The 60,765-nt window shown below is 32.5% G+C and overlaps 1 protein-coding gene and 1 long non-coding RNA gene across 4 annotated transcripts; both read left to right on the forward strand.

The window, feature by feature from the left end:
* Positions 1 to 1,994: 1,994 nt before the first annotated feature.
* Positions 1,995 to 14,936, forward strand: LOC127714217 (uncharacterized). Its single transcript, XR_007987626.1, has 2 exons — positions 1,995 to 2,140; positions 10,690 to 14,936. It is a non-coding gene; the product is annotated as an uncharacterized LOC127714217 (long non-coding RNA).
* A 6,007-nt stretch (positions 14,937 to 20,943) lies between these two features.
* LOC127714197 (interferon-induced very large GTPase 1-like) lies at positions 20,944 to 41,690 on the forward strand. 3 transcript variants are annotated; one of them, XM_052220217.1, is made up of 5 exons: positions 20,944 to 21,121; positions 27,212 to 27,301; positions 28,731 to 28,826; positions 31,052 to 31,145; positions 32,865 to 41,690. In XM_052220217.1, the coding sequence occupies exons 2-5, from the start codon at positions 27,222 to 27,224 to the stop codon at positions 38,091 to 38,093; spliced, it is 5,499 nt and encodes a 1,832-aa protein (XP_052076177.1). In that variant the 5' UTR covers positions 20,944 to 21,121; positions 27,212 to 27,221; the 3' UTR covers positions 38,094 to 41,690. The 3 variants fall into 3 exon arrangements, with proteins under 3 accessions (XP_052076177.1, XP_052076178.1, XP_052076179.1); XM_052220218.1 differs by lacking the exon at positions 20,944 to 21,121 and adding an exon at positions 23,044 to 23,119; XM_052220219.1 differs by lacking the exon at positions 20,944 to 21,121 and adding an exon at positions 23,132 to 23,318.
* The last annotated feature ends 19,075 nt before the right edge of the window (positions 41,691 to 60,765 follow it).

Raw genomic sequence — 60,765 nt, forward strand, 5'->3', positions numbered from 1 at the left:
TGCACACCATTTTGACAGTCGTGCGCACCAGGGCCTAAAGTCATAAAACTTTGCTCAGTGTTCTGAACACAAAATCATGCTCGAAACATTAAATCCAGCATTTTGATTGGTTGAGAATTGTTTTGGAGTCTGAGTACACAAAACCTACTCGGAAGTTTAATGACTTCAAGCCCAGTTTTTTAAAGTCTTGATTACCAGTTTTAAAATGTCAAGCTCACGAGTTTCAAAGTCGTGCGTACCAGATTAAATCTCCAGAAAAATTTGTTCAAATCCCTACTTTAAATGAAATGATATATAAATGAAGTAAAAAGATATAAAGACATTATTTTATTTCAGAACCAACCATTCTTATGAGGAAGAAAAAAGTGTTTTTTTTTGTCGGACCAAGAAGTTGTCCTTCTGTTAAACGCCTACCAACTTCACCCCTGTTCATGGGACAAAATCATAGGTCCTATAAAGACAAATATGGATTCACTTCCCGACGACGCAAAGCGTCTATATGAGCAGTCAACCTTAAAGCAGTTAAAAAGCAGAATTTCTACGAAATTTGCAAAACTCATGGCCACTCCACAAGAAAAATATGCCAATGAATCGATCTGGTAAGAATTTCAGATTGAATTAAGAAGTCCCCCCCCCCCCCAAAAAAAAATGAAAACAAGAAGCATATACGATTACCATAAGCAAAAAGACATGCGAAAAAAAACTCTGTATACCATGTTTTTACAGCTATCGAACTTAATAAAATGCAATGTTTTAGGCAAAAACATGAATGATTGCCTGAATGTAGTTTTTTTACATGTATTTACATCTGATCACTTGGCATCCGTAGTTTTGTTTGTTATCTTTTCCGACTGAAAAAAAGTATTTTACCAAACTTGGTATAAACGAAAGATCTTTAGATGCAGGAACTATGTCTGACAACCATTTCAAATTTTAAAATAGCCATCGCAGCCATTGAGCGTTCAACCTCTCGTCCAAAAATGAATGTAGGATTGATGAATGGATGGTTGGGTGTTCAACTTAAAGTGGAAAGCTAAATTCAGGAAAGGGAACATAATTAGATATGAATATTTGACCTTGCATTGTACAAGACCAACACACCAATTTTTAACGTTCCATTTCAAAAGGTAACTGTCCGCAGTAAAACATGTCAACCAACCCTAACACAGTATTCTGACTCAGGGCCGACCATGCTTCGTGCTTAGTAGAGAAGCAGTGAATATCAATTTTTAAGTCTTTGGTTTGACCAGTGGCGGATTCATAATTTCCAGAAACGGGGGCCCGCTACATTTTTTGGCTCTTAAAGGGGGTGCACGATACAAATTTTGCCAAACATTTTCGTTATTTTAATAAAATTTTCCAGAAAAGGGGACCAGGTCCCTCTGGGCTCCCTTTAATTCAAATCCAAATCTGTTCACTCAAACCAAACCTGGCAGAAATTTTCCTGGGTTGCCATTTTCCTTTTTCAGAATGGCCGCCCCAGCTTTTAATTTGTTGGCACATATTTTCAAGTAATATGGTCTGCACTGATTACATGTTCCCGCTTCTCCCACACCACTTGTTAACTTAACTTAGGGAGCTACCTTTTAGTTGTTTTTTTTTGGGGGGGGGGGATAAGAAGAAAACTTTAGTCCTACATTTTATTTTCAACAAATATCGAGTCTGACGTTTTTTCTTACTTGAACTGGTCCTTGATTTGTTACTTCTTTGATACATTGGTACTGCCTTTTTATTCTTACCCCCCCCCCCCCCCCCCCCCCCCCGTATTTTACTTTTGAGACGACCTCTTTAATTTTTGCTGTCAGAGTCGGAGTCAACAGTCGGAATCGAGACTTTCAGTAAATCTCTAATACCAGATACCAGGACAAGTGTATGATATACGTCGTTCAACGCTTTAACATTCTAATTATAGTACATGAAAGAAGCATTTAAGAATTCAATAAATATCAAAATACATATATGTATCTGTTTTGTATTTTCTGTTGTTGAATTTATTGATATATTTCCACAATGTCAACTGAGATCGTTTTTTAACATGCATCGACGAGATTGATCTACAACAGCAGTTTAACAATATCATCTTCCGAAACGTGATATATTAGTCAATATTAGGATAACGTGGATTAGATGTAACGGAAAGGTTTGGCATGTTATTTCATTAACGTTTAATGTGTTTCTTTTATTTACATGTTAGAATCTAGAGATATTTTATTTAGGATTTTTACCAAAAAATGTTGTCGAAGTGAACTGTACAAACATTTTCGCTTTTATTTTCGAATTTCTTTTCGCTTATTTCAACCTACGTAAAATGCTTTAAAATATCCCAATACTGATGTGCAGGACAATTTTTTATATGTTGGTGCTCAAATTTAAGCCATGAGCGACGCATTTCGATTCGAGCGTCATTTGATGAGTCTTTGTAGATGAGACTTGCATCTGGAGTACAAAATACTAGATATCATTGAGATGGGAGCCATCTCTGTGGGCCCCGCTGTGAATAATGTGTGGTAAAAAATTTGTATCTTTATCATTGGACATGGGGTTGTCAACTGAAACCGAAGTTTATGACCTTGACCTTTGACCTAGGAAGTTGTACATACATTATGACACACCCTCTGGTGTTGCTTTATATACATGTCAAGTATAAACATTGAAATCGTAACGGTTCTCAAGATATAGAGCGGACACGATCTTTACCATAGGACATGGGGTTGTCAACTAAAACCACAACATATCCAGGCGTATGGGGGAACCTTATCTAAAATTGACTTTTCGTACATTTATCTAGATCATACTGAAACAAAACACTCTGGCATGTTATTATGACCTATTTGTTGTAATAACAATGAAACGAGTCTTATTGATTAACGGTATTATGTGAACATTCGATGACGACTTCTTGTTATCGAAGGCACTTATTTATAAAATACAAAATTATTGTATTTAATTGGCACTTAGTAATCTCGAACTATTTGAATAAAAATTTAAATGAATTAAATGTACTACAAATTCAAACAGTTCTTAGCTCCTTTTTAGAAAATGTAATTTAAACTTGTTGTAATGAAGTTAGCGTAAAATTTGTCAAATTATTTTTTTTTTATTTGTCATTTAACTTTGATATATGATGCATGTCTCTACACAATATGATTCACGTAACAGTTTATAATTACATAAATGTAGTTGTTCTCATATATGAAGGTCCGGATTGGGGTTTACAGAATAGAAAATAATGGGCGAAGAAAATAAATAATAGGGAAAAATTGACCCAAAATAAATAAAGAATATAGAATAATGCGATACTAAGATATAAAGAATAGAGAATAATGGGCAAACATATAAAAAATAGAGAAAAATGGCCTTAAAAAAGAATATGAAAATGAAGGACCCCCATCCATACCCTCATATATACATTTGATACGGTGCATTTATTAAGGTTTATATTATAAACTCCATTTATAAAAATCTATAGAGCAATGCATTTTAATATTTTTATCGATTTTATATGTAGATTCAAATATTTTTCACTTCAAACGATAACGTAAAACTTCGTCAGACCTCATATAAGATGTATAGTTTAGTGCCATCAAAACAGAAGCCAAGCTGAAGTGTTAATCTTTTCTTCACATATACTTGTTCATCTGAAACTCGAGGAAATTGAAGGAACCACTTTGAAAACAGTTATAAATTTGTAAATGATTGATTTACTTTTAATTTATATATTTTTTTTTATCGAGCCTTAACTTATAAAGTCAGAGGCGGAATCTATTTGTTTTCTTTTTTTTTCTTTTTTTTTTTGGGGGGGGGGGGGGGGGAGGGAGGTGCTGGGCCGCAGCTTTATATATGGTAAATGCATAAGCTTTTGCCAAATGCCACTTTAACGTTTTTATGGTACCCCCACCGTTTTCACAATCCTTGAACTGCAAATAAAAGTTGATACTAATATATTTTAAACTTACGATGCAAACCTAGTTTACGACATATTTGGACTTTTAGGACAAATACTGTGTCTGGTCTTTTCTGTTTACTTATCTATCATAGATTAACTGTACATCGCATATATTCACGTCAATCGTTTTATTACAACCGACTGTTCCTAGTATAGATAAATGCATTTTCTTTCTTTAAATCCATTTAAAAAGATTGTATTCTTATGGAACCTACAATATTTCACAGTTCGTGACAAATTTATGTAGACAAAAGCGTTGAAAATAATATTTGATGGAAGGGGTGTATTAAGGGGCTATGACTGAATAAAAATAAGAAGATGTGGCATAATTGCCAATGAAAAATACTCTCAACCAGAGACAAAATGACATCGAAGTTAACAACTATAATATATATATGTCAGCGTATACGGCCTTCAACATTGAACAAAATCCATACCGCATAGTAAACTTATTCTAAAAGGTTACCTATTCAACACTGTAATTAAATCTTTGAATATTGTTTCAATTGATGTAAATATTGATTTTGTTATCAGTAAATTAAAACCATACTAAATATTACACGTATGTACTTTCACGGTACTACAATCTGTCGATACTTTTAGTTTGGCATTGCACAAGGTCATGTTTTTCTCTGACTGTTAATGACGTCTTTACACTGTATCCATTGGATGTTGGATGTGTACTGGTTGATATTTCAGTCTTAGATACATGATTTTTTTTTCAATAGTTATTGGCTTTGAACTAGCTGTCAGTAACTGCGAGTACTCTCAGATCTGTACATAGTGTCTTTAAGTTTTTTGGATGTACAAATACCCGTTCACGTCCACTTTGTGTTTTTGTTGGATGTATTTCTATTTGTATCCATCTAATTAGTTAAGCCTTTTTCAACTGATTTTCATAGTTTGTTCTTATATATGTTGTACTTTACACCACTGTCCCAGGTAAGGGGGAGGGTTGAACGCTCACAATAGATATAAGAATATGTGGTATGAGTGCCAATAAGACAACTCCATCCAAGTAACAATTTGTAAAAGTAAACCATTATAGGTCAAAGTAAGGCCTCCAACACGGAGCCTTGGCTCACACCGAACAGCAAGCTATAAAGGACCCCCAAAATGACAAGTGTAAAACCATTCAAACATGTTTAACCCACTCCGCCACATTATTTATGCGCCTGTCCCAAGTCATGTACATAGTTCAGTGGTTGTCGTTGGTTCTTGTCTGTCATATTTGTTTTTCGTAAACTGTTTTGTTATAAATTAGGCCGTTAGTGTTCTCAATTGAATTGTTTCATACTTTTCATATTGGGGCCTTTTATAGCCGACAACACGGTATGGGTTTTTCTCATTATTGAAGGCCGTACGGTTGCATATAATTGCTTACATTCACTTCATTTGAACTTTGGTGGATAGTTGTCTCATTGGCAACCATACCACATCTCCCTTTCTTTTATATAAACAATGGCTCCAAAATTTTTGAAGTTTATGATTAGTTATCTTGCTTTAGCTAAAAGCTTTAAATTATATAAATTTCATATACAATGGTAAAAACATCCACAACGTTAATTCAGTATAGAAATAAACGTGTATGTCCCCATACGAGTTTTTACATAACGTTTATATTATAATAGTTAACGGCGTTTTTCTAACATTGACGTTCTATCTCCATAAGCCTGGAAATGTCATGGCGGGTTACATATTTAAAAGCCAAGGATGTATAAGTAGCAAAACAGTGTAAAAGGAAATAGGACAAAAGAGACCTAAACAAAAAGTCCACTTCATCGAAAATTGCCTGAGGAATAGGTATTTTGTAAATCATGACAGTACCGAAGAACTAACTATTGAGCCTATGATATCCCCGGGGACAGATAATCTACCAGCAGCGGTATTTTCCCAGTGCTATAAAAAATGGAAATAACATTTATTAATTTTGGGTATCCAAAGCAACAATTTGCTAAACTCATGCCGTATAATAAGCTACAGTGTATACAAAGTGCGAATCCAGCTAGTTCATTTTTCACTGTCATACGCGAGTATTACTATTATAGAATAAAGGATGATTGGAAAGACTGTGTTTGTTTACGTTTTGCAAATACAAAATATTTAATTATAATGTATGTTTCACATGACGACGGAAATGTTTGTATTGTCGTAACTACAATCCCGTCCCCTTTTCCCCGAATGTGACCTAATTAATCGAACTCATCACCGAGTTTGTAATTACATGAGCAACACGACAGGTGCCACATTTAAAGCAGTATCTGCTTACACTTCTGGAGCAGCTGAATTCTTCCCAAGTTTTTAGTGGGTTTCGTGTTGCTCAGTCTTTAGTTTTCAATGTTGCGTTTTATGTACTGTTTTTTTATCAGTTGGTCCTTTTCTTTTGTAGCCATGCCGTTGTCAATTTATTTTCGACTTATGAGTTTGCATGTCCCATTGGTATATTTAGCCTATATGTTAACACATTTTTATTAGAATATGACTTTACAATGTACACTAACAGGATTAAAGTCCAAAAACGTGTAATTACATAACATAATCTAGAATATCCAGCATTAAAAGCGATTCATTTGAACTATTTAAGTGCGATGCATTATCAATGTAAATGCGATCATTACTGATGTGGGATTTTTGGAGGTGCGATGAACTTTCAATGTGGTTTTATGTGATAATTGGACATGCAAAAAGTGCCAACATTCGTTTGTTTGATGACTTTGCTTTTGATGATATTTACATTGAAACTCCAAACTTATCGTACATGGTTACTTAAATATATACGGGGTATAAACGCCGTATAGTTGATTCTGGACAACAAGCCGAGAGAAGCCAATATATGATATTCTCTAATAAAAATACTCTCTGAAAACTGCTTCATAAATGCAAACATTAAATAATTTTGAATAACAACTGATATATGTGCAGATAAGAGCGTATCTTCCTCCGGAGTATATCCCGCAAACCTAGTTCATTGTAATTATTATGATGTTCGTCAGTTTTATATTGAAAATTGAAAAACCTGAATTTGGTATATGTTTCATATGAAACAGACCTTGCTGGAGTAAGCCAACTCATCGAGAACACTTGAATCCGATCAAGTTTCTGAGATGTTTCGTGAAAATATTCAAATCTTGTGGACAATGTAAAACAAGGGTCACGAATATATGCGACACATCTTCTTGAGGTGATACACGTTCATATGATGCATATCCAAATATTTTTGGTGAGTTTTCTATTAGTGTGTCTTGGATTCAAAAATATTCTGGAGTAGAAAATCCATGAATGCAACGCATTTTCAGGGCGAATTGGCCTTGAAAAATGTTGGTACTTGCTTAGATAAGCTTTAAAAGTTGTCGTGCAGTAGTTACATACATACGTCTACCATATTGATTGCCTATGAATAGTCAAAAAGCACAACGAACAGTACAAAAATTTTCAATGAACGATAGTAAATACTACAAAGACAACCAACCGTGACAAAATTTGGAGTTTAGTCTTTAAACATCTATAAATGAAATACAACAACGGGTTTCTCAATAGTTGTGACAATTTTGAATAGACATATGCATGTGTATGAATTACTTGTAAACATCGCAAAACAAGGACTCTGTGTAACACAAACTTGATTAAACCACAAATAAAAACATGGTATGTTGACTGGAAACTAAAAGTGACAGTGCGTTTTGTGATTTTTCGTTGTTTATATTAATAAAGGGTGCTCATGTAATATTATTAGTTAGATAGGGTGCTAGTGATCTAATAGGACATAGACGAGGTCAGTAAATTTCATAGAGGATGAGAGTCGCATCCATTTATTCATTAGTATGAGATGTATAGTGCCCAAGATATAGACCGAAATCAAAAATTTAAACAGAGTTTTAAGCAGTGTCTATTAATGACGTTTCACTAGTATCAAATGTGTTGTACTCTAGCTATACACCGATATCAAAAACTTAAGCAGAGTTTTTGGTGGCCGTGGATGCGCTCAATTGTCTAATTTGTACCAAGAAATGCTGTTATACCACATCTTTTTTTTTTATATTTACTGCAGGGTTTGTTACTCGTACTGTGTTAATGCAGTAGAATGTGTCCCCGTGCCTGTAGTGTATGCCCCTTTATTTTACAGTTAGGATTTTTTGCTTGTGAACTGCATATCTCCTGGGTCTAAATCACAATACAATGGGACAAGGGAACATATCTAAAACTTCTTCTATTGATATCATGAATATTGTTGATAAAAGACAACGTAAAAATAGGTCTTTCGGCAAACGTACCAGTCGAAATCAACGAATTAAACATGGTAAAATCTATAAACTTGATGATCTCCTATCCATATTTAAAAACAATGGTAGGCATCAATTTTTATGTAAACTGGGTCAAATACCGATTAGTAAATTACATGAAATTTTCATGGAGTGTGACACAATCTCGTTCTTCAGCCCACTTTTCAATATTCGCGAATAACTACAGCTTTTTTCCACCATAGGCTGTTCCCGCGTATCTATAAACTTGAAGATCATAAACGGCGTTTTCTGAAAATTAAATATATTAACAGAGGTATTGATTGCATCAACTTATCGAGTATATTTTATGACTCTACCATTCAAAACTTTATACCTTCGTATTTTGATAACACAGAACCAACTATTATTTCGTATACATACAAAAAACCAGCAGGAGTTTAATTTTTAATTAGACGTTAGTAACATCAGACGTCAGTGTAGAAATAATACTCCTCTAACTTGAGACTGTGAATCGTCTAATTTTAGATATGATCCCTATGAACATGGTATCAATATCGTTCAAGACAGAGAGGTAAACTTTTAGAAAAAAAGGCCCAAAATATCGTCCTCCATCTAAAATAGATTGGAAACAGTGTCGTCAGGTCACAAAAGAGACTCTTTCATCGTTTTGTAAAAATTGGTATAGATGGGAAAATCAGATAAAAAATCTCTTGTTTCTTATCTAAATAAATGTATAAATGTTGTGGATATTCGAATATCACATTTTGAAAGTAATTTAGAAATAAAAAAAAGAGTGCATAAATACGCCTATTTCTAGAATAAGAATCAAACTTAAAGTACTCGCAAAGCGGTTTATTCTTGTACAGGCTGCCAAACAAGCCAACAGTGAGGTGGTGGTATGCTGTAAATACTACACGGATTTTCTTGAGAATGAAATGTTAAATTCTTCCACATTCAAGTCCGTGCGCTCCACAGATAGTCATATAGTAAACAATCACATCATTACCACATCACAGCTTAAGGCCTCTTCTGAACATTTGAAGGTCCCTACTATGTATTGGTTACCTCAACTACACAAAAACAAGTAAAATATCGTTTCATCTCTGCCTCTATTAAGTGTTTTACAACTAATCTTTCAGTGTTTTAACTAGTTCCTTAACTACGATCAAATAACTTATCATTAACTTTTGTAATAAAACATAAAAAAATAGTGGTTATTTTTCAAGTGTTAAACATTCTTTGGATGTGTTAGATAAATTACGTGCTGTTGATGGTCCTTTTGGTTCTGTTGACAGTTTTGACTTTTCAATTCTTTACACAACACTTCAACACAATCTTATCAAACAAAAGTTTTCATATTTAATTGAATGGTCGTTTGGTAAATCTGAATGCAAATATATTTGCTGCAACTCGTGTAATGCCTTCTTCTCTACTTAGAAAGTTAAATATACCTACTGGAGGTGTTCTTGTACTGTTATGAATCACAGTTTATGGCCAAACTCAGGAAAGAACCGTCTAAATTGCATTTAATTGATAAACAACACTTAGTGTTACCTTGATGATATTTTTTCGTTGAATAATCCAGAATTTTCTAAATATACTGCCGAAATGTATCAAAAGGAACTTACTTTAAATAAAACAAACATTAAACGTAATAACTGTCCTTTCGTAGATGTTGATATTTCAGTTTTACACGGGAAACTCTACACTTAAAGTTACGACAAAAGGGACGATTTTTCATTCCCTATCGTTAATTTTCCTTTTTAGAAGTGAATTCGTTACCACAAATTACTTAAAACCTTTACTAACAGTCTTTTAAAAAGCTTTTTATTATGAAACAGAAGAGCAAACATCCTTAATATCCTGTCATACCAATCAAATTAATCATATTAATCATTGTGATTATATTCATGTATTCATACTTATGATATCAGCACTTCACTCATACTTAAACTACTAATACATATCATCCCATACCCAATTCTTTCAAATTATATCAATTATGCTTTTCATAACAAGCATACATGTCAGCCGATCTGATTAGTTCTCATCATGACTCGTGTATAAGCATAGCGAAAGCACACATTGTATTGTAATTAGATTGGTGTATCACTTATTATACCAAACTATTATGAATAGTCAATCAATCATCTATCATACCTCTCACATGTCATACCAATTGTGATATCAACATTATTCATATCAAGTACCATCGACTAGATATAATCAAGGTGGTTGTCAAGCGGTTATCGCCCAGTTGAAGTGAATAAAAAACAATCATATTCGATGGGTATGAAATAGCTATAGGTACCATCATAATATGTATTATTGAAAGGATAAATGTGATTGGTTAAAAGAGTTTCATTCATTTTGATCATCTTGTACATTTGGTTTTTTTTTTGTACTACCATCTTTCATAGTTAGTGTCATTGCTGGCGTACTATATCATAAGCCGGGTTTCTTTTGAATTATTTTTAATAATATATAATGTTTTTTTTTCAGACCAAAGCCATCATTGAAAACGTTACCCGGTGTAGGTGCTTATATGGACAACTGGCGAACACCGCTTTATAACTTTGGTACCAATGAACATGACTTACAAAATTTAATTTCAAGAAATGAACATTTACAGAACATTAATCCTGCAGATTTTGAAGAAAATAGTCGTACAACGGATGAAATTCTTAGGATAGTGATGCAAGGAATACGTAGATTTGCAGGAGAGCAGTTTGAAGGGTTGGTTCTTCACGATCAGCTGATAAAATTTGGTAGTTCAAGAGAAGGGCTGAAAGTCATCGATGCTCTAGAATTTGATAGCATCCTCATATTTAATATAAATGGATTGGAGTTAGAACCAGTTCTAGGAAATACTCTGGGATTGGTAAGACTTCAGGTTAATAATGCAGAAGACCTTTTAGAAAAGTACCCTTGGATTAAAAAATACGGAGTATTTAAACAAGTATTTAGGAACAAATATTTCATCAACTCGAAGAATCTACACTTAAACGTGTTCGAATCTATAATCGACAAAACCCGTGAACTTGTGAATGAAATGCTTCGAGATACAGAATATTCTATCGATAGAATTGCAAAACCACCAACAATAAACATTAGAATAACCTTGAATAAAGAAAAAGGTACACCCGATTTATACGACAAGTTGTCTATCATCACCTTGCAAAGTGAATCGTTAAAATCGAAGTCATCTTTGGACATAGATATTGTTCCAGCACTTCTTTTACGAAACGATTCTGTTCCAGATCCTAATGCAAGGAGCGCAAAAATGTCCTGTTCTGTATATGCCGTAATGAAATGGGTCAATATAAGCCAAGACACACAGATGGCAATGTACAAGGATTTTTTGTGGAGAGTTTGCACATCCGGATACGAAAGGCACATTCTAGACGTTTCCCAAACGAATCACAGTTAGCAGTTCTTGGTGACGGCCTGTCGAATCCTGAAAACATACGTGTTTAACCAAGACGGCACCAATCAGCTTCACACAGTTGCAGCTTCCAATCACCTGAAAACAATATGTTTCCATTGTATAACATTACTAACGATACCAAAGGACCTTAACTCTTTATCTGGGGTCAAGGAAGCAATGGGTTATTTTCTGTCGTTTTTGAACTTATGTATCAATTCTGCAACGTTGCCACATTTCTTCCATGGAAATCCTTGTTTAGTCCTCATGTTCCCTGAATGTAGTTTCGCGCATGAGAACACATCAAAAATATGTATGGATCAATGAGTTCCGAGACGTTCAATCAGGCTAAGGTTAGCTACAAGAAAATGCTACGGGACCTGCTTGGCTTGTATACTGATAATGCTCGTCTTGATTCTGATCGTTTAGATCGATTCACGAAACTACTAGACCTCCAACACAGCGTCAGAAAACCCATTGATGCGTACAAGTTTTAAAATACTAGTAATATTTTTATGCAACAAATTGGTAAATCATAGATGAGTGTATATCAAGTTGTTATGTTTCAAAAAAGAAGGATTAACATTATTGAATAATTGGATTTCTTCGCCATATTGTGAACAATATTTATTTGTCCTTTAATGTTTATATAAGCACTAATGATTTTTACATTGTTATGGTGTGTGTTACTTACTGCCATTTGTGTGTGTATATGTGTGAATTTATAGATAAGGCTCTAGCATGCCTAATTGATAAGAACTAATATCAGGATCTAAGGGATCATGCGATATATTTACAAAAACGTATACCAAAACGTAATACATGTAATTGGTTAACAGTAACGAATTTAATTACTTGTATTGAACAATTTCCGTAACATCACTTTCATTTTGATAAAGAAACGAAAAATCTAATTACGCTCGTTTTTTTTAAATGATTCCTAACATGTTTTTGATGTAATGCCATTGTTTATTGTTCGTGGAATATGTTTTCTTTTTAACTTTCTATATTTGTCAAATTGATTACCTTGGTCAAAATTGGTTGTCATCATTTTGGAACTCGCTATCACATGTTTTGTTAAGTTTTAGCCATAATACCAGTACATAAAAAAAATTGATCTCGAATTCTAGATTATGCTTATAGTTTCCGAGAAAATTACCCCACCATAAAAACCTAACATTTGCCTCTGCGCATAAAAAAATGTCGAGGCCATATTTTCCTGTCAGACAAAACTATAAATAAAATATATATGTACACATTACAATCATTGCAAATATGGCAAGTATGGCTAACTTATATTTATATTTCTTTTTAAATTTACTTATCTGCATAAACTAACATTCACTAATGAACAAATGTTTTATTAATTACAAATCGAACGTTAACAAAAACACTAAGGCTGGTCCAAACATATCTTGTCTTTATATCAATCTTTAGATTGAATATATGAAATTATAGAATCTGAAGCGAGATGATGTATCAAATATTATACGTTTTAAAGACAGAAAAGACACCTCAAACACGTCTGAACATTAAAATATTTTATAGATTTTCTCTTTTTAATAAAGTAATTGCCCAAACAAACTGTCACCAGGGGCAAGGATGTAAATTAAAGCTTTACAAAGATCAATTTAGTATCTTTCTTTCAATTCTTTTCAGCGGAATTTATGCTTATGCACAAAAAAGATCCACTTGTATTTGCACCTACCACAGTCGACTGGGTTTTTTTTTGTCAATAATTTAAAGGTTAACAAATATTTCGAAGCTCCATACCATGTTTTGGGTAAAAACACATAAATAAGATGCATAAAATCCTAAATTATGTACATTTATTAAACTTTTAAAGCCCATAGAAAAAGATGTAACAAATTCAAATTTACCAACATGGCCTTTTTCACCTTCTCCTAAAAGAGTTCTATTTCATATGTTTAATTTCAACAGGGTTTAGACATGGCATTTAACCAGTTATGTTTTATTGACGTGGCGTTGTCAATGTACATTGATTTGGTCAACACTACAAACATGGTCAACCATGCACGCTTTTTGCTATCCCTTTTCAAAATTTGCATCTTAAAAATTTCTCTTTCTGTCCTAACAACAACAATACCAGCAGACTGCCTTTTTTTACCACCCATAACCAAATCAATATACAGTGACAACGCCACGTCAATATAATTTTATAACGCATTGTCATTTTGCGAGAAACATTTTGGGCCACAATAAAAACTGAAGTTCAAGTCCTCGAATGCCATGGCAGACGGATTCACGCAATTAATATATCAATACAAATATATAGCCACAAATTATCTGATAATCTAGGTTAATACAATACTACCATCCTCGTAAAGTGACATTATCAAGCAAAACATAAAGCCGAGGAAAAAAGGCTCAGGGAAAGTTATACCGTATTCAGTTAAAACAAATTGTAGAGTGTTCTTCGATTTGTCTTATGTACACATTATACACTTTGAAAATGTTTAAATTCCAATTGGTTTTTATAATAATATTTCCTATATCCAAATATGAAATTTTGTTTGGTATTTTGTGTTCTTTCATTTAAGCCTTAATTACATTAACATTTTCATGATTCAATTATATAAACAAAAGTGTTGGCTTGCAATAGACTATTTTCATATTACCGACTTTTGACTCCGGATTATATAATTTGTCGACTGGTTACCTTGGACATCATGGTACTCGGTCAAGTAAGAGCAACCAAAATAAGTAAAATCAAACATATAATTGGTGTAATTTGAGGGGAAAGTTTACTGTTTTCCGATGATTTTGTAGTGAAAAAAAAATGTTAAGCAAGTAATTTTCCCCCAAAATTGTACCGATTGCAAGCTTGGTTTTCCTTCTTTAGCTTGCTCTTATCTGACTTGGTACCATGATGTCCAAGGTAACCAGTCGACAAATTATATTATCCGGAGTCAAAAGTCGGTAATATGAAAATAGTCTATTGAAAAATTCACAAAATGAATATAAACAAAATAATTCAACAGGTTTCAAATGCAGAGTATTTTGTCAATTTTCTACCTGTATAAGATAATGTAAAACAAAATGACATATTGAGTATTTGTCAATAAAACGGCATTCAGGCATTCTAAGTGAACTTAAAAATATCACATAATCCCTTGGTAATATTTTTTCAACTACAATATTCCAGTTCCTTTTTAGCAATCCCGCGCTGATCTGAAGGTTGAAAATTAACAGAATTAATTTTGATATCTGCAATTGAAAATATTGAATTTCTCAGTGCTTTTCAAGTTTTGGTAATTTGATTGTTTGGGAACGTTATGAAGTGAAAATAAATTGTTTTAATTTTGACGTGCGTCCTGGTCATTCTATAAATGTACTAAATAATAATTTGACAACTTGATTGATTGATATCAAGGAAGCGAATTAATTCGAAGGATACCAAAGGAACATTGAAACTCATTAGACGAACTGACAATGCCATCATGGCAAAATGACACATCGGTGAAACAGTTATTCCATAACGGTCAACCAACCTAGGTGTCATCCGATTTAAATATCCTAAGGTAGCTCTCTTAGTTACATATACCAACGTTTTGTCAAATCGACTTTGATAGATATAGGAAGATGTGGTATGAGTGCCGTATGATTTAATATGATAAACTTTTTTACTGGGTTTATTGTTTCCCTTACTGGATAAGGTATGTCGGCTCGAATCTTTAGTATATAAACATTATTATTACGTTTCTTGTGTACAATTTGGATTTTAGTATGGCGTTCATTATCACTGAACTAGTATATATATTTGTTTAGGGGCCAGCTGAAGGACGCTGCATTGAAGACCTGTTGGTGACCTTCTGCTGTTGTCTGTTCTATGGTCGGGTTGTTGTTTCTTTGACACATTCCCCATTTCCATTCTCAATTTTATTAGCACATACGTTAATATAAGTTGACATATGTCAAACGGAAGCCCATAAAGGACATTACACATTCGAAATCTTTATCATATGAGACTATATTCTGTGATCATGTAACAGGAAATTTAAAAAAGATTGTCGTTTATCAAAGTTTTTTTTTATTTCCATCCTTAAAGCAAAACGAACGGTTAAATACATCATTGATAATCAATACAATTGAGACGACCCCTCTAGCTCAACACGGACATGTCATATGTGACGTAATAGTCGATCTATGTCCTGGACGTACAATATATCCTTGGATGCCGATGAATAGTAACGTTTTGATATACAAAGATACAAGCGAAACTTAACGTCTGGCAGACACTAGGTTCATAATCTTACGCTACAAAAATACCGGTAAGTCATAAAAATTGCAGTATAACTTATGATCATTGCTAATCGTAAGAAAGCAAAAGAGCCAGTCAGGAGCCCAGCAGTATACAAATTCCTTCTTTATTTACTATGATAATAAAGAAACGTCATATAATACACCACTTTTTATTGAATGTTGTTTGCCATCGAATTCATTGTTGATGGTTCAAGTCCTTTGCAGCATCGTTTGAGCAGCGGGACTCGACGTTCGTGGGATGCTTGGGTAATTTTTATAAATTATTTTTCTTTTTTCGTTGAGCGTAGTGTCTTGTCAGATGATTTACTACTCACGAAAGAACCGGCTGCTTCCTTAGTCAAAGGAACTATATTTTCACATACATGACATAGCTGAGTAATTTCCGCAGGCAAGAAAAAATATTCATAGTTTGATATTCATAACAATATTTTTAACATTTTACTGTATCTGTATTATCACTGGTTCCATGTTAGTTATTATTGAAATCTATGTATAGCTACAGTCTGATAATAAACTATAATTATAATCATCAGACAGGACCTTTTAGAATGTGTTGCATAGGTCGTAACAGATTTTAAAGGTCAACATGGTTCCGCTTATGACCATACCAGCACATTAAAAAAACTTCACATATTGAAGTCCTGCGAAGATCTCATATACAAATCAATAATACAATCAGTCATTTATGTTTGATTGATTAGGATTATTACCGCGATTCAAATTTCAACTATGAAAATTATATCTACAGTGTATCGTAGGCCATAACAAGTAAGATAATGAAATTAAACAAATGTTATAATTGCTAGTTAAACAAGTATAACAGTTTTAATTTAAAATAAATAGATCTCGTATGATTGCCGATGAGACAACTATTCACCAAAATGAAATAGATGTAAGCAAATATAGTCAACTGTACGGCCTTCCACAATGAGAATTACCAAAACCGTATGGCCAGCTATAAAAGTCCCATGAATTAAAACAAATGAAACAATTCAAATGAGAAAACTGCCGGGCTAATTAATAGCTTAACAATCTACGAAAAACAAATATGATGGACAATAACCATCGACAACCACTGACTGTGATATAACAATACAACCTACGAACAAACCATAAAAATCAGTTGAAAAAAGGCTTAACTCATCAAATGGGTTCAAATACAAATACATCTATCAAAAACACAGATGTGACATTGTATTAATACTTAAACATACTAAAAACAACAACAACACTAAGTACAGATCGGAGAAAACTTGCAATTACTGACAGCTAGTTCAAAGTTCATAACAACTAATTATAAAAATCATGTATCTAAGACTACAATCTCAATCAGTTCACATCCAACATCCAATTGATTTAGTGTTAAGGCGTCATTAACAGTCAGTGCCAAACTATAGGTATCAACAGAATCTACTACCGTGAAGGTACATATAAGAAGTGTTTAGTATGGTTTTAATTTACTGATAACAAAATCTATATTTACAACAATAAACAATATTCAAATTACAGTGTTGAATATGTAACCGTTTAGAATAATAGAAAAAAGGAGATGTGGTATGAATGCCAATTAAACAAATCCCCATCCAGGACAATGAGTAAACAGTAAACAATAAGCGGTCACAGTACGGCCTTCAACACGGAGATCAGTCTCACACCAAACAGCAAGCTATAAAGTGCCCAAAATGACTAGTGTAAAACCATTAAAACAGAAATACCAACGCTCTAATCTCGATAAAAAACGAGAAATGAGAAACACTTATGTATAAATAGAATATCAATTGAGATGGCTGAACTCATTCAAAAAGACATACGTGTATTAAAAAAAGTAAACTCACACTGAAAGAATAAATTCGATATTTTCCACAATATGAATACAATCATTATATTAATTAACAAGAGGCTCTCAAGAGCCTGAATCGCTCACCTGTTATTTTTTTTTTGCTTAAATCTTTCATCAATGATTATTTTTGCTTTTTACCCATATGTTCCATTTTAGCCATAGTGTCTATGTTTCTTGACGTACAAGGAAATGAAATACAAAATTTATACTAGATTCATTTGAGAAGATTTCTAAAGTTAAAAAACATAAAACAACTTGTGTAAAATTGTCCTTAAAGGGCAATAGCTCCTTAAGGGGTCAATTGACAATTTTGGTGATATAAAAATTTTTTTGTAGATCTCATTTTGCTGAACATTTTTGCTGTTTACAGTTTATCTTTATCTTCAATAATATTCAAGATAATAACCAAAAACTGCAAAATTTCCTTAAAACAACCAATTTAGTGGCAGCAACCAAACAATGGGTTGTTCGGTGTATCTGAAAATTTCAGGGCTGATAGATCTTGACCTTTTGAACATTTTTACCCCTGTCAGATTTGCTGTAAATGCTTTAGTTTCTGAGATATAAGCCAAAAACTGCATTTCACCCCTATGTTCTATTTTTAGCCATGGTGGCCATGTTTGTTGATGGATCAAAATTTCGGATACAATTCATAAACTAGATTCCTAAAGGAACATTCATTCAAAGTTAAGAAGTATTAGGCACAATAGTTTCAGAAGAGAAGATTTTTAAATGTTAGCAAACTTGATGAACACATTGTGTAAAATTGTCTTTAAAGGGCAATAACTCCTTAAGAGGACAATTGACAAATTTGGTCGTTTAACGTTTCTGTAGATCTTACTTTGCTGAACAATATTGCTGTTTACAGTTTATATCTATCTATAATAATATTCACGATAATAAAAAAAAAATGCAAAATTTCCTCAAAGCTACCAATTTAGTGGCAGCAACCCAACAATGGGTTGTTCGATTTGTCTGAAAATTTCAGGGCTGATAGATCTTGACCAATTGAACAATTTTACCCATGTCAGATTTGCTCTAAAAGCTTTAGTTTTTGAGATATAAGCAAAAAACTGTATTTGACCCCTATGTTCTATTTTTAGCCATGGCGGCCATTTTTGTCCATGGATCAAAACTTCGGATACAATTTATAAACTAGATACCCTAAGGAACATTTAGTTAAAGTTTGAAGGTATTTGGCCCAGTAGTTTCAGAGGAGAAGATTTTTGAAAAAGTTTACGACGACAGACGACGACAGACGACGGACGACGACAGACGACGACAGACGACGGACGACGACGGACGCCAAGTGATGGCATAAGCTCACATGGGGCCCTTCGGGCCCCGGTGAGCTAAAAAGAGAGATGTTAAACAATATCTGAAACACAAATTTTACCTTGGTCAAAATGTCTTTAAATAAAATAATGTACACATGTATATTATAATAATTTTCCTGTTAGGAGATCGATGTATTACAAAATAAATATATTAAATATTCATAGAAGGAGAACATAGGTGTAAATGTATCGTTATACTAAATACTTATTAAAGGTGCTATATATTAAGAATAGTGAGACAAGATATAACATAAAATACGTAATCATTGAATATCAAAAATGCATTACAAATTGTGTTACCAGGTCGAATTAAAATCATGCATCTATTACAACATATCCCAGAGATTTCGTGTTTTAACGCCATGAGCAGTCAAAACTATTTGACTTGTACAATGCCAAAATAAAAGTATCGACAGGCAGAAGTTTTTTTTAAAGGATTGATAAGTTTACACGGATTGTATCTAAATTTCCGGGCTCGGTTTTAAACATCCCCCTAAAATTTAGGATGTGCTATTCCGTTTAGTATAATGTTACAGCCAACCTTGCAGATTCAATCTTTGTATCTAAAATGTTTGAAAGAATTAAGTTACGGTTTTGAATAATTCGTGGAAAGGAAATCCCTGACATACTATCTTACTACATGTACTAGTAATACACATATTACTCTCATTAAATTCCAAAACGTCACTACAAACATTAGTTTAATGAACCAGTTAGGATATACAAACACCGCAAGACGGTGCCAAAGGAACTTCACCGTCCATTAAGGGAACATTAACATTAGAGAAAGAAATGTATCACTTATGTCGTATTTCTGTTGTACAAAAAAATGTAATACTGATATATATAAATCTAGAAAAGGACAGTGTTTGCTTCTGTTGGTATTAGATTTATTTCAATTGGTTCTTCTGAGTAAATTTCAGCAGTATATTTCATCACAATAACGGTAAGTGTTGTTGAATTTATCAATTAAATGGAATTTATACTACATTTAACTATTAAATCATTTCATTAATTAGATCTAAGGGCGTTACATGTTATATCTACCGACCTAACTACTCATTGGACTAACAAGATTATCTTGTTGAAATATTTCGTCATTTTAGATCTGTCGTTGTTGACTGATTTATTGTTTATTTAAAATCCAATGGCAAAGGGTTCACACATACAAATGAAGCTCTAACCTGGAATATATTCTGTGTGTAAAATAAACCATTCATGACACAAGTGTAGTTATTGTGCATTTTGTTAACAATAATCTGTAAAGACTCCTGTGATAAAGTAAACTCAATTCTCGATGTACTAAATTAGAGATAATGATAAATGTAATTTATTCAACCAAGGAATCAGATAAGAATATTTGCATTTTACTCACGATTGAGAAATTGCAACGTTTGTTTTGCACATACACAATGATACACACACAAAAATAAAAGAATATATATATTGTGCTTATAACTAGATATAGCAAGTCAAATGAAATAAAAAAAAAAAAACAGAAATTGATAAAAACAAGTTATAACTAAAACGTTTCGCATTTTTTGTATTGATTGACATCTTTTGTGATTAAAATCAAGCATGTCATGTTTACTGGATGGATTTACATAGTAAATCGGTGATAAGTTTTGAAAAAACCCGTTCTTACATGTAATATACACGTAAATATATTTAAAGTGTAGATATTATATGATCAATTATATTCTGATAAGATTTTAGAGAAGAGATAGCAGTGTCTTCGTAAATAACATTATGCTTGAAAGGATTTAAACCTTTCATACATGAAATAGATATATATCTTTTTATAAGATTGCAGATTTTAATTTTATATACGTATAATGATTTCTTTTAAAGATAGCTGTTTCTACGTAAGAAGTCTTTATACTTCTACTTATATCTGGTAAAGCTCTGCATGTGTGAAATTTATTCAAATGTTGATGAATTGAAAATTTTATTGGACTACAAATTCATATAACTTAAAAGATATATTACATCAGTAGATTGATCTCCATAACCACCACTACAAACCTGTTACCTGCAATTGAATAGCTAGTAAGCATAATTTCAATCATTTTGCTATTTTATTTAACTAGTTTATTGTTTAAAACATTATCATAATATGCATTATTTTCATTGTTAACAGTATCTTTATATATCATGTTGATTTTTTTTTTCTGAACATTTTATTGGTATTTCTAAGTTTTCAGTGCCTAAAAGCTTAGGAAATCTTCATGTGTTAAAATATTTTGTATGTAAGAGAGAGGTGGAACAATATACCAATGTAAATAGAAAAAATAATCTCTTGCTGAACAGAAAGGCCAGATTACCTACTTTCTATTTAGTTTGAATACATTGCGTATTGCATGTTAAGTAAAACATATAACTTGCATTGATTTCTGGGATCATATTATTATACATTTTCATATTTCAATCATGATAATTCAATCATTTTAATTATGTAGTATAACAAATATTAACGAATGTGCAGTGTACTCCCGTGCCTAGTGCGTGGAGATTGCCACGACCGATGCAGGTTGAGAACCCTTGAACGAAACCTTTAGAGGTTCGAAAGTAGCCTATTGAAAGGGTAATGTTTAGTTCCTATTAAACATGGCAAATCAATCATCATTTTCCCTTCTCTACAAACTGGTCGACCCCTTTAACTGGACCACCTATTTTAAATATTGTTTATTTGATCTCGTCCTGAACATGCAATAAATATTTGTCAGTGGAGACTAAGCAACCAACAATCAATAAATCAACCTTCCTTAATAAACATATGACTGTTAATTGACTACTAGTAACTTTGAAAATTAAGAAAACTTCAAATAAGTAGATATCATTAAGGGTAATCGGTTAAATCTGTGTCTTTCTTAATTCGTTGGTGTCTTAAATGCAAACTAATCATTTAAAGTGCATTTGGAATATTGCCAATATTGATTTAGTGTGAAATATTTCATTCACGAAAACTTCGGATAAAAAAAAGATATTGTTTTTTTGCTACGCTGTAAAATTATATATAGTTTAAAGTCCTGATTTACCCTAATTTTGATGCATCTGTTCTTACTGTAATTGGCGTTTCCCAAAGTGTTATTGGTTTGCCCTGAACTATTTTTACTTAATTTAAGACACTGTTTAGGGAATGCATTTTGAAGTGTTTTTATTTTTAATTGATAACCTTTAGGAATAAGATCGTGTCTAAATTTAACTGCTTTATAAATAACTACAAAATTATAATGAGGATGTCATATCCGTATTAAAAAGAATTGAACAGATTCAGCCAAACTGTCTAACCAAATCTTTGTATGATAGAACCTGTTTAGGTTTTCATCTATTTATTGTAACATAAATTGCGTTAAACTGTGTCATGGACGTACATATCAACATTTCATTATTAAACATATGCTCTCTATATGCTTGAAATGATTGCTATAAATATTATACCATTATTACATTACATTAGATATAAAGGAGCCCTTAATCAGGTCGTGTGATAAGTAAGCCTGCACCTGTAATCTGTATGTGACTGTTGCAAATGTAATACATGAAACTATTACTGATAACCCTTTTAGGAATCAAAATTATAATTTGAGACAAGATATTACTATTGTCGTTGAAATATGTGTAACATGTTAGCTACGCTTCATAAGACTTTACAAATATGATTTTATGACATCAAATATTTCATTGCATGGCTAATGTTCGTTTGTGCTTCAACACAATTTTATCCATAATAGGTAGATTTCGATAGCTATTGAAATATAAAGAGGTACATGAATTACGAATCATAAAATCGGTATTTAATTTTCACAAACTCATGCATACATGTAATTTCTATGTAATTATTTTTAAGTGAACAGATTGTACTGATCAAATACAGTATTATATAGATTTAAGAAAGAGATAGTATCGTCTATGTAAATAATTATCATATAGGCAAAGATTTGAACTTTGCATACATGCAATCTATATAATGTTTTCTTGAGTGAACAGATCATTTTGATCAAGTACACTTTTATAAAAATTTTCATAAGATATAGCTGTTTCTTTGTAAGTATTTATTTGTATTTGTTCGGATTTATGTTAATGCTATGCATATATGCAATTTATATAAATATTTGTTTAGTTGGCACATTTATAAGACTATAAATCTATACATATTAAAGGATATAGTTCTTATTAAATAAAACTATAGCAAACAAGGATTTTATTTTGTTTCGTTCAAAGGTTTCCTTATACTGCATTACAGGTTAGTTTCCTTCAAATATTTAACTCAGTAACCTTATTTCGACTTACAACATTTTGTTAATTATTCATTGAATTTCATATTTGAGCTTATTTTTGGTAGCAGCGTTTTACTGATATCTTCATTATTGTAACTATGTTATTATTTTTGTTTTGTTTTTGTTTTGAGTAGGGTAATTATTTTTGGAGGGGGTGGGCGGGGATTCAATTATTTGTTTTCTTTCTGTCTTGAATTTTTTAATAGGTTTAAAGCAATAGAAACACGTCTTTGTAAAACATTATTTTAAGTGAGGGAACAATTATGAGACTTTAGTTTTAATTTTTTAAACATATAACGTGTACTGTAACACCTAGTAGTTTCTTTTGTAGACAACGACACGCAATTTTATTGTTTTCTCCTTTTATTCGAAACTAGTATTATTTTGTAAAGTTTAATTGATCTCTCAACTCATTCAATATAAGAAGATAGAACAATTTCAAAAATATCTTTAACAAGTGCTAAAAAATAATAATAGAACAATATGAGCAAAATCAGATAGAAATGATAAAAAAAAATCAAAACATCATTTTACAAAAAAAGGTTACAATATTTATGACAGTGTGTTCTTGAGAAGAGAAGACATGTTTAATCACGTCAATTGAAGATAGTACTTATAATTTTTCAGATATTGTTCAGAATTGTACTTGAATAGACGGATATTTAACCTTTCGTAACCGTAATCGATTGTTATCATGTTACGGTATCAATTACAAGTATCATGAAGTATGTATAACTTCATTTTCTACGTTGTGTTTCAACAAATGTTATTATAATGTTTACCACAATCGTATATCAACTATTTTCCTGTAAACGCACACTGCGACGTATTCAGAAATAAAACATTAGCTAGTTATATTATTCACATAGGGAACAGAATTTCATTCAGCTTTTAGTATGGATTTAGGTTCCATGCATGCATCTACAGTTTTTTAATTTTACTAGTAGTACTGTTTAACAGTAAAAAATAAAAAAGAGATTCAAATGCTGTGATAATTTCCTAGAAGGACCTTTTTGAAAACATGAAAGAAGGAAACTTAAAAGTACCTTTATAACGTTTCAGCCATATATTAATGTTCTTTGACCACGATTAACGACCGACCTTATAATATGCGACTAGGTCACTTCAATAGCTGCCATGACATTAACCTAATCAAAATAATTGAAACATGAAGGTGTCATTTCTAAAAAAATATTGTAGTAAGTATATATTGTATGACTATGAGTGATTTTTTTTTTTTTTATCGTTACAATTTCGTTTCAAATGTGCAAATTTGTTTGTAATATGTTTATAATCTCACTGCTGTCGTCATTGTTTTGACAAGTCTGCAGTGATGTGTTTTGTTGGTAACTAAACTCTTAAGAAAATGCCTATACAGTGTCAGGAATAGGACAGTTGTTATCCATGGGTTTGATGTGTTTGAGCTATTGATTTTGATTTTGCCATTTAAAAAGAGTCGTTTCGTATTGAGCTTCCTCGGATATCAGCATTTTTTTTTATTTTACTTTTTTTTATTTTACTTTTTTCTTATTGTTTTCTAGTCTTCTCAATCTGTTCCCATTGTTTGCTGTATGATTGATGAAGAATACCAAATATAATTATGTTGAACACTAAATTCATTTATACAAGGTGTTGGTATTGGTGTTACTACTGCTGTTTGAAGCTGAAAAAATAAGATCACAAAATTTAAACAATTTAAAATATTAATTAAAATATGAGCATCAGTGGGTTTACCTTACAATATTATCTTTTTATACTTAAAAACGCACATGAATAAATGTACTTTTGATATATAGAAACCATTTACTAACTTGATTAGTTGATATAAGCATATATACTGAATAGGAGTTAGCACACTCTTAGATTTATCTTAACATTGAGAATGGAAATGGGGAATATGTCAAAGAGACAACAACCAAAAGAGCAGATAAGAGCCGAAGGCCGCCAATGGGTCTTCAATGCAGCGAGAAAATCCCGCACCCGGAGGCGTGCTTCATGTGGCCCATAAACAAAAACGTAGACTGGTTCAGTTATAATGGAAGTCATACTAAACTCCGAAATATATAAAAAAAAAAAAAAAAAAAAAAAAAAAAAAAAAATTGAAAATCATGCAAGACTAACAAAGGCCAGTTTTAAATCTCGGTCTGTTTCTGAAATTATTTCTAACATACTTTTGATTTTTTAACCCTCTATACCACCATTCCCCATATAAGATTAAATATTTTTTTTGAAAAAACATTGAACGGCAAAATTATTTTATATTTCTTCATATGTGACGTTTACATTTTATGACGTCAAACACGCGAAGCAATGCATGTGGTTTTTAAATTTGATAGATGCTTTTTGTGCTTTTATGTTAAATGTATGTTTGTTTTGAGATTGTGACACAGTGATGACATGCTGTACCCATATTTTGACTATTTAACCTATTATGTCTGTTTTGTTCACTCATCGTTGTAAATATAATATATGACTGTCATACAAGTGAGAGGTTAGCGCTATAAAACCAGGTTCAATCCACCATTTTCTACATAAGGAAATTCCTGTACCAAGTCAGGAATATGACAGTTGTTATCCATTCGTTTGATGTGTTTGAGCTTATGATTTTGCCGTTTGATTAGGACTTATATCTAGAAATTGACTATGAGGATCGGTTGAAAAGAAAACTTTACGACAAAAGAGATGATTTCAGCTTGCCAATTGTTACCTTTTCATTTTTAAACCAAGAGTGTGAGTTGCAATCACCACTTCGTAAATATTACGGACGCCATCACGAGTTGGTTGAACGTTATGGAATATTCGTTATACAGATGATATCGGATATGTTCCTTATGTCGTAACTACAATTCCGAGGAAATTTCTAAACGGAAAGTCCTTAAGCAAGTGGCAAAATCAAAATATACTTATGTACATATTTAGGGATAAAACCTGGGTGTATAGCTAGCTAAACTTCTCACTTTTATGACAGTTGCACAAAACTCCACCACATCGACAATGATGTGCGAACACAAAAAAAAACAGACACAATAGGTAAAAATGGCAAAAATCAGGGAACAGCAGTCTAACTTTCTCTTATTTTACCTCGTTTCACCATGATCGACCCCTTTAATTGGAACAACTTTATAATATATCATTTACTTCTCCTTATTATGAACACACTATAAATATTCGACAGCAGATGATAAGCTACAAACGATAATGCATCCACTTTAAAGATTTTAATGTAAAACGACTAATTTTGATATTACGAACACTTCAAATGAGTACATAACATTCAGGGAAATCGGTATAATCTTTGTCTGTCTTAATTCTTTGTTGACTTAAATGCATATCATTCAAAGTGCGTGTTAAATATTGCTAGTATTGAATAAGATTATCAAGACTTTTTCAGTTAGTTTTAGTTGACCCATGTTTAAATATGCATGGCAATGTGGTCATGGATTTTTTTATGGTTTCTTGTGACTGTACGAAAGTTAATGTGTATTGAGACTAGTTGTCTGAGTAGTCTAATGCAATAGACACAGTGTAAGTGATGTTGCCGCGATGTTACAATATTACAAATCTCAATAAGGCAAGACAAAACTGTAGCATGTGTGAGATGTGGAATAGTTTACCAGAATGATTAATATAAATAGCCTCTTTTTGGACAATAAGACCAGATTACTTTCGGGCTGTTAATTTTGTAAACCTTGCGTGTTTGCTTGTAAACGGAAAAAATACTTTGCATTGATTTTTGGAATCATAGCAAGCATATCTTCATGTTTAAAGCATTTTTTTATAAAATAGTTTAACAAATCTTAACGGATATGAGAGTCATATTATAATTATGAATGTTTGAATTTCTTCCTTTAAATTTTAGACTCGAGAACATGAGTTCTTTGTCAGATGGAATTTCAAAAGAATTGCCAGTAGACGGAAACGAAAAACTTGATAGACATAATAATACACGGTAAGAAATGAATCAAGTTCTTTAGATATCAAAAGATTTAAATTATGTGAAAGGCATGACATTTCGTGTCTGTTGTTGTTTTCATCAGATTTTTTTTCTTGGTTTATGGGATGTTTTAACTTACAACGTCCGATCAGAATAACCAGTTTTGTCGTGGTACGGGTTATGTTCGTTCCTGCTATACCTACTACCATTAACTTAATCTATTTTGTTGGCGTCTTTGGTAGATTAATCAGTATGTTGTATTTTAGTGTTGGTTTTACCATGTATATCTATTATATAGTCATTTTATAATATTTACTGTTTGCAAAATTATAAATTATTCTAAATAATAAGGATGTTCTTCTCCAAGGCAGAAAATCCTGGCCGTGTTAGACGCAACTTTTTGGAAGTTTTGGTCCTCGGTGCTTTTCAGCTTTGTACTTGTTTTGGCTTTCAAACTTTTTTTTATCTGAGCGTCACTGGTTAGTCTTGTGTGGACGTATTGAATTTTAAGCCTAGTACCTTCTGCTAGCTATTATTCGTGTGTTTCTTTGTCCTATATGTTCTCCCATTTATTTGTATTGTGGTCCTGTCATGTGATGTTGTCGTTTTGGTGTTGTGTTTGACGTTGCCATAAAAGCGGGAGGTTTGGCATGCCACAAAACCAGGTTCAACCTACCATTTTTTTCTTTAAATGTCCTGTACCAAGTCAGGAAAATGGCCATTGTTATATTATAGTTCGTTTCTGTGTGTGTTACATTTTAATGTTGTGTTTTTGTTGTGTCGTTGTTCTCCTCTTATATTTGATGCGTTTCCCTCAGTTTTAGTTTGTAACCCGGATTTGTTTTTATCTCTTTCGATTTATGAGTTTCGAACAGCGGTATACTACTATTGCCTTTATTTACACAGTTTTGACTCCTGTATCCCAATTATTGCAACATTTACCAAGTCTGTATAGGTTGGCAAATTGCGTCAATATGTCAATATAACGGAACTATAAACAATTGTCATACAAGTGGGAGGTTAAGATAGTTGTTAAACAAGGCTTGATCCACCATTTTATTTCAGAAATAGCAGTTGTTTTTTACTTGTTCTGTTGATTGATTGCATTTGGTTTAATCAGTTTTTATGGACTTCCCCTTTTTTCAATTTGACTTGGAGTTTATTTGTTTTGTACTTCTGTGTTCCATTATTTATTCCATCTCTTTTTTGCTTTTAAATACAAAAAAAATAGAAAATAAAAACTATGGATGGAGAGTTGTTTCATTGGCACTCATACATTTACCACATCTTCTTATATCTATGTGCATTGATTTTAAGAGTCAAAGCATTGTACTTCTTCATGTTTAACCTTTTTAATAATATAGTTCAACGAATATTAACGATAATGCGTTTCAATTTAAGAATACATTATATTCATGTCTGCATATCTTTCTTTAAATTTTAGGATTAGACAAGAGAACATGGACGCTTCTTCGGATGAAACTCCAACAGAAATGTCAGTAGACGAAAACGTTAAACTTGACAGAAATAATGGAACAAGGTAAGGAACGAATCAAGTGTTAAGCTGCCAAATCATATAAATAATGTGAAAAGCTAAAATATGACGCCATAATTTGTTCTTCAACTTATTTTATACTGATAATTACATTTTACGCACTGAAAATAATTCGAAAGAGCTCTTGTTTGCATCCCCGGGGAATATTATTCTGACTATAAACCAACTCGACTGCAATAATCATCTTTGCAATAGTTTTTAACTTTTAAGTCTTTTATAACTGTAAACCAGCTGTTTTCTGTGAGCGAGTTATTTTTTTTTTCTACTTTCATGATAAGAAATAATTGGCATAAATCGTCGCGTTTAGGTAAAACTTGAATTATCTTTTATATTCATATATTACGAAAAAAAGCAAAACGTGTCGAATGTTTTTTAGCAGGAGAATTTAAAATGATAAATCTTTTAAGTATGAAAAGTAAGTCTTGTGTTACATGTGTTACATACAGAAGAACAGATGTGGTTTTCTCTTTTGTCAAGAGAAATTGAGGTTGTCATAACTAAATCAAATATTCTATTGATGTATAATGCATAACATTTCACCAAGATAATTAAACATGCTGTTAAGAAATCTATTGTAAAAAGTAAGCTACAGCAAAATAACAACGAAGTCAGTTTAAGGAAACTTTCATATTTTTCACCAAAAAAAAATAATCATTATTGAAGGTACGCAAATACTTTTTAAAAATTAGATACTTTATAATTGGAAATAAACTTATGGTAAAAATGGACTATTTTGTTCAGGCAAAGCTTACCAGAGCCGTATATAGCACAACTTTTTGGAATTTTGTGTCTTCAAAGCTCTTCAACTTTTTGTTTGGCTTTCTAACTATTTTGATCATAGCGCAACTGATGAGTCTTATGTAGACAAAATTCGCGTCTGGCGTATCAAATTATAAGCCTGGTACCTTTGATAACTATTGTATGAGTGTCATTTAGTTTGAATAATAAACTCATCATAGATACCAGGATTAAATTTTGTATTTACGCCAGACGCGCGTTTCGTCTACAAAAGACTCATCAGTGACACTCGAATCCAAAAAAGTTAAAAAGGCCAAATAAAGTACGAAGTTGAAGATCATTGAGGACTAAAATTCCTAAAAGTTTTGCCAAATACAGCTAAGGTAATCTATTCCTGAGGTAGAAAAGACTTAGTATTTCAAAAATTCAGAAGTTTGGTAAACCGTTAATTTATAAATATGACCATATCAATGATAATTCATGTTATCACACAGTGCTGACTACTGGGCTGGTGATACCCTCGGGGAATTAAAACCCCATCAGCAGTGGCATCGACCCAGTGGTTGTGAATAAACTCATCATAGATACCAGGATTAAATTTTGTATTTACGCCAGACGCGCGTTTCGACTACAAAAGACTCATCAGTGACGCTTGAATCCAAAAAATTTAAAAAGGCCAAATAAAGTACGAAGTTGAAGATCATTGAGGACTAAAATTCCTAAAAGTTTTGCCAAATACAGCTAAGGTAATCTATTCCTGAGGTAGAAAAGACTTAGTATTTCAAAAAATTCAAAAGTTTTGTAAACCGTTAATTCATAAATATGACCATATCAATGATAATTCATGTCAGCACACAGTGCTGACTACTGGACTGGTGATACCCTCTGTGTATTAAAATTTTACCAGCAATGGCATCGACCCAGTGGTTGTAAATAAACTCATCATAGATACCAGGATTAAATTTTGTATTTACGCCAGACGCGCGTTTCGTCTACAAAAGACTCATCAGTGACGCTCGAATCCAAAAAAGTTAAAAAGGCCAAATAAAGTATGAAGTTGAAGATCATTGAGGACCAATATCCTTAAAGTTTTGCTAAATACAGCTAAGGTAATCTTATCCTGAGGTAGAAAATACTTAGTATTTCAAAAAATTCAATAGTTTTGTAAACCGTTAATTTATAAATATGACCATATCAATGATAATTCATGTCAGCACAAAGTGCTGACTACTGGGCTGGTGATACCCTCGGGGAATTAAAACTCCACCAGCAGTGGCATCGACCCAGTGGTTGTAAATAAACTCATCATAGATACCAGGATTAAATTTTGTATTTACGCCAGACGCGCGTTTCATCAGTGACGCTCGAATCCAAAAAAGTTAAAAAGGCTAAATAAAGTACGAAGTTGAAGAGCATTGATAGATTCTAGTAAAGATTAATGAACAGCTAACGTTTACAATACATATCTGTAGATACACATTAGATCTCCAAGGCAGTTGTAAGGAAGAATGTGGTAGTGACTATATTGGTGGCCTAACAATCAAAAATAAAACACTACCACGTGATGTAAGTATTTGGATTTTTTTTTAGATAAGTATCTAAACATATTAATTACTCTCCTTTCCACAGGCATGTGGTTTTTTTTTCAATTCATACCATTGGGGTTCATTCATAAGCAATTTCTTAAATACAATTTATTTTGTTTGAATAATGAATGAATATATACTTAATGCTATCTAAACGATATATCTTTAACTTATAATTAACAGGAAAAAACATGGTATACCCATTAGTTTTAATTCAAAGGTTATCATGTAATTCTAAGATCGCTGTTTTCCATTATTTTGAAATTAGTCGTTTCTTACACAGGGTTTTTAGTCAGACATAGTAAATATTCAATCTTTAAATAATGAAACTATTTCATATGATATAGACGTTACTGATTTAAGAATAAGCACTTTTCGTTGAATGCATATTGATTAGTTTTTCATTTGGTAAACCATAAGGACCTAGCTCTGTCAGACATAACTGTCAATTCTGACTTTTATTGTAATACAATCTCATGACAAATTAATTATAATATGAGAAGATAATATACGATGATAATGAGTCGATATCCGACGTCTGTGGTGGCAAATATCAAATGCATATAACGTCGAACACATTTTTAATTCTAATAAACCGCTTCTAACACACACAATTTCTGGAATATTAGTGTGCATATCGCTATTGGTATACTAAATTCGAAGCGGTCTGATAGGGTCAGTGCTTCAGTTCTGCAATGATTTTTACATATTTTATTCAGTCGTCAGTTAATGAATTTCGTAAAGTTCAAGAGAATAAGGTCCCAACTCTCTCTAAGTTAATGTTGGAAGAATGTGAGTCTCTTCTAACGTATTTAGCCTTTTATAAATCCGTGGCTTCAATTCTTTGGGCTTGAACGTTTCTGATGTAAGGTAATCTAGAAATGTAAGGAAATCTTGATTAATGCTTCGGATCCACAAATTTATGTTAAAGTGGTGTTTTTTTCAAATGCTAAAGATTTAATTTCAAATTTCAGTAAAATAACTTATCAAAGAGATAAAGTTTTGTTTCGTTTAAATTGAATTTTCAATGTTTTTTTGCGTAATTTCATTTTCAGAATTCCATGTTATATTTTTTCTGACTTCGGATAAATGCCAATGATAGATTCGCTATTGTGTAATGACTACCATGACTTCTCAACGGATATTTCAGAAGGTGTATAACAACAGGTGATACATGTGGATCAGCAGTTGCTTACACTTTTGGTTCACCTGCCTTTACCCCTATTTCTTGTTGGTTGTTTTACTGAATCGTCGTGTTTCTATGTATGGATTTGGGGAATTCGTTAGGTATTTGTCGTCTGATCTGTTTGACCATTTTATTTAATTGTTTTCGACCTATGTTTATTGGTTCTCTGTTAATTACTCGCTGTTATTGCATAATACAAATTTAGCTTTCTAAACAATTGGCTTTTATTCTAGCTTTCTGACAATTGTTTTTAAGTAATATCGGAAGCTTTAAAAAGTGCCATATTCTGAGTTGCATTCCACATTGGTATTCCACTATTGTCAAAAAAGGGTCTAACTCTATCATGAATAAAAAAAATCAGTAGTTCTCCGGTATGAATGATATAATTTATAATAGAGATCTCAAATGTATATGTTAGTGATATATGTTAATGCTTCATATAACAAGATTCAATTTTGATATTTAAAATATGTAAATAATAGCTGTTAAAATGCGGACTGTTTATTTTTGCAGACGAAACATGTATCGTCTGTTGATGAAAGAAAAAGAGATTCAAGACTGAATTATGAGACGATCAAGGACGATAAGTATACACTCAATTTAAAATCGATTAAAGTGGTTGTCTCCGATGTCGAGATAATCGGTAATATCACAGATGAGGAGGCATCTAAAAAGAATATAATGTGTATTGCTGCAAGCTCAGAAAACATTTTAGAGACGGAAAGTATGAACTACCCTATCAAGAGAAATCCAAATAATGAGAGTTCTTACCAAAATGATAGTAATGATCATAATCAGACTGTCAATTCAAATATGACATATAATCTACAATCGGTGGAAACGTCAGAGTCACTACAAAACACGGACTACGACAGACACTATTTAGACAGAAAGATTGAAAAGGAAAATGATGATTTGGACACAACCTATGATATTTTGGAAAACCAGGATAGAAATGAAAATAATGAGACATCCGATACCAGCTTAACAAACAGTGAACATATACATGCGGAACCACACACACAGGAAAGTCAAGATATGAAAACAATCAACGAAAGAACAGATGGCTATCAGAAAACTACCTTGAAGTTAGATTCCAGTTTAACAGACAGCCAACTAAATGAAACCAAGCAAGTTGACAGAAAAACTTTCGTAACAAATGTGGAAAAATCAGATGACTTTCCTGAAACAACCCAAAATATTTCTGAGAGTGCAGATCGTAATGATAAAAACCAGTCGTTAGAGTCAACAGTTACAACCAACGCTCAGATCTTTCATAAATCAAAGTCGCAAGGAAGGCAAAATTTTGATAAAACACAAGTAAAAACAAAGGCAGAAAAAGCAGACGAGGATCTAAACACAAACAAAGATATTTCGCAAAAAGAGGATTGTAAGAAGATAGTTGATTCCGGCATCGCACATAGCTCACGGAGTACAGAGACATTACAAAGACAAAAAAACACGTTAACAGAAATGAAAACAAAAGAGGAAAAAACACAAAGTGAACTGGATTCAAGTCCAGAACAATTAAGCGTATATCTGCAGACACTACAGCAGCAAGATAACCCAAAATCTGAAGTCAAAGATCAATATAAGGAAACGATTAAATATGAAACAACAAAGACAAAAAGACAATTAGCTATTGAGGACTTCATGAGTAAATTTGGTTTAGATAAAGTATATCCTCAGAAAATTACACTGTTGGACGTGATGACAATACAATCACCAGCAGCATATACCCTATCCCAAGTACCATGGATGGTTTTGAAAAATCTAATGATGATGAACTCTACCTGCCGCGACAAAATGCTGCAAGAATTTCTAGAAAGAATATCTTCAGAAAATTTAAATGAAGAAAAATCCAATTCATCTATTGAAAATGAAGATTCATGGTCAGATTTAAGTATGTTTGACACAGACATAGATGACACGCAAATTAAAGTGAACCCGCTTGACCTATTGGTAGCCTTATTCATTTGCAGTTCTCAATCCCTCAGGAATATTTTAGTAGCAAAATTATTCACGTGCAAACTAGCAATTCCTCTTGTTATTCCATCTGCAATAAACGAACTGACTTTAACAAATTCTTTACTTTATTCAATAGTCCTGGACGAAAAAATGGACAACAACCTAGTTAGACAAGTATTAGCGATAAATTGCAATTGTCATATTTTAAGCTTTGTTCGTTTCGGAAGACCATCAATTTCAAAGTCGAAACTGATCAACACCATACTTTCTGACAGCACACATGAAACATTCTTTAATGAAAACTGTCCCCTAGGAACTACACCAAAAACAATTAGCCAAGGTATTATAGAAGCTGCTTGGTTCCTTCCATCGGGTGAATTAAACAACTTTGAAAAAATCACGATGTTTCTGAATTTAAGAGGGAATTCTAAGACGGAACCAAAACAACTACAATTACTCTCAAGACTTTCCTCTGTGATTGTAATTTTAGTTGATCTAGACAATCTTCAGGACATAAGTACGCAAGAAATGTTGAAAGAATTGCAAAATGTTGTTACGGGGGGTGTTGTTTTAGCTTTAGATGCATACAAATATGACAATAGAACGTCTAGAGAAATCTGTCAAAAGTATTTAAAACAGATTCCTGTACAAAACATGAAAACTAAACTGTGTCTTTTAGCTGTAAATAAACAAAATACGTCCGCATCTGAAATAAAAAAGAACCTACACTTGCAATTAGCATCTCTGTTAAAGAAGATCGATGTGGAACCTCTTTCTACAAGGATAGATGCAGAAACTGACAGTGATATAACTCGGAATAAAGAATCCGATTACCTTAGAAAGGCTAAGGAAAAGGTGGAAAATATATTAGAATGCCTTCCTAGAGATGTTATCGATGTTAAGGGACTTGTAACTCCCTTACAAGGAAAACCTTGGCATGAATGGAGCAAAAGTTCAAAAATTGTTAACAGGGCATCAAAATGCACCTCACTAAAAGAACGATCAACTTACCAAGAAAAAATGAAAGAACAGCGTCAGATACAACTTACTACCATACAGAATATGCATCCGTTTATTGAAAAGACACTAGATACATTTGACGAGTTTTCAAACAACGAAGATTGTTTTGTTTTGTTCACTGAGTGGATGAAACTTATGTTGAATGATCGATCGAGAACAGTTACGTCTTATTGTCTTGCAAAATACCAATCTGACTGTCAAAGACTTGAATCAGCAAAAATTGAAAACTGTGAGGTAAACGAAGCAGAAGTAGAAGTGAAGAAGAGCAGATCAAATCTAAATAATGCTCCTTTTCGGTTTGAACATTTAATTAGAGAATGTGGACAAATATTCGAATCAGTTGAAACATGTAAAGGTTTCGTTAAAGATATCAGTAATAAAATTCGAATTTTAACAACACAACTCCCAAAAATTGCGGCGAAACTTCTCTTACTTGGTCAGCCCATGGAAATTCTTGATGGTGATACAACACACGTTCCATTGATGTGGGTTGAAGCTGTTCTTTTTCACGTCAAAGAATTGATTCAAGATAAAAAGCTCTTGTCTATTTCAGTAGTTGGCCTCCAAAGTTCCGGAAAATCAACACTTTTGAACGCACTGTTCGGGTTACAATTCGCAGTAAATGCAGGAAGATGTACGAGTGGTGTTTTTATGCAATTGGTTCCCGTTAGCATGGAAAATTCTGGGTTTGACTATATTGTTGTCTTTGATACGGAAGGTTTGCGTTCTCAAAGACATGCAGGCAAAGATGAATTAAGACATGATAATATGCTTGCTACTTTTGTGATAGGTTTAGGAGATATAACAATAGTTAATGTGAAGGGCGAAAACACGTCGGAAGTTAAAGATATCCTTCAAATAGCAGTTCATGCTTTTTTGAGACTAAAACTTGTCAATAAAAGTCTGAATCTTAAACAAAGCTGTTTATTCATACATCAAAATGTTTCCGATGCCGGTGCAATCAGTAAAATGCTGGAGGAAAGGCAGATATTTGTTCAAAGTTTGGACGAAATGGCAAAAGCAGCAGCCGACCAAGAAGACGTGGCAGATATTCAATCGTTTAACCAAATAATTGATTTCGACTGTGAGAAAAATGTTTCGTATTTTTCAGATCTTTGGCATGGAGATCCACCAATGGCACCCGTTAATCCAGGTTATTGTAAACGTGTTGGTGAAGTTCAGAATACAATCCTGGTCAATCTTGCAGCTAAAAGAAAAACATATCTTACTATTTCAGACACAATTACACGCATAAAAGACATTTGGACAGGAATTTTAAAAGACGACTTTGTATATGGCTTCCGTAACAATTTAGAACGAAAGGCCTCCGACGATATTGATAGAGAGTATCATGCCATCGTATGGGAACTGGAAAAGTTCAAGTATAAATTTGTAACGTCAGCCGAAATGGGGAAACTTAGTCAGGACTGTATTGATATATTGGACGAGTCCGTAAATGACTGTCTTCGTACCTTTTCCACAGAATTAGCAACCGAAATGAATGCTCAGAGAGAAAGGTTGGTTTCTTTCATTGAAACAAGCAATTTAACAGAGGTCATGAATCAGTGGAAAGAAGAAAAACTTAGAAGAATGAACCTATTATCTGAAAACTTGATAGTTCAAACGAAAACTGACATGAATAAAATAAAAGATGAAATAAAAGCGAAAAAGATTCAAACAGAAGAGAGAGTAAAGTACGAAAAAAAAATTAATGAACTTGCCCAAAAATTAGCTAGGGACATGCAAGGTGTTCAACCGAGTATTGAATCAATAAAACAAAAGTTTGACCAGATGTGGAATATTTGGTTGAATGAGTTGAATTTTAGAGATATTAAGGACTCATCGTCAGTCGCAGATCGAATTGACGCAATGCTTGTTGAAGAATTTCAATCTGAACTTGGTTTCATGCACAGCAGGAAGGGTTACTGTGAAGTCAGATTAGAGTATTTGAAAGGGAGCATTTTGTGTGATAGTATTATGGAGGGACATATTAGCGTGAAGAAAAAGTTAAATGCAGATGAGCCGGAGGAAGAATCGTTTGATGAGCACAGGTTGCAAGCTGTGTCAATTACTGATAAAATTTTCGAAAAAATAGATAGAAAAACAAAGGAACTCAGCAAGCTTGATGTACGATTTGATAACATATACGTCCGTGAAATCCTGAACATTATATCTGCTAGCTTTAAAGACCACAACGATCATATTTCCAATGACTACAGCTTTAATTTGAACTCTACATATAGAGCCTTCATAATAGAACATGTCGTTCGACATTTAGTAAATATCTTTACTGATTTAGATCAACAATACGAGTCAAAACATAGTCCTCGCGGTCAAATGGAGCAGTATAAACACACAGCCTGGACCCTATGCACAAATTTAGTGGAACAAAAAGCAGAGGATATGATTTTAATTGGCTTTTTCAAAGACGCAATAATTAAAATAGTTACTGATCATGTTTCTAAGTTAATTCCTATCGATGTAGCAGACAAGGTGTTAGTATCATTTTCGCAAGAAAAGTATACGGTGATGAAAACAATAATGATCGAACTAGCAAGAAACGCAAATTTTGATGGGTACATGGCCTTTGTTAAGGAACCAGCGGCTTTTACTAGAAATTGGCTTTCGGACTTTTTGTACAAATACATTTTCCATAACAAAACGGATGGTGTCCACCATTACGGCTTACTTGCAAAGACAAGAACAACCAAACTATTTGAAACGGTATCAATGGCGATATCTGAAACCACATAACTCTTAGAAAAAATGAAGAACATTGGCTCATCTAAATGGATCAGTGTCTTTGTTGGCAAAATGAAAACATATGATATTTTACCAGTTACTGAGGAGTTTTTTGTACATGTACTTTGCCGAAATGTATCCGATCTTTCAAATTTTACGAAGGTTCTTTTCGAGGAAATGAAGAAGGTAGAAAACCAAGTCAACAAAACATTTGCTGAAACCTCAAGTGATGACGTGAAGTGGGAGACAGATGTTCTTAGTTTAATTATGGGAAAGTTATGGGGCTGTGAGGCAAAGTGCATGTTCTGTGCAGAACCATGCATGATTACTGACAAAGAACATGTTAAGTATGGAAGACTGCACCAATGTATACAACATCGCCCACAAGGCATCAGCGGATTCACTTACGAGTGGAACAAGTCACTTGTAGTAAACTTTTGCAATGAAATAATCCAAACAGAAGCTGACTATGTAACTTATGACATAGATGAATATAAGGGGAAATCACGACAATATAAAGACTACAAAAAACATTACCCAGACTGGGACATTCCGCCAACACATGACACATCAAAATACTGGATGTACGTTATGTGCACTTATCAGCAGAAACTTACCGACAGATATCGAAGGAAGACACTTCCCGATATTCCCGCTATTTGGTACGATATAACACTTGAAGAAGCCATAAACAGCTTGTAACAATGTTTTCCCAAAGTGCGTGATATAGCAGGCAAGGAACTGCAAATAGCGATTAATATCACTATTGTTTTCCCTTATTAGTCTTTGTTGAATTGACAGTTTTCAAAAAATTGTGCATAATTTATCTTTGTTTAAAAAAAAGAAATACTTGGCATGAGTATGGTTTTATTCTGACCAGTTCTACAGACAAATTATCCAATCAAATTTTCGCCCCTTATTTCCTGTTTACAAGCTTAAGTAACCATGAAACCTCAAGTTTCAACATTCTAAATAGAAACACCAAATAAAAAAGCATCGAGCTTTGAAATAATTAAGAAGTATGTTTATGACTAAAGACAAATTTCTGTTATGAAATGTAGGGCCAAGTTCCTACAACTGTCATATTCCAAGGAATAGTTTCTTTCGATCCTTTTTCGTATGAAACCGGATGTGACGTACTATATATATTGTGTTTCACAAAAATCCTATTTGACGTGAAGGTGGAAAAGAAAGTAGTGTCAACTTTTTATAGACATTAAAGTTGTCAACTTAATATATAAAACTGCAAAAGAATATGTACTGTTCATTTTAGACATTCTGTGTAATATGAGATTTCTGATAATTTCTGTATTATATATTTAGATTTTTTTATTCATTATTTGTCAAACTAGGCATATTTAGAATTCACTTTGTTCATAACGACATTTGATTTGTATATAAACTAACATTTGTTTTAATTAAAAAGATCTTTATTGTGTTGAATCTATTGAGATTTAATTGTTTTATATTCCAGATTTAATTCATTCTTTAAATTGATGAAATAGTATGGTTAGTCGGTTGTCACATGACCATTACTAATATTCCCACTTTAACTGTTATAATGGAAAAGTATTATCATTTTTATGACGAATGTAATAATTTAAAACACATTTCGTCTAATTTATGAGCAAAGGAAGATATGTTAATCAGATTATTTTTTTATTTTATTTTATTGTTATTATCGATTGTTACCAAAATGTAGTCTTTATTTTTGTCACGAATAATGAACATATGAATGAATTATTTATGTTTTATTTACTATGTAAACGATATATATGTTAACAACGTAGGAGACTTTAATTTCTTTTAGTAACTTAATTGTAACCACTTTCGGTAATTAAAATGAAAATGTAATACATTTCCAATATCATATTGCTGAGCTTAACATCATGAGACTTACATATAACATGTATAAGCCTGAGGTGCCAATAGAGGGTCTGCTGTTGGTCGTAAGATGATAGCCTGACAGATATGGATAAGATCATGCATTGTTCTATTTATCAACATAAATACGAAAACGTTCCTGAAGTTTGTGATGATATTTAACAATGATCCATGGCGTCATTTACAATCTAAAAAAGGAATGCGTTTTTTCAATATTGTTAACGTTTTATAACAAAATGCATATTAAAATATTGATTTTATAATAAATCTATAAACCTTAAATTTGTATGAACCTGTTTATTATTTTAACATATATCAAACGACCGAAAGTGGGCCTCAATAGGACGTATTATATACCAAGGTATGGTGACAAGGGATGCTACTTCAATTTGTATTACAAATGCAGAATGTAGCATATTTTCTTTAAGTATGTGATAAATGATATTATTCCATATAAGCATGATTTCAGTAGGTTTTGCATTAAAATTCATATGTTTAAAGATGCTTATTCGCCTGAAGAAAATGTATACAACTGCTAAAAAAGGTTAAAAACTATATTCACCCAGCACATTTCATGTAAAATTATGTTAATTGTCTGACGTATTATTCTTTACAAAAAATCATATTTCTTTAATTTCTTTAAATTCTTTTTTTTTTTTGTTGAAATATGGACTTTAACAATAAATATTTAATCAACTTTTACTTCGGTCAACATGTTATTTAATTGATTTTGAAAAAATAAATATTCACTTCGATCGTTTGAATTATAGGTATACCATATTATTTTCTTCGCTCAGTTAAACTTAATCAGAAGATAGCATTTAAGTCTCAAAACGAAGTTTGTTATTTTGGTAATCGCCATCCCTTGTCTTTTCAGAATGTTCAAATAACTTGTAAATGGTCTGAGATCCCCATCAATAAACCATATACTTTCTCCAATGACATGTATGTTAACTATGCACAAGAAGTTCATCGATCAATCTTTATTCTTATTACAATACACAGAATTCCAATTTTCAAAAAAGCATGAAATCTTAATCTTCCATTTATTACTATTCGTACATATACGAGTTGGTTGAAATCACCACCATGAAAACCAACACTATTTGAAGTATAAATTTTGGGAGTCACGTTTGCATATATTTAACATATCTTATTCATTTCAATTATAAAGATCTTCAATTGGCCAATATTGTTTTGGTAGTTCATTGTAATATTTTCAACGTTTTATCTAATTTTTGAACTGACAATTTACATATCAATCGACTGATACATGAGCATTGTTAATATCCCTTTCATAACGGAAAAGTATTTATCTTTTATGATGCATACAATTAGGTTCAAATTTGTAACTTATGAGACATCTTGCGTTTAATTATTGGGAAAAGAAAGATATCTTTGTCAGTGCTATTGTTTATTGTTATTGATTGTTAGCTAAGATTGTTACCAAACTAACTGTAGTCTCTGTGTTCTCGAGAAAATAAGCAATTTATGAATGTATTGTTAACGTTTTATTTACTTTGCGAATGAAAGTTAATAAATTTTTGAAATCCCTATCCTAAACTATATTTTTTTTCTCGCTTTTCGAGTTATTATAAACTGAATGATATATATGGTCAAAACCTTGGTATAAGGACTTCGATTGACAGATGTTACAATAATTCTATTTATATTATTTAACTGTAATATCTTTTAACTCTATGAATTAAAGTTATAACTTGGAAACTTTCTTTTATTGTCTTTATTGTAACCTTTTTTTATGAATAAAAATGAAAAAAAAAAACTACCGTATTAGCACGAGGCGTCATCCAATGGTCTAATGTTGGTCCATGGATGTATTTCAAGTACAATATATGTTGTAAACGTCAACAGAAATACGAAAACGGTCCGGAAGATTGTCGTAATATGTTTCATTGATCTATGACGTTATCATCATTTTTGTTTTAAAAAAGAGACGCATTCGTCAATCTTCTTTAAACGTTTTTGAAAAATAGTTTACATATCAAAACAATTTTGTAAGTGTTTTTTATTTGGACAAATAAGACTACCGGAAATAAGAAACTGCTGAAAAAAGTTAACAATGGTATTCTCACGTTCTCTACTCTTTTACGAATTTTCAAATATGTAAACACGCGAGATCCCTATCCTTAAAACTTATGTTTTTCTAATTTGTCAAGCCGACATGATTTGCATGATATACTTTGTGAGTCTCCATGATTAATCACTCAAAACCCCTCCTTCCCATACCCCATCTTGCCGTTTTATGTTCATATATTTTATAAAATGGTTGAAATAGCTTCGCTAAAATCATAAATGTTCTTGTTTTTTCATGTCATAATGTAATGAATGATACATATGGTGAATCCACTGTGGTATAATGTAAAGTGACTTCGTTTGGGATACTTCGTAACAGAATCATGTTACATGTCTTTTTATTTTTTAGCCATGGCGTTGTCAGTTTATTTTCGATCTATGTGCTTGACTGTCCCTCTGGTATCTTTCGCCCCTCTTTAACAATTGTTATATATTAGTTAAACCTCATTTGTAATTGAAAATAATTGATATGTATAATATAATTCTAACATTTTTGTTTATCAAAAAACAAATGAAATACATTGTATCATTGTAACCTCTTTGAAAACTAACAATGAAGAAATAAATGATATACTATATAGTCTCATTTGAACCTGCAATTCGCATGTGAATAGCATATAACAAAACAATTGGAAGGTACAGTACATTTGCCTTTAACAACAAACGTAATAAACCTAGTATATCAGGTTTCTCTTGTAATAGACAATTACGCTCTTCTATCAAGTAGAAATGGAGAACGGTCATCTTTACTTTGAATGTCCCCACTACGGGGGCGTGGCACTCCCTCAACCTTGTTTCTGAAGTACACGATAGCTAGTCATGCCTTGATAATAATTATCCTCTAAAAGTTATTATAACGTAAAAAAACATATTATAAGACATTAAGAGGTGTTAACTGCTAGTGACATGTTGAAGCAGAATTGCTGGATTTGACCCCAATCGAAGCTGTATCAGTATACAGATCAACGATGTCAATTTCCTGCGCCGAAAATGTCAACGTAAAGAATGTCATTAATTTAGTTAAAAGTATCCTTTTCTACTTTTACACAATTTTGTTTCTCTAAATGACAAGGAGGTCATGCGATATCAACGTATGTTCAGTTATATCAAGGTTATCTATCTTGTCAAGTGTACCTATTGTATCTATTTAAGTAGTTTACTCACTTTTGTTATTATCAGAAAACTATAAATAACTTAAATATAAGTGGGGAGTTTATCAATCTTAAAACCTTGTTTTTTTACAAAATGATGGATCTAAGTCCAGAATATTTCTGTAAATGTGTCTGCATGGTTAATCAACTACCTGAAAATATTTACAACGTTTAATTAGAAATTTTCAAATATTTTGGCTTTGAGCACCGAAGATACATCTTTGTTGAAATGCACAGTTAATGCAGTAAAGTTGGTATATGTGCAATTAAAACAATTTTGAAACTATTTGTCAAGTCAGTAATGTGCCACATATATTTTCAAAGAAAGAGTCATAGCAAAATCATTATGGTGATACATGATCATGATTCAAAGCATTTGCATCATGTGGGAGCAAGGACTTATGTATAAATGGCTATAACGTATGTGTTGACTAAGCGCAAGGATTTCTTTGATTATTCTTAATTCTTATTATGTTACTGAAAACAACAAGTCTAAAAAAGCATCATTCTGAAATCTAAATCTGATACGGAAAAATGGCTTAATAATTTTCATCCTTAATTTTGTTCACTTTAATACGTAGCAATGGAATTTTCGTTTTGCATGTTAAAATAAAAATGAAACTTAAAATATTTTCTAAACACTTGATAATAAAATCCAAAACTGACATGAAGAGTATAAAAGAGGAAATAAAAGCAAAAATGATTCAACGAGAAGAGAGAGTTAAATACGAAGAACAAATTAATGAGCTTGCCCAACAGTTTGCCAGGGTAAAGAAGCAATAAAAGATACGTTTGACCAGAGGTGGAGTATTTTGTTGAATGAATTGAATTTTAAAGATATAAAAACGCATCTTCAGTCGCAGACCGAATGGAAGCAATGCTATTTGAAGAATTTCAATCTGAACTGGGTTTAATGCACAGCAGAGGGAATTGCAGTGATGTTAAACAGGAAAATTTGAGAGGGAGTATTAAGAGTAATAGCATTTTGGATGAAAACATTAGCGTCAGGAACATGTTAATTACTATTTCAATTCATTAAAATCATTACATCCTAGCAGAAAAATCCATAATTCAAGATGTATATATATTACTCCTTTCAAAATGTACAGAATATTTTACCCGTTGCATATTGCAAGAAAATGTCTTATTGTTATAGACATTTTGTATTTAAAGTTTTGTAATAACAATATATATTAATAAATAATTGTGCTATTGCGCAATACTGTGCTATTGAAGATTTCTTGCTATTGCGCAATACTGTGCAATTGAAGATGTCTTGCTATTGCATGATTGCGCAATACTGTGCTATAGCGCATTACTATGCAATTGAAGATTTCCTGCTATTGCACAATACTTCATATAATAATTTACACATCATGTTTGGTGTGTATCTCCTGCCATATCAGTATTTTTTGCTTTTATATAAAAATCAGAAATAATCAATGTAACAATGGAAAATTTTTAGAAAAAAAAAAACAAATAATTATGAAAAAAAAATCCCCCCCTAGTTTTTTTAACCTCAATACTCAATACCAGCTTTCACTTTGTGGTATGGTACCTTGCAGTACAATTTCAGAAAGATCCATAAACTTAAACACAAGTTATTGTCTGGAAACTAGAAAAATGCTTGTTTTTGACCCCTAATTCCTGAATATTTGGGGGCAATTACCCCCCAAAATTCAATCTTTGCCTTCCCTTTGTGGTATGGTACCTTGGATTACTATTTATGAGAGATCCATACACTTAAACACAAGTTATTGTTTGGAAACTAGAAAAATGCGTTTTTGGCCCGTAATTCCTGAACGTTTAGGGCAATTACCCACTAAACTCAATCCCAGCCTTCCCTTTGTGAAATGGAATCTTGTGGTACACAAGTTATTGTCTGGAAACTACAAAAATGCTTATTATGGCCGCTTTTGAGCCCCTAATTCCTAAACTGTTGGGACCATAACCCCAAAAATCAATCCTAACATTCCTTTTGTGGTTTCAAACCTTGTGTTTAAATTTCATAGATTTCTATTTAAATATACTAAAGTTATTGTCCGGAAACCAAATGTCTTCGGACGATGCTGATGCCGATGCTGACAAAGACGACGACGATGACGTGATACCAATATACGACCGCAAAAATTGTTGCGGCCGTTTAAAAACTATAGGCTCTAAAGAACCTTTGTCGTGACCAAGATATATGTGCATCTTGAACTGTAACAACTCTCAAAATGTAGTCAGGGATATAATTCATTACTAATGTTGATCTTGTCTTGCTGATCTTTTTAGCTGTGGACAGTTCTTCTTTACTCGCAAAAGTATACCTAAATATTGCAAAACATGTGTAACAAGAATGTGTCCATAGTACACGGATGCCCAACTCCCACCATAATTTTTCTATGTTGAGTGGACCGTGAAATATGGGTCAAAATCTAATTTGGCATTAAATTTAGAAAGATCATATCAAAGGAAACATGTGTACTAAGTTCCAAGTTGATTGGACTTCAACTTCATCAAAAACTACCTTGACCAAAAACTTTAACCTAAAGCGGGACAGACGGACGAGCGAACGGACGAACAGACCAAAAAACATAATTTGACTGACTTCAACTTCATTAAAAATTAAAGAACCTTAGTGAGCGCGCTCACATACCCCACGTCCCCACATTGTCATTAGAGAAATAAAATAAGTGTAAGAAAAAAAAATTGAATCATAATTTCCTGTCAATATGCACATCTACATAGTATGGCCTTATTATTTACAAAGTTTCATGAAATTCTGTTGTGTGGTTTCAGAGGAGTTGCGATGACAAACTGTTGCAGTAGTACATTAAAGCAAATAAGTTCAAATGGGCGCAACTCCTAGAAAAAAAAATGAATCGTAATTTCCTGTCGATATGCACATCTACATAGTATGTCCTTATTATCTACAAAGTTTCATGAAATTCTGTGGTGTGGTTTCAGAGGAGTTGCGATGACAAACTGTTGCAGTAGTGCATTGAAGCAAACAAGTTCAAAGGGGCGTAACTCCTAGAAAAAAAATTGAATCGTAATTTCCTGTAAATATGCACATCTACATAGTATGCCCTTATTATCTACAAAGTTTCATGAAATTCTGTGGTGTGGTTTCAGAGGAGTTGCGATGACAAACTGTTGCAGTAGTACATTGAAGCAAATAAGTTCAAAGGGGCGTAACTCCTAGAAAAAAAATTGAATCGTAATTTCCTGTCGATATGCACATCTACATAGTATGTCCTTATTATCTAAAAAGGTTTCGTGAAATTCTGTTGTGTGGTTTGAGAGGAGTTGCGATGACAAGAAACTGGACTGACGGACTGACGGACTGACGGACGGACAGACGGACAGACGGACGGACGGACAGACGGACAGACAGACGGACGGACGGGTCAAAAACATTATACCCTCCGCAACCCGTTGCGTGAGGTATAACTACCCTGACCAAAAACTTTAACTTAAAGCGGGACAGACGGACGAACGAACGAATTGACGCGCAGACCAGAAAACATAATGCCCCTCTATTATCGTAGGTGGGGCATAAAAATCATGAAAGATGAAAGGGTAATAACTCATACAAAGAGTTGACTGACAATTTCTGCCACTTGACAAAATTGCTTATGTTGTCCGGCTCATAATTTTCACTTTTTAACATGTTGAAAGATTTTACCTTTCTATTATAGTTTTCAAGATAACAGGCAAAACAGAAAAAAAGGTAAAATAAGATTCTCATCTGGAGGGCAATAACTGCTATTTATATATAAGAAGTTGTCTGACAGTGTGTTGTAAAAGGACAGTACGTAGATCTGATCATTCAGCACAGTCCTTGTCTGATTTTCTCTATCTGGTGTACCTGTATTCGAATTTTTTTGTGTGTACAGAACCAGGCAACACAAAGGTTATTCACTGTGAAGATCTTGTTTCACTGTGTTAACATTCTTTTATGATAACTAAAAATAATTAGCACATGCACATTTACGGGTAAAACAGATGTAACCATGAATAGGGATTAAAAAAAGGATAAGAAAAATACCAAACTGCAAGGCAAATTCATAAAAACTAGCATAATCAAATGCTAGAAATCAACAGAACATTTGAAACACAACTGCCATATTCGGAGTTTCTGACTTGGTACATGCATTTTCTGAAGAAAATGGTGGGTTAAACCTGGTTTTATCGTTAGCTAAACCTCCCACTTGCACATGTTGTATGCCAATTGTTATAGTTCCTTTCTATTGACAAAATTGGAGCGAGCAACCCCATCAGACATAATAGGTTAATGTGACAATAATTATTGACTTACAATCCAATGATACATCAGCAATGTTTTTAGTATATTTTGACAAAATTGAACCAAACTGACTGCTAATAGTTGTATTTTCCCGCGTTTCGTTTAAGCATAGCGGGAAAATATTGTATTGACGGATACGGGTCGTATGAATATATAATAGGGTCACGTATAGTGACCAATGGGTGTACTTTCTGATAATAAAGCATAGGGTCACTTTCTAGCTGTCGTGCAACGAGTGAACACTTAACTTAAGATGGACGCCGAAATTCGACCCGAAATACAAAATGAAGTTCAAGCTGCAAGTCAGAACTCTCAGACAACATTGTTGAATAGCTTGACCACCTTCTAGATAACCGCCTGCAATAATTCAACAAGAATTTCCAATCTACTCAAAAGGCGTTACAAGAACCCAAAATGGCAAAGTTAGACGATACACTGTCCGATAACTATAAGTTCAAGAAAAGGGGGAACGAGGAACAACAAAAACATAACAGTAAAGTTTTGGTGAAGTTCAAGGAAGCAAACAATGAGCTAAATAAGGAAAATCTCACAAAGAATAATATCGAGTCGGTCAAGGACAGGATTACGGAAGGTATAGGTTTAATTAGAGACAGACAGAAATTAATAAAACTAGCGGAATTATCCGAAGCAGGTTGGAGAGTTGTACATGTTGTAGCAGAATATACTGCTAATCAGTTAGCTGAAAATTCAGAGGACGAAAAAAGAATGTACAAAGCCCAAACTAGAGCGGAGGTGAAAATAAAGAAAGGTCAAAAAGGAAACCAGCTCCTAGATCACCAGCTCCGTACACTATTCCCACAAGAACAACCCACATCGACAGACCAGGGAAATGCTTTAACTGCAACAAGACGGGCCACTGGATGTGAGAATGTCCAGAGGTGACGAGAGACACAAGTCAGAGTCGACAAAGTGATAAGATAAGTACTGTTTTTCTGTTTGATATTAATAACAGTAATAGTAGATACACATACAACAAAGAGGTTTTGAGACAACCCCTTTGTTATGAAATGAACAACCAAAACAATGAAATTGACATATTATAGCGCCGGCAGTTAGATTTAGAACTCACATTACAAAATGGTGATCAATAGGCGCATATGAAAATATTTTAGATGTAATAAAAAAACGCATATATAATACCGTTTATGATAATAAGAGGTAAGGTTGAACTTGAAAACAATAGGTCAGCGAAGGATAATCCTCGATTTGTTTTATGGGAAATAAACAAGTTATTACAGAAAAAATGCATAAGCAAGGTTTATTATATTCCACATGTTGTCAATCCTTTAACAGTGGCAGGAAACAAAAAAGACAAACTTTGATTAGTTCTTGATGCAAGACACATTCGTTATAAATATGAAGATGCTTGCACAGCTCGACAAATCTTTAATAAAGGTGTGACTTCTGTTTTTCATATGATTTGAAGAGTGCCTATTATCATGTGGAAATTTGTCATTCAGATAGAACATATTTAGGTTTTAAGTGGGAAAAAAAGTACTACGTGTTTAATGTATTACCTTTTGGTTTGTCAACAAGTGGATACATTTTTCCATAGTCATGAGAGAACTTGTCAGGTATTGGAGAAACGACGGTTTTAAAATAGTAATGTATCTAGATGATGGGCTAGGTGGAGGTAACACCTCTTCTGAGTGTTGGAAAGCAAGTAAAAAGGTCAAGTCGGATTTTGAAAGTTTTGGTTTTGTTATACCACACGAAAAATGTATTAGGGAACTGGCACAAAAATTTACGTGGCTCGGGATTGATTGGAATTTGATCGAAGCTTATAGAATTAAGTGAAAAAAGAGTCGTAAAATTGAAGGACTGCTAAAACTTTGTTTTTGCAAATAGGATGCAATATGAACGTTTTTGGTGAAAGATCGCTTTTTAGCTTCCATAGTTGGTCATATTATTTCTGCACAAGCAGTAATTGGAGATGAAATTCGTTTGAGAACTCGGTTTTTTAACGATTGCATTTAAGCAAAAGCCAGTTGGAATTCTTTGGTGGTATTGAATAGGGAGGCAATTCCCGAGTTTTAGTTTTGGTTAAAAAAATATAGACAAGTTCAATGAAAAGGGTTCTAAACTGAGTCAGTTGACAGACGTTACATCTGAAAATGTGAAGATGTTTTGTGATGCCTCGGATGTAGGCTATGGTGGTCATTTGACCTTTGATTCGACAGATGAATCAGATGAACAAAATATGTTTGTTAGTTGGTCAAGTACCGAAACGAAACAGATTTCAACTTTGAGAGAGTTAGAGGTGGTAGACAGGGTTTTAAAGATCAGTTAAAATACACACAGATAATAATAAAATGCTCCGCAGGGCGCAGCTTGATACGACCGCAGAGGTCGAACCCTGAACAGTTGGGGCAAGTATGGACACAACATTCAAACTTGATACAGCTCTGAATTTGGATTGTGATTAAATATTTGACACAGCATAGGTTTCTGACACAGAATGAATGTGGTCTAAGAACTTAAAAATTTTAAATTGGACATTCACCTATTATGGTCCAATATCCAAAATCTAAATACATGGTTAGATTCAGCATATCAAAGAACCCCAAAAATTCAATTTTTGATGAAATCAAACAAAGTTTAATTTTGGACCCTTTTGACCTCAATGTGGACAAAGTTGATAACGGGGCCCAAAAATCAAAAATCTAAATACATGGTTAGATTCAGCATATCAAAGAACCCCATATATTCAACTTTTGTTGAAATCAAACAAAGTTTAATTTTGGACCCTTTTGACCCCGATTTGGACCAACTTGAAAACTGGGCCCATAATCAAAAATCTAAATACATGTTTAGATTCAGCATCAGACCAATTTGAAAACGGAACCAAAAATTAAGAATCTAAATACACGGTTAGATTCGGAATATCAAAGAACCCCAATAATTCAATTTTTGATGAAATCAAACAAAGTTAAATTTTGGACCCTTTGGACCTCAATGTGGACCAATTTAAAAACGGGGCCCAAAATCCAAAAACTCAATACACGGTTAGATTCAGCATATTAAAGAACCCCAAGAATTCAAGAATAAAACCCCATTGAAATTGATCAAGAAATAAGCAATTTATACGAAGTATCTTCTTTTGCACAATACTGTGCAATTGAATATTTCTTGCTATTGCGCAATACTGTACAATTGACAATTTCTTGCTATTGCGCAATATTGTGCTATTGGATATTTCTTGCTATTGCGCAATACTGTGCAATTTAAGATTTCTTGCTATTGCGCAATACTGTGCAATTGAAGATTTCTTGCTATTGTGCAATACTGTGCAATTGAAAATTTCTTGCTATTGCACAATACTTATTATATAATAATTTACACATCCTGTTTGGTGTGTATCTCCTACCATATCATTATTATTTGCTTTTAAATATAAATCAGAAATAACCAACTTAAAATGGAAAATTTTAAAAGAAAAAAAAAAGGAAAAAAAAAAAAAGAAAAAAAAAATCCCCCCCCCAAAATTTGTTGAACCCCCTTATGATTCATCACCCCCAAACTCAATCCCAGCCTTCCCTTTGTAGTATGGTACCTTGCAGTACAATTTCAGAGAGATCCATACACTTGAACACAAGTTATTGTCTGGAAACTCGAAAAATGCTTATTTTTGGCCCCTTTTTGGACCCCAATTCCTAAACGTTTCGGGCAATTACCCCCAAACTCAATTCCAGCTTTCCCTTTGTGATATGGAACCTTGTAGTACAATTTCAGAAATATCCAAACACTTACACACAAGTTGTTGTCATGAAACTAGAAAAATGCTTGTTTTTTGCCCCTTTTTTGGCCCCTAATTCCTAAAATTTTGAGGCAATTACCCCCAAAATCAATTACAGCCTTCCCTTTGTGATATGGAACCTTGTGGTACAATGTCAGAGAGATCCATACACTTACACACAAGTTATTGTCTGGAAGTTACAAAAATGCTTATTTTTGGCCCCTTTTTGGCCCCTAATTCCTAAACTGCTGGTACCATAACCCCCAAAATCAATCCCAACCTTCCTTTCGTGGTATTGAACCTTATGGTAAAATTTCATGGAGATCCATTCACTTAAACTAAAGTTAGAGTGCGAAAACCAATGTGTCTTCGGACGACGCCGGACGACGACGACGACGCCAACGTCATACCAATATACGACCAAAAAATTTTTAATTTTTGCGGTCATATAAAAATGTATCACATATCCTTAAAGTAGGAAGTAAAAACCCCTATTTACAAGAAGAAGCTATTTTTGTCAACACAGGCTTGCTCTGTTTGATGGGATGAAGGAATGACAAACAAACAAATATGTATGAATTGAAAACTGTCATTTATTATTAAAATGACAAAGATGCAACACATTGAAAAACATGTATAATAAAATCAATAAATTATATTTATAAACAACATATATGGTTATAATGACAAAACCTTATTGCACCCCATCTTTGATGGGGTTACATTCGAATATAACACTGACATCTTGTATAACAAAGTAAAATATGAAATTGATGTGCCTTACCGAATGAATGTTGAATATACACAATACTCCAATTAAACAAAATTAAAATATTTCAAATTTACTGTGACTTGACTGTTAGTGTTGCTCTCCACCTATTGCAACTTATTCAAAATTCTGACCAAATTACAATTTGTTTTATTGATCCAAACTGTTCAACTGGTCAGAAATTTGAACAAACTGCTGTAGAAATCCATAGTCAAGTTGTGAAAGTGCAAGGTGATAAAACAAAGCATACTTACAATCCTATAGGACTTTAATTCCACTTTAATCTTGTTGTGAAAAATTAGTTTTAACAGTTTGTATAGAAATTTTATAGTCAATGTCATGCTAAAGGTGATAGGTAGTAATTTTGAATTGCTATAAAAATGTCCAGACTAAGCTTTCTTATAGTTTTTCTTTCAAAAAGTCTTCTATAGTCATAAGAATCAGACATAATTTGAATTAAAACATTTCATATTCAGTAAAATAAGTGTGAAATAACAATACATTTTTAGGAACTTTCCATGGGAGATAATCAATTTTTCTTCCAAAAAGTCTTTATTCAAAAGAATGTTTTAGGTTATCTGCCCATGGAAACTTATTTACAACTTATTGTTATTTCACATATATTTTACTGAATATAAGATGTTTTAATTCAAATGGTGTCTGATTCTTATCAATATAGAAGACTTTCGAAAGAAAAACTATATAAAAGCTTAGTTTGGACATTTTTATAGCAATTCAAAATTACTACCTATCACCTTTAGCATGACAATGACAATAAAATGTCTATACAAACTGTTAGGACTGATTTTTCACTACAACATAAAAGTGGACTAAAGTTTAATAGGATTGTAAGTATGTTTTATATTATCACCTTGCACTTTCACATTTTGAGTGAACAGTTTGTTCAAAATTCTGACCAGTTGAACAGTTTGGTTTAATAAAACAAATTGCAATTTGGTCAGAATTTTAAATGAGTTGTTATAGTTGGAGAGCAACACTAACAGGCAAGTCACAGTAAGATGGTTTAAGAATAATTTATTATCGAAATAAGTTATCAAGGGAGGGATGGTGGGTATAATTTCAGTTCCAAAAATTTTCTGCCACTTTCTATCTGCATCTGAAGCGCCTTTTGAGATCTGATAAAATCAGGGTAAGGAACTAACTAGTATTATCATTTCTCCAACATATAGTCAAAGAGTTATGCCGCTTTCTACATTACCGCCTACTTTGCCAAAAAATCATTTTTGATAAAAATTAGCATTTTTGTCAATACAGGCTTGCTCTGTTTGATGGGATGAAGGAATGACAAACAAACATATAGGTATGAATTAAAAACTGTCATTTATTATTAAAATGACAAAGAAGCAACACAATGAAAAACATGTATAATTAAATCAATAAATCATATTTATAAACAACATATATGGTTATAATGACATAACCTTATTGACCCATCCCTTCAAAGATTGGATTACATTCGCCACAATATTGTTACCCTAAGCCTTCCTTGTAACAATACCCCCCATCCAAGCCAGTGATCAAAAATTCAAAATAAACAATTTGTCCTAACTACCAAAAATAAGAAAAAAAATTATATAAAAAAAATCACCAATCTAAGTAATCCACATCTATCTAAGAGCTTTCATTCTGGATACTAAATGCTCAGAGAACGTTGACAAATCATCTATCCCATGATTTTAATGTATTTACAGATTAAATAATGGCTGCCAGAGGCCCATGTCCCCATGGCAACCAATGCCAAATATACCTAATGAGGAGTTGTTCAATGAGGATTTAGCCATGGGGCTTATCAGGAAAACCAATGCTTCGTCTTAACATCTGAATGTTTTTATGTGGTTTTAATGTTGCATCATGAGGATAGGGACCTCTGATACAGTACAAAGCTGCTCTTTAAGGAAACACATTGAGGGTCCCTTGTTCTTGCCACTGTGCCATACCTGTGTAATCATGCCAGTCTTAATTATATTATTATATAAGTTATGTGTAACTAAAAGTTAAGAAATTCACATTTTAAGAAAAAAATTATTACCTTTTGTTTTAAGGTTGATAATTTTTTATGTAGATCTTTATCAATTTTAAACAGAAGTATTTGGGAAGTTACGTGGAATAAGAGACGGTAAAATTAGGCAAATGTCTTTAAATGAAATGGGAATAGGGGGCCTCTTTCATTCGATCGTTTATACATGGAGAACTAAACATTGTAGTAAGTTGGTTGCCATGGTGACAAAGGCCTCTATCTAACATAATAAGAGAGGGTATTCACATGTAGATATAAGTGTCATAAGACATCTTAATTAAATATAAGTTTGTAACTTTGATTAAAAATGAAATGGGGACAGGGACCTCTTTATTTTCAATCCTGTGTACATTGCGGTCTTAGTTAATATTGTGTAGTGAATATGGATTTTGTTAGGTGTTGGTTGCCATGGGGACATAGGCCTCTGACAGCCATAATCTGAGAGGATATATATATGTATATATAAAAGTAATAACTAAAATTTACAATCATTTTTTATCATTAATTTTGAGGATAACTTAACACAAATTTGAATCTTAAGTATTTATGTTTGCAACTTTGGTCATTAAATTTTATACCTAGTTATCCCAATTCTCAAGAGAGATTATAAAACCAACAATAATGAATCATCCCCGTCTGTCATTGCAGCTGACGATGGGTTAAACTCTTGACCTTATGTCTAGTTGTTCCTGGCCGGCCCTGACCGTCTATGAAGGGGTGCATTTAGTCAAAGTTGGTTTTGGTGTATTTAGGATAATATATACATATATCAGTCAGGGGACTTACTTAAATGAGTGATTTTCTAAATCACTGATTCAAGTAACATTATGTCCATAAAGGTTGGATGTAAGAGTTGTCTTTCTTTAATAATCACCTATTTAAGTAGAACAAATTAATCACTAGACTAAGTGCTTTAATTTTATTGTAGCTTTAAATATAGAATACTAATGATCCAGCGACTAATTATTCTGCTAAAATTATCAGAACCAACATCTGTGTTAATATGATGACCGGGTCATGTCAGGTGATGACCTTGTACTGAATCTAGGATAATGACATAAAAATTACTTGTTTAAGTATCATACCTCAATTTCCTTCCAAAAAATCACTTCTTTAGGTATCATTATTTTAATAACCCCCACTAATTTCAACACCCCCGAACAGTAAAATTTTGATCGCGAACAGTAGAATTTTATTACATAATCTGTAAGATGAAATCTTGAATTTTACAGGAAAAATACTCCCACTGCTGGGAAAAATCTGTTAAGAAAGTATCAGTGCATTATGTAAAGCCATTATTATAGCATTTTTTCAACTAAAATAGAATTTGCAGCTAAATGATTGCATCAAAGGCGGAAAACATTGCTACTTCAAAGAAGCAAAAAAATCATTTTTTTTCAATTTTACTTATGAAAAGATATCTAAACCTATGTGTTTAAAATTTTGGTAAACTACAAAATCACAATTTGTGACAAAACTTCGAATTTGCTACTTACTTATTTCAATAAGTCCCCTGACTGTATATAGGAATTTTATGATGTTGAATTATAAATGCATTGTAATTATGATGAAAATAATATTTATGAATATTTATAATACAATAATGCGTTCATCGAGCAGGACAGGCTGTCCGCAAACTAATATTATGTTTGCGTTGTTTATATTTGGCACAAGTTTGTAGTTAATTCCTTAATATTAATACACAATTTTGCTTTTATAAACATGATAAATGGTTGAAACAAAAAAAATCTTCTGTTGATTTTTTGTAAACTTCTTAGCTAATTCGAATTCACTGTTTAACACAATTATATCATCATGGCTATGGTGTACACCTATTATTCATTCTAACTAAAGCCTCAAGAACCATATCACGGTCTTCTTTCTTTAAGAGATCTTTTGTGTCAGAGTAGTAAATGCAACTTCTTTCAGTAATACTTTTGTTGCTTTTATATATTTCCATCTCATGGTCTAGTGTATAGTCAAGAACAGTTATTGTCACCTAAAATAAAGACAGATTTGAAATCATTCATTATTTTCCCCCAAATTCAACAGGTTCTGCATACAAGATATGTACCAAATAGACAGTATATTGTTTTTTGAAATTGTAAAGGGCACTCTACTACTTACTTTTTAAATATTCTTATAATTCATTTTTATCCATATCAATATGTACTTTTTATTCAAAATCCAATATGTTAATGAAAATTCAAGTAGCACTTTCAGCTGTTTTTGATATTTTGGTAAAAATCATCATTAAAGGGCAATAATTCCAATAAGTAGCCAATAGAACCCCATACCAAATATCATTGACTTAATATTAGTAGTTCATCTTAAACTGATCTAATAACAAACTGATACATGTAAACTAAGCAAAAGTTTCAAAATCAATGGACAATGACTAAGGGGTAAGGATTCAATATTATCCATGGAAATGAGATATGCTAAAAGTAATATACAACTGCATACCAATTATCATTGGCCTACAACCGGTCTCACTAATTAGCGACAAGAAGTGTCAAGAAGTGACAAGAAATTTAAGCATCAATTTAAAGTCAGGTTTTTGGCAGGTCCTACAAGATCCAGCCACAAAACACAAGTGTGCTTTCATAACACACATAAAGAGTGTATGAATTCAATCATCTACCATTTGGAATGATGAATTCTCCAATGACATTTCAATGCCTCATGACATAAGTGCTTAAGGACCTTAACTTCAAGATTGCGTTGATGTATATTGATGACATTTTGATATTTTCTAAAACTTTTGAGGAACTATGATTTACATCATGTTACATTGTAGATTAGTATTTACAAATCTTTGTGCTGCTAAATTGAAATTAAATCCAGAAAAGTGTAAATTTGGAACAAAAACTGCGAAATATTTGGGACATATAATTCAGAAAGATGCAATTCGCGTTAATCTAGAAAGTGTTGACAAATGAATAAACTGCTGCGCTGAGTGCAGCTGGATACGCCCGCAAAGGTCCAACCCTGAACAGTTGGGGCAAAAATGAACACAATATTCAAGCTTGATACAGGTCTGAATTTGGATTGAAATTAAATATTTGACATATTATAGGTTTCTGAATAAATGTAGTCAAAGAACTTGAAATTGGTTTAATGAATTAAATTTATATTCAATTAAAGATTTCTTGCTGTTGTGCAATACACTGTGCTGTTGCGCAATTCTTAGTAAATCTGTTGTCAGACTATAAACAAATAAAATCTTATAACTCGGAAACCTAAATTCTAAAATTTATAAAAATCAAAAGGGAGCTTACAAAATTAAATATAAACAATTTACCATAGTTCCATTAAGTTATTGTCCGAAAACTGGAAAACCCCCCTTTTTGTAATGAATAAAACCCCATAAATTGGAAACATATAGTCTAAAATTTATAAAAATCATAAGGGAGCTCATGTTGATAGAAATAAACAATTCATCAAAGTTTCTTGCAAATTGGTGAAATTGTTTTTGAGTTATTGTCCGAAAACAGGAAAATCCCCCCTTTTTTAATGAATAAAACCCAAAAACTCACAAACTGTAAATCTGAAATTTATAAAAAACGAAAGGGAGCTCACTTCAATAGATATAAACAATTCACAAAAGTTTCATGCAAATTGGTGAAATTGTTTTTGAGTTATTGTCCGAAAACTGGAAAATCCCCCTTTTTTTAATGAATAAAACCCAAAAACTCAGAAACGGTAAATCTGAAATTTATAAAAAACGAAATGGAGCTCATGTCGATAAAAATAAACAATTCATCAAAGTTTCTTGCAAATTGGTGAAATTGTTTTTGAGTTATTGTCCGAAAACTGGAAAATCCCCCCTTTTTAAATGAATAAAACCCCAAAACTCGGAAACAGTAAATCTGAAATATATAAAAAAGAAAAGGGAGCTCACATCAATAGATATAAACAATTCACCAAAGTTTCATGCATATTGGTTAATGCGTTTTTGAATAAATGTCCGACCTGTTGACGACGGACGGACGGACGGACAGACTGACAGACAGATGACCAGCTAGTGTAAAACAAGTGAAAAGCTTCCTAGGAATGGCAAATTTCTATAGAAAATTTGTTAATGACTATGCGAAAACTGCATCACCACTAACATCATTTTTAAAGAAAAACCAGCGATTTATTTGGACTCAAGACTGCTAAAACGATTTGAATTCCTTAAAAACAATCCAATCCTAACTTTTCTGGTTTTTTTTTTTTTTTTTGGAGGGGGAGGGGGGTCAATTCGCAACAGGATAGTGTATTGCACAAAAGCAAAAAAATGAATATAATTTCAAATCACATAACCAATTCAAGTTATTCTGTGTCAGAAACCTATTATGTGTCAAACATTTATTTCATTTAATCTTAATTGAACTTTTCTTAATTTAATTACCTTCAAACTAATTAGAAATATTTGAATATGTCACATATGTTTTTAAGAATTACTCCATTCACAGTAATTGTTCAATTTGCGTATTAAGCAGACAGATATTATTTGATAATTCATTTTTAATCCTTTAATTGAAATCTTTAATTAATTTACTATTCATATTTTTAACTTTGTCATTTTATGTTATTGCTTGAATCAATTTGAAATTTACTTGTCACTTTTCAGTTTTTGGTATAAATAGTTCTTAGAAATTTTAATACCACACTTAGTCACAGTCACCGTTAAAGTAGGGAACCGTTACAACAGTTAGAAGCGTGAAGGAGTTGGTGTGATCCTGCAGAGTACCGTCTGTTTCCAGTCTTGGTTTTTCAACGATCAGTAACTAAAGATTGTCTACCAATCATCTTACACATTGAAATGCCATCAACCCGACAAAAAAGGAGAGACTAACAAAATGCAACTCATCGGATCAAGACCTTCAACCCCAATTCCAGTTCTATCTAAGGATTATAACTATTTGGACAATTTCATCTTAAAAGTGTCTTTCGGACAATTCCAGCTGACAAAGTGATTAGACAATTCTTAAGAACTGTGACATTTAAATCAATAGTGCATTTGTTTTAATTATTTGGATTTGTCTTTGGCATATATTATTATTTATAAAATTGTTAAACGTTTTAGAGTATGAACTTTGCCACTTGTCTGTCATAAGTCTATTAATAGACTGACCTTTTGTCCCTTGGGTCAAGCATGCATAGTTAGTCCCCCCTAGCAAAAAAGCATGCCAAACTGGCCCTTGGTGACAAATGTCTTGTAATGGTCGAAACTTTATATTGATATTTTATTACATAATTTTAAAGTATGAATCAATCTGAACATTTTGTTACAATCTTATGTCCCATCCTATATATACATGATATACATATTTTATATATGGACCTTTTTAGTGAAGTTAATAAAATATAAGCTTATTTTATAATTTGATTTGAACCTTTGATATATCAACCATGCCAACTCTTCATATATATAATTGATTCATTCATTTATATACTAAACTTAAACTGTAAGTATATCTATAATTTTGTCTATTTAAACATAATTGTCCTTGATAACTATTTCTAGAAATATGAACAAATGTTTATTTTCTTCTATCAGTATCATTAAATAATTTAATTTTGGAAGTAACACATCTTCAGATTGGCCGAAAGTGTTTTGTTTATCAGCTCATAGACATAATTTTGTCATGTGACTGTGGAGTCACCAACTTTTTTTCATGATTTACTCTGGTTTAAAATGGAATTTAGAATTAAATAATAAAGAATGACTGTAATATTTTTTCTGTCTATTAGAAATAACATAAAATTCTTGTGCACACTTTAAAATAATCCACTACACGGGTTATTAAGTGTGACCACATTTTTTAATGTTATTTCTTCATAGACAGAAAAAATATTACAGTCATCCCTTAAATAAGGATAATTTGCGTACATTTGAAACAAAACCACACACATTTTAATGCATGTTTCTATATCTAGTTATTTTAAATTATCATTATCTAAAATATCTTGAAGCTAAATTTATTTTCTTGTCGCTAAATTTGTTTTTTGTCGCTAAATTAGTTTTCTTGTCTCTAAATTATTCTTCTTGTCATTACTTGACACTTCTTGTTGCTAATAAAAGTGAGACCCGCCTACCACTAATGAATGGTTGCCCTTAAACTTACCTAATCACAAACTAACAAATACATGAAAACTAAGCAAATTCTAAAAGTAAATAGACCATGACTGGGGGGGTGGGGCCAAACAATCTCCAAGGAAATGAGATATGCCAATGCTTATACAACTGCATACCAAATATCATTGATATACCACTAGTGGTTCCCTATAAACTGACTTAATCACAAACTAATACATGTAAACTAAGCAAAACTAAAGTTTCGAAGTCAATAGACCATGACTGAGGGGACAGGCCAAAAATCTCCATGGAAATGTGATTTGCCAATGCTTATACCAGTACATACCAAATATCTTTGACCTACGACTAGTGGTTTACCATAAACTAGACCTAATCACAAACTAATACATGTAAACTAAGGAAAAGTTTCGAAGTCAATATACCATGATTTAGGGGGCAGATTCAAATAATCTCCATGGAAATGTGATGTGCCAATGCTTATACCAGTACGTACAAAATATTATTGACTTACATGTACCACTAGTGGTTCACCATAAACTAGACCTAATCACAAACTAATAGATTGTTGATGCTGCCGCTGCCACCACTGCTGCCCAAAATAGCATACTG

Source organism: Mytilus californianus, unplaced genomic scaffold (assembly GCF_021869535.1).
Source record: "Mytilus californianus isolate M0D057914Y unplaced genomic scaffold, xbMytCali1.0.p SCAF_9, whole genome shotgun sequence".
Classification (NCBI taxonomy): Eukaryota; Metazoa; Mollusca; class Bivalvia; order Mytilida; family Mytilidae; genus Mytilus; species Mytilus californianus.

What these genes read in the sequence shown, in the direction of transcription:
- LOC127714197 (XM_052220217.1), top strand. Translation starts at nt 27,222, where the DNA reads ATGAGTTCTTTGTCAGATGGAATTTCAAAAGAATTGCCAGTAGACGGA. An exon ending in GACAGAAATAATGGAACAAG is followed by an intron (nt 28,827 to 31,051) that starts GTAAGGAACGAA and finishes ACATATCTGTAG; the next exon opens with ATACACATTAGATCTCCAAG. An exon ending in ATAAAACACTACCACGTGAT is followed by an intron (nt 31,146 to 32,864) that starts GTAAGTATTTGG and finishes TTATTTTTGCAG; the next exon opens with ACGAAACATGTATCGTCTGT.